The sequence below is a fragment of the Rhamphochromis sp. 'chilingali' genome (genome assembly GCF_963969265.1).
Source record: "Rhamphochromis sp. 'chilingali' genome assembly, chromosome: 10".
NCBI lineage: Eukaryota > Metazoa > Chordata > Actinopteri > Cichliformes > Cichlidae > Rhamphochromis > Rhamphochromis sp. 'chilingali'.
The window spans coordinates 15,670,363-15,740,224 of NC_137937.1; the positions used below are offsets into that span (position 1 = coordinate 15,670,363).

Below are 69,862 nucleotides of genomic sequence, written 5' to 3' on the forward strand. Positions count from 1 at the left end.
CTCGCTAGCTTCCACTTAAACATAATACACCATGTTCTGACTGAGAGATTTCGAAAAAATGAAAACAAACAGCTCTGCTATCATAACCTTAAGACCATACTCTATAACTAACATCACTGATTCTTGGTCTCAGTAACCAGCTGCTTTGCCTTTTTTCCTTTCATCAGACCATGCAGAGATACAGCTGCCCGCCTTTTCCACAGCGTTAACTGTGTTGTAGAATTTTGCTATTTTATGTCCCAGAGCTTCAAGACCATCAACTACATCCTGCAGGGCAAAGAGGAGAGAGACTCAGATGGAACAAGAGAAGTAGAACTTATTAATTTATCATTTAAATACATTGAATAAATTACCTTTTCAAGCTTGGGTTCAGGTTTTACTTCACTTTTAGAGTCTACAAGAACAACCAGAGTATCAATTGCCTCCTTAAGACTCTTTCTAAACCAAAGGTGGTTCATGAGCGCCTTGGAGAGAAAAAATAAATCTATGAGGTGAGAATGTGATGATTACAGGATAAATTAGGTCGAAGAATCTTGTTGCTATGATGCAGCAAAGACGGGCATCAGTCCGTATCAATTTATTTTATTTAATATATAATGGCACCTTTGTGTGTGTACCATGCATACATACCGAGGCCACTGCCGGTGGAATCATTTCAGCACCAGACCCTCCAATCACCAGCGTCTTCGACGGAGACTTCAGCACAGAAGGGGCCATATTGGAGGGAGGCCGCTCCCCTGAGAAATACAACAAAGACCTTGAATAGCAGGACAAAACTACAGTCCAAAATGTCTCCATGAATCTCGGAATGATGAGATCAAGCTAAAGCCATTCTGTTATACCTGTGTGCAAAAAATGCACTGCACCCGAAATATTTCATAGTTCAGCAAAACTGATCAATCTAATAAACATGAACCTACACCATCCTCCCTATTCTGATATGTTAAAAAGTACTTAGCAGCAATTTTAAAGAACCAAACTAATAGGGTTACCAATTCCCAACAAAAAAAAGAAATAAAAATAATAAAAGGGAATCACCCTCCACCTCATGATGCTTAATAGTTACTATATACAATAATGGATTTCTATACATTTTTGCATCAGATGAAAACTTTGGTTGTAAGATTCAGATAATTTTTTTTAAACTAGACATTAGAATAAGAAAGAAAAGTATGTCTTTGTGCCCCCTCTCCCTGTTCATGCCCTACCTGGCCCTGTGGCAAAACTTTGCTCATCCAGACTGCTGATCGGTACTGCACGCTACATCCACTCTATCACGTGACGCATACTGCTCCGATGTGCTACAAGGTTATAAGCTGGGTTACGCTATGTCGCAATTTTTGTGAGGTGCTTTTGTGATATTCAATGGATTGGATTACATTTTTTATTTCTCTCCGATATCCGATTCAGTAATTTAGGTCAGTATCGGACCGATACGTAATATCAGATCGGCCCATCTCTAAGGTTAACCCACTTCAATGGAGACAAAACCCAACAATAAGATGAGCCCCTATTTGGTGACAGTGGGAAGGAAAAACTCCCTTTTAACAGCAAGAAACCTCCAACAGCAACAGGCTCACAGAGGGGCAGTCATCTGCTGTGACCAGCTGAGGACAGATTTAGAGAGTTTATGTAATTTGTGTTTATAGAAGTTCACTCAGAGCTCAACTGTGCCTGTTCTTAAACATTCAAAACATTTCAGCAGGCTATGACATTAAATGAAAAATGCCATTTTAATTCAAATTTACCTGATGTGCTTTGGTTTGGCAGTTTTGTTGACCATTTTCATGATCAACAAAACATGATGCGCCACAATGAATTATGAAATGACATTTTCTCCGCAAATTTCCTCAGTGGTGCTTTTTTTGGTACTATTAGATTAAAAATTCATGGTGTGCAGTTTCCCCAGGTGTTGTTGTATTTTCTTTCAAATTTCTTATGTTGCGACACGCTAATATGTACAAACATGCATATTTATCAAGTATATGTTATATTAACCACGCTTAACACATTAGTTTAGAAGATGAATTAAAATTGCAAATTAGTACTATCAGAACTCAGAGGTCCAGAATATTTGTTATTAAATATTAAATTTAGAAGGAATCCTGCTGATCCCTTACCATGAAAGATGTTATCAGCTCTACCACAGAAGTCATTTAGGTGGTTGTTGAGGATGATTCCAGTGCTTGAAAAGAGGACATTGGACCCAAATCTGTAAAGAGTAAACATTAAATGAACTAGGTCTAAACCCTGTGACACTGTTGTGGAAAAGTCAGCTGGTTTCTAACAGTGAAACAGAATGATGCAGGTACGGACCCATCATTGATGCTGCTGGTGACAGACACAGCAGATCCATCTTCAGCCAGCACAGATACATGTGTGGTGCCGATGCTGTCCAGATATGAGTTTTTGCTGTAATACTGGGGATCGTGAGTCTTGTCGCTGCTGATCAAGCTCCGTATGTGGTTGGCAAAGCTATCCACTGTCAAATTCTTTGCCATCTGTGTGAAATACAGAGCATCGGAATTACACAAAATTAACAATAATCATAATATGAATAATAATACATACTAAAATACTTTGAGACAAATATAAAAGTAATTTAGGTTTATCTGCTTTAAAAACATTTATTTATACTTATAGGTTTTAAAAGTTACATCACTGCTCAGAATTGTGCTGAAATAAAAATGCAGAGTTACTGGGAAAGGCTGAGACACAAAGCATTTTTTCAGAGTACTCTATGCAGTAAAATAATAAGTACATCCTCAGTGCTTCTATAAGAGCTTATAGAAGAGGGTAAGTACCGGTAGTGATATGCAAATGCCCTTGATAAACTGATCATTAACACAAAGTCACAATCTCACCGCAGCAAATTAACCCAAAGTCCGACTGTGCAATGCTCAGAGATATTACAAAAAACAAAACAAAAACAAAAAACAACACTTCAGACCACAACTCATTATCAGTGTGCATAAACCGACTGTGGTGGGATGTGGTTTGTGGATGAGCTGCAGGTGGGGGTGGAGCAGTGGGTTCAGGCAGAGCAGAGGCTGATGTGGTATTGCTCCTTTTACCCATTTAGTCACTTAAATATAATCATACTATATGCAATAAAGCAGGTGCAAATCTGTAGGATTTTGAGATACTTATTTTATCTGAGCTGAAGTTTGGATCTCTGATATGTTTCTTTAATCCATTGGCAAATTTTAAAGCTTCAATATAACGGTGATAAAACAAAATCTTTTCATCAGTCGTGTTAGGTTCTGATTTCATTTGGTATCCTGAAAATATAAATAATTGTTTGTTTTTTATTTAAAACATCGATTTCTTAGTGTATCACTTTTGTAAAGATTGTTTCATATAAGAAAATGATCCTTATTAAACACTCTACATGCTAGAAGCAACAATCAGGAACCTTTCATGATGTTGAGGATGAGGCTGAGTATGGCTCCCCCTGCAGGGGGCGGAGGGAAGTACATCCGGTACTCTTCCAAAGAAATATTCCACGCATCAGTCACATTAGCTTGATACAATGCCAAGTCCTCCAGTGTGAGTTTTCCTCCTGAGCAAAACCAGTGAAACAAATGATTTTGTTGAGCAAAAATGAACACAATGCATTTCATAATCAAGACTTTGAATGGATCCAGACAGATCACAGTGTGGCCTTTGAGAGATGACAGATTTTTATAGAGCCAATTAATTTTCTAATTTGTAATTAGAACATTGTGCCTGGCAGACATAGAAAACGGTCAGAAAGAGAGCAGGATGAAACCCGTCTGATAATACCTGCATCCTGAATGTCACTGATTAAATTCTTTGCTATTGTTCCGTTGTAAAACACATCTGGTCCCTCGTTTGCGATCGTCTCCAAAGTGTCAGCCAGTTTCTCAAATTTCACAGTATCACCGGTCTTAAGCAGGTTCCCATTTTTATCTAAATATAACTCCCTAAAAGACAAAGACAGTGAAATAAAGCTGAACCATTCATTGTTTGCTCTTTGTATTTTTGAAATCACATTGTGGGTGTTTTTCATTCCGTATTGACGTATTATTAATGCGTGGGATGTGTTGACCTTGGTAGTAAGGAATAGGGAATCCTTCTCTGGCTAATTTGATGGTCGGCTGAAAGAGGTCGGCCCACGGCAACTTCCCATAAAGCCGGTGTGCCGCTTCATAACCTCGAATTTCCCCAGGAACCCCAATCCATCTGCTATCTGGTTAGATAGATAATGGATAGTCAGTGCTGGAAAGTCCCACATACATTTGCTCGTGTTTTAAGTAAACTGTAAGGTCCTGACCTTTAAATCTGAGATGATGTCTGTTATAATTTGGTGTAAATAACTAACATATAAACTAATTAACATACATATAAATAACATTTTGCATCTTACAGTTATTTTAAGTTTATTTCACTATATTTACACTATTTCTGGATCAAAGAAGCATTTAGCATATCTTATATTTACTTTTCTTACTGTTTATGCAGCCTGTGTGCAGGAGTGTAGCACAGAACTCTGGGCCCCATAAATAAATGGTGTCTGTAGCCCCCTTTTTTTTCTTGATTCATCTTTCTCACACATATTCTAATGTCTAATTTCTTTATTTTTTAATGTCTGCCACAAGTGAACTGCTCCAACTACTCCCAGTTCTTATTGCTGTCCATCCCATACTCAAATGCTGTCAAAAGACACTTCTTAACAGAGACTATGCTGATTCTACATATGGATCCACAGCTTCCCTTCAAAGTCAACACACTATAGACAATCAGGGAGTAATGCATGAAGGTCATTTGTACTCTGCTGACAGCAACATAAGGGACAGGGACATGTGCATCCACAGCAGCCTGTGTCTCTGGCCCCACTTTAGCATCTCACAACATTTCCAGCTTCACCTCCACAGACAGATAATCTGCCACAGAATGAGTGGAGATTAGCCAAATTAGAAACAATGACTGATAAAGATGGACTTGTGAGGAGAGTTAAGATTGGTCTTGGGGAGGAATTTACATTAATTGAAGACCAGAAAATGGGAAAGATGGGACAGCATTCTGGCAAGAAAGCTTTAATGTTAGCTTATCACCAGCTGTTGTACTTTAGCTGGTTTGTTGACTGCCTGGAGTTGGAAGCGCTGATTGTCCAGTCTGTTTACAGTAATTAAATAATAATGCTTATGCACTCCTTAGTGTGTTAGAGTCCTGACTTTTGTTCAGTAGATGAGGTTTGAGGTGAGGAGGAGGATGACATTTTAACGAGATACCTGTCATGCTGTCTCTTTCCTTCGCTTCTTTGATGACAAGAACCCTCTCAGGTGATAAAACAAAGGTATGATCCTTCATATCTTGAGTTTGTCTTGCAGACTAAAGTGCTGAATTAAAAAAAAAAAAACCTCTACAGATAACTGACTACAGCTTTAACATTTTTGTGTTACATCTTGTGCATGATTTGGAGAAAGACCTGTTAAGACCTGTTTGGAGAAAGATCTAACTACTCCAATCTCTCTGGCTTTTTCTGAAACTAATTAGCATGTGTTTCATTGTGTTTATGTTCGATTACTCTGACAGATGTCATATAGGAAACTGACTCGCTGTCTTTAATAAATGCCAACGGCCAAACCCTCTGTAGTGGTTTGCTCTCTTTTTTATCATTTCTGTTTTGCTTTCTTGAGGAAAGAGGAATGACTCAGTGTGCATTAGCAGCCACCTGTACAGAATAAATTAACTGTGGCATAAAGGTGAGTCCAAGAGCAGATTAGACTAAAACATTATAAATATTAGCATTATGGCAGAAAAACAGCCCACCTTGTAGCCACTCCGTGGTCTGCTCTGTGGTTTTACGACACAACTTAAGCAGGTCAGAGTTCACATTTCTGGGGACAGTCTCTCTGGAGTTGATGATTTTCACTTTACCTTTGAAAAGATGACATATTATTATGTTATTCCCCAGCAGGGCTGAGCTAAGAGGAGCAAGGGTGTTTTGTTACCAGAGCTGTCCATCACAGTAAATATGACCCCGCCTCCGATCCCTGCGCACTGTGGGTTGATGATGGAGGTGCACAGCAGCGCAGCAATGGCAGCATCTACTGCAGAGCCGCCTTTCTGAAGAATGTCCCTGAAACAGTTCATTGTTATCACTTTAGTGTTATTGTTATCATGTGTGCACAATTAAATTTTAATCTTTATTAAAATTATAATGTCCCACAATTAAATTGCCATGACTGAATAACACGACGATGTGTTGTCTTCGTTGATGCATGTGCTAGGGACGCACAGTTCACTGAATTTTAATCTCAATCACGTCCCACAATCAAATTAACCTAATTAACCAACCTATTGCACGCAATGGCAGCGTCATCTTACCCTCCGACCATACATACATTACACAAAACATCAAATGGGAAAGACAGGTCAGAGAGGTATAACAATGGAAAATGCACCACATGAGGAAAGATAAGGAGAAAAAAAATAACTCCCCCCAGACTGAGCTCCAACAGGGAGATCAGTTTGAGAACAGAAAAAAACCACCTCTGCACAAAGATCATGAAACAACCCTTAATACGCCAAAGAAACACATGACAAGCAACAGGAGTGGGTAAAGGGTGAGAGACAGCCGAATTAGACAGTACATCCGAGCCTGCAGCCTGCAGCCTGTGCGCTGGTCTCCTTGATCCCCGTCAGCATCGGAAGGGAATAAGCATCGAAGGCGTTTGGAAAGGGAGGGGAGATGAGTGTGTGCATATCAGTGTATATGTATGTGTGTGCGTGTCCAGAGTTCAGCTGAGACAGTGTCCTTCGCCCTGCCAAGCTAAGTAAACAGTCTTCCAGCCAACCCAGGTGGCCTTGCATGGAATGGGAAAGAACAGACTCAACAGTCGTTATCAGGGTGTTGTTCAGCTCCAGCCTTGAGACCACTGCAGCTGGGGCCAAAGGGGTATCCGCGTGAAGTGATGGTGGTTTTTACTTTAGTGCGAACAGCTCACATGAATTTCAAAGCAGTTCTACAGTCCAACACTGGTCTCTCAATCTCCCGTTGGAGAGCCGCGAGCTTCACCATACTTGCGTTCTGTGATGTTGCCATTTCTTGTGATCAAGGAGCCGATTCTGAGAACTCACGGCAGTGAGCCTCCCCGAGATGTCATCCAATTTGCGCCCAGAGATGTTATTCCGAGCTAGCCCTTCCGAGATGTATCCAGTCTGCAGTCAGAGATCTTATTCTGAGTATTCACAGCAGCCGTCAGCCTCTCCAAGATCTTATCCGTGCTGACTCAATGAGCCCATTTTGAGAAACTCACGCCTCTCCCATCGTTCCAATCCCAGCGGGCAGCCTTGTGGGGGTTTGAACAGCCCGTTCCGCTTTCTTAATCCTTCGATAAGTCAGGGCCAAGCCAGCTCCGATCAGCCAGAACCCTGTTACCATGGTTCCGAATAGGTAGATATCTTCAGCACTCAGGCTCACCCGAGCCCAAACATCTTGTTGAGAAAGGGGTGTCAATTGCATTTAGGGACCAGTTGATCAAATCCATAATTCCTCTTTTAGGTTTTAGAGAACAGACTGTGAGAGAGTGTTCCAGGGAAAAGTAATACACGAGACTAGACAAGGACATAAGAGGCTAAGCAGGGAAGCTAAGGGAGAGGAGGAGAGGAGAAAAGTGCGACCGCCTTCGTCAAGAGCAGAAAAAAAAGAAAGTGATGCAAGAATACTACACTGGCCAGCATATGACACAAAATTCACCCCCGCAAAAACTGATAGTAGGTTTAAATATTGGTGAAACTTTGGTATTACCGCATACTGAAAAATATCATCTCAATAAGGTGTCGATACCTTTCAACAAATGTCAGACAGTTACAACCTTCTTTAGATATCTCCAATTAAGACATAATTTTAATACAGATATTGTGTCCAAGGAGAAATAGCCATTAGTGCAAATATTTATAAATGCATGTAAAGGGAAACTGACAAAACAAATCTCTATGACCTACTCAATACTACAGACAGAAAGGAAACTGTCTACCACCTACATTAAACTCAGATGGGAGAAAGAGGCTGGAATAAATCCATCTGAAGAAGATTGGTCTAAAATATGTAAAACCACAGCCACTACTTCAAGCTCCGATCCATGGAGAGAGTTCACCTGGAAACAAAACTCTGAGGTTTTTTTAATCACCCCTAAGCTTAAAGAACTCCATAAACTTCAGTAGGCCACTTCCATATTTTTGGAGAATGTCCTAAAATCGCCCCCTACTGGACAGAAGTGGTCTAAAGAACCAAGCAGATAACTGGGTTACATCTTGAGAGGAGTTTCAGTGTCTTTTACTTAGCCAACATCCCAATTGGACTGAAGAAACAAGACAGATACCTGCTACAGGTATTTCAGGTGGTCAGCCAAAAAGCTATAACACACAAGTGGTTGAAAAAGGAACCTCCAACTGTTTCGGACTGGACAGAAATACTACAAGAAATTCACGTTATGGAGCGACTAACCTTCTCCTTGAGACTGTCCTCAGAAAAATGTGAGCAATACTTGAAGAAATGGAAACATTTTCTTTCTGAGAAATTACTCTCTAGTCTTGTGGTATTCCTTTATATTATCTCTGGTAATAATATGTATCCAGGTTGTACATAATTTTCAACTTGTAACCTTGTGTATGTCAAACTTATACCTAAATGGCCTAATCTCCCTGATTTATTTATTTTTGTTTGGTTGGTCCTCCTTTTGTTGTTTATGTTCAAATGTTATTGTCTATAAAAATGGAAGAAAAAAAACACTCGATAAACAAAACGTTGTTTTTTTTAAAATAACGTGATCATTTCCAGACAAACAGGTGGGTCTTAAATTGTATAAATCCTAAATCCACTTTTTCGGGTGTCTGTGAGGAGCCTAGCATCAGGACTGTGGACAAGCTGGAGACAGGGCAGAGAGGACTGACTGAGACCAGTGTAAAGTCAGTTGCAATCGTCCAAGTGGGAGGAAATAAGAGCATGAATTCCAATTTAACCATCTATCACAGAAAGAAGAGTCCTCATTTCAGTATTTAACCACCAAGTTAAATATGTCAAATATCACACACAAGATTTTTTCCATAGGGTTTGATGCTGGACAGATGAAGCTGACCACAAAGCTCTCTGATGGAACTAAGCATTTTGAGCGCTCAGTTTCAGTAGAAACGCAATTTAAACAGCAGTTTAAAAGTGAAAGGATTTAATCCTGTGTTAGGTTTTGGTAATTGCACTGAACCTGCACTGAATTTAGGTGAATAAGGAGGACCAACTTTATTTTGATCCAAAGACTTATACATTAGTGAGAAAGTTAAAATTTGTATGCAGAAAATGCAGAAAAGACAGTAGCATTGTGTTTGCAGATAAAAAAAAGTGGAAGTAAATTATTACATACTGTTTCAAACAAAAAAACTGAGAAAAATATTAAAAGTTGTAGCAAAAAAAGCTTAAATAAGACTGAAGATTACAAGGTTTAAATTAACTGAATTGAACGCTACACGAGAAAAAGCTGAGTAATTAAAAAAAGAAATGACAGAATCAGAAAAATGGTGAATGTAAGCTGATATTCTTTAGGGGACTGGGAAGACTTGATACTAGAATTGTGACCTAAACAAGTTGATACCAAGGGTTATGCTAGTTAGCTGATATGCATTTACATGTAAATGTTTTCGTAATATAGTAAATGGCTTTTCTACTAGCAAAGGGCTTTATACAACTTGTTCATTCACCCAGGTTTTCAGTGCTACCTAACTACCATCCAAACCATTCACACTCCGATGGATGCATGGGAGAGCAACCTGGGGTTAGTATCTCGCCCAAGGATATTTGGCATGCAGACTGGGATCGAACCAACAACCGGTTAAGAGGTGACCCGCTCTACTACCTAAGCTACAGCCACCCCATATGCCACTAATCATTCGAATAAGATACACTCCAGATACATTCCAGTGTTTAACTGACTGAATAGTATGCATTGTTCTTCACAATCTGCAGCAAAAAAATCTTTAAAAATTTCTTTTCATGTTGGCTTGAAATAAAATATCACTGTTGGTACTGCAGCTTACTGCAACACAAGTATGCGTTTAAATTAGGAGAGGCAAAGTGTGATATCCACATGTTGGACCAGCATGTCTACACGCTTTACCCTGATATTGTACTGATATTATTCCCTATATGCCTCTATGTTGTCAGTACAGACGATGTCAGTAACAATACTGATTTTTCAGTTGGGAACAAAACAGGTCTTAGATCCGGGTCTTTGAAGTTAATGATGGGATCTGATCACACACACACACACACACACACACACACACACACACACACACACACACACACACACACACACACACACACACACACACACACACACACACACACACACACACGTAAACAACAGTGGGTACAAAGAAAACCGTCTGGAAAGGTTGAAAAATTAAACAGTCAAACTGTTACCTTGATGCTTTTTTAAAATTTTTGCTTAGCATATTTTAAGGTATATTTTGTTGTGTAACTGTAAACATTTTATAAATATTATACATGCGTAATTCTCAAAGATGTTTTTAGCGCTAAAGTTTGCATTTGGTGCGTAATATTATGTGTAATGTGAAAAACAAAAATGTGTCAGAAGTTTAAAATGTTACTCACCGTCCAATCCGTGAACATTTCTCGGAGTCTGCGGCCACAGCAGCTTTTGAAAAAGGGCAATCAGCACTGGGTTCCTTGACACACTCACTTTTACCCTTCGAATAAAGGATAAAAGCTGGTAGACCAACTACTAGAGCACCTACAATTAGACAAACTGCACCTACAACTAATAGGGGGTGAACTTTGGGCGGGCAAGTACAAGTCGTTTTTGCGCTCTCAACATCCTCGTCCTTAACGTCCTCGTTGGGGGGACACATAGGAGTCGTATTTGCCCCCCCAACGTCCTCGTCCTCAGTGTCCTCGTTGAGGGGGGAAATGGGAGACATATTTCCTCCCTCAACGTGCTCGGTTGATTCAGGCATCGCTGCTTTCTTCTCTGCATAAACGTCGGTAATTCACTTCCTCTGACAGTTAACCGCCTGATTTCCCAGAACCACGTATTGCGCACATATATCCGCTGTGTGGGTACTGACAGGCACAATGTAGCAGAGAAGTGTGTTTGTGGTAAGCAGAGGTAGCTGCTACGACGTTTGATTGATTGATTGATTGATTGAATCTTTATTTTGAACATGTTGAAAAAGTACAAACACATAGAATTAAAAAGAGACAAACAAACAAAGCAAAACAAAAGGAAAACGAGCAACCACATCTACAAATAACTGTCATGTTCAAAAAGGAGCAGGAAGAAGCATAAGCTTATTTAATCCCACCCCTTATCTAGTAATCAATAGACTACAGAAATACCTCCTTGCAATTATATTATATGTTATGTGTGTTTGTGTTTTGTTTTATATATATATATATATATATATATATATATATATATATATATATATATATATATATATATATATATATATATATATATATATATATATATATATATATATAAAAACACCCAGCACGCCCCTGCGGGCGGTTTATCCTTCAAGCTCGGGTCCTCTACCAGAGGCCTGGGAGCTTGAGGGTCCTGCGCAGTATCTTAGCTGTTCCCAGGACTGCGCTCTTCTGGACAGAGATTTCCGATGTTGTTCCCGGGATCTGCTGGAGCCACTCGCCTAGCTTGGGAGTCACCGCACCTAGTGCTCCGATTACCACGGGGACCACCGTTACCTTCACCCTCCACATCCTCTCGAGCTCTTCTCTGAGCCCTTGGTATTTCTCCAGCTTCTCGTGTTCCTTCTTCCTGATATTGCTGTCATTCGGAACCGCTACATCGATCACTACGGCCGCCTTCTTCTGTTTGTCTACCACCACTATGTCCGGTTGGTTAGCCACCACCATTTTGTCCGTCTGTATCTGGAAGTCCCACAGGATCTTAGCTCGGTCATTCTCCACCACCCTTGGGGGCATCTCCCATTTTGACCTCGGGACTTCCAGGTTATACTCGGCACAGATGTTCCTGTACACTATGCCGGCCACTTGGTTATGGCGTTCCATGTATGCCTTGCCTGCTAGCATCTTGCACCCTGCTGTTATGTGCTGGATTGTCTCTGGGGCATCTTTACACAGCCTGCACCTGGGGTCTTGCCTGGTGTGATAGACCCCAGCCTCTATGGATCTTGTGCTCAGAGCTTGTTCTTGTGCTGCCATGATTAGTGCCTCTGTGCTGTCTTTCAGTCCAGCTTTGTCCAGCCACTGGTAGGATTTCTGGATATCAGCCACCTCCTCTATCTGCCGGTGGTACATACCGTGCAGGGGCCTGTCCTTCCATGATGGTTCCTCGTCTCCCTCCTCTTTCTTGGGTTTCTGCTGCCTGAGGTATTCACTGAGCACTCGGTCAGTTGGGGCCATCTTCCCAATGTATTCTTGGATGTTCCTTGTCTCATCCTGGACTGTGGTGCTGACACTCACCAGTCCCCGGCCCCCTTCCTTCCGCTTATCGTACAGCCTCAGGGTGCTGGACTTGGGGTGAAACCCTCCATGCATGGTAAGGAGCTTTCTTGTCTTTATGTCAGTGGCTTCTATCTCCTCCTTTGGCCAGCCTATTACCCCAGCAGGGTATCTGATCACGGGCAGGGCGTATGTGTTGATGGCCCGGATCTTGTTCTTACCATTCAGCTGACTCCTCAGGACTTGCCTGACCCTCTGCAGGTACTTGGTGGTTGCAGCTTTTCTAGCGGCCTCTTCATGGTTCCCATTCGCCTGCGGGATCCCCAAGTACTTGTAACTGTCCTCTATGTCTGCAATGTTGCCTTCTGGTAGTTCAATCCCCTCAGTTCTGACTACCTTCCCTCTCTTTGTTACCATCCGACTACACTTCTCCAGTCCGAACGACATTCCAATGTCATTGCTGTATAGCCTGGTAGTGTGGATCAGTGAATCGATGTCTCGTTCACTCTTGGCATACAGCTTGATGTCATCCATGTACAGGAGGTGGCTGACAACTGCTCCGTTCCGTAGTCGGTATCCGTAGCCAGTCTTGTTAATGATCTCACTGAGGGGGTTCAGGCCTATGCAGAACAGCAGTGGGGACAGAGCATCTCCTTGGTAGATCCCGCACTTGATGGTAACTTGTGCTATGGGCTTGGAGTTGGCCTCTAGTGTTGTACGCCACATCCCCATTGAGTTCCTGATGAAGGCTCTTAGGGTCCCATTGATCTTGTACAATTCTAGGCATTCCAGTATCCAGCTGTGGGGCATTGAGTCATAGGCCTTCTTGTAATCAATCCAGGCAGTGCACAGGTTGGTCAGTCTGGTCTTGCAGTCTCGGCTGATTGTTCTGTCTACCAGTAGCTGGTGTTTTGCACCTCTGGTATTCTTGCCAATTCCTTTCTGTGTCCCGCTCATGTATTGACCCATGTGCCTGTTCATCTTAGCCGATATGATACCTGACAGGAGCTTCCATGTAGTACTGAGGCAGGTTATTGGTCGGTAGTTGGAGGGGACCGGTCCCTTCTTGGGGTCCTTGGGGATCAGGACCGTCCGGCCTTCAGTTAGCCATTCCGGGTGTCTCTCGTTAACTAGCAGCTGGTTCATTTGTGCTGCCAGACGCTCGTGGAGTGCAGTCAGCTTCTTCAGCCAGTAGGCGTGAACCATGTCGGGCCCTGGTGCTGTCCAACTCTTCATACTGGAGACCCTTTCTTGGATATCTGCCACTGTGATGGTTACTGGACCCTGTTCAGGGAGGTCGCTGTGGTCTGCCCTCAGATCCTCTAGCCACTGAGCATTGCCGTTATGGGTTGCATCCTTCTCCCATATGCTCTTCCAGTATTGTTCTGTCTCCAGCCTTGGTGGTGCTGTTCTCTTATTGTTCCCTTGCCACTGAGAGTACACCTTTGCTGGTTCTGTGGAGAACAGCTGGTTTATTCTCCTGCCTTCTATCTCTCTGGTGTACCTCCTCAAGCGGCTGGCCAAGGCTGTGAGTCTTTGCTTGGCAGTTTCCAAGGCCTCAGGTATGGACAGCTTGCTGTATTTCTTAGGCACCTTATTTGTCGCACCTTTCTGCAACTCCGTTAGTTGGCTAACCTCCCTCCGTGCTACTTTGATCTTGCCCTCTAGCCTCCTTCTCCATGGAGGGTACTGCCCCTTGTGGCTGTTCAACTTGTAGCCAAGCATCTCACTGATCACTGCTGCCGTATTGTAGATCAGCTTGTTAGTGTCGGTAACCGTGGTTGTAGGTATTGTCCGTAGTGCTGCATTAACATCATCTAGCAGACCTTCTGAGGGTACTTCACGTAATCTTGGTAACCGGCTACGGGGGATCCAGGTTTCAAGCTTGGCCATGATCCTATTTTTCAGGTCAGTTCCTCTCGCACTCAACGATCCTTCTCCTATCACACTTGGGGCTATGTACCCAATCTCGGGTGGGGGTGATGATATCTCCCCCCTGACCTGGCGTCCTGACTCCTCCTTGCCGTAGCATTTGTGTTGTACCTCGTCAATCTCTAGCTGTGAGAGCAGTCCCTTCTTTCGAATGTTGGAACACTGAGCTACTAGTTGTTTCGCCGTCATTGTGGATGTTGGGTATCGAAGAATCCATAGGTCCCTCATCCTATTCATGTAGCCCCTTCCGCCGGGGTTACTTGCGTAGTAGCATTCCAACAACGCCCTGTTTTCGTCCCTTGCCCACCGATGCCTTTTTTTTTTTTTTTATGTATATATATATATATGTCATATATATATATATATATATATATATATATATATATATATATATATATATATATATATATATATATATATATATATATATATATATATATATATATATATATATTCATGAGAGCAATTACCGGAGGCACCGGTAGAGTGCGGTGTTACAGGGAGATACCGGATGTGAGCACACAAATTTCAAGAGAAGGAGGAGGCGCTAACGTAGGAGTTTGTTTTACATGAAAACAAAAGTGATTGTAGAATATGTGGTAAGAAACGGTATGTAACAGTAATTCAATAATCCGTACTAAAGTGTATTCGTATACAGGTACAGATGTGAAAACTGTTTGAGAGCGAGACTTCGCTTTTGTTTTGAAAGCACGCGCCTTTCGGTGCTAGCTACTTGCGTGCTCGTTGATGATGTGTTTAGCCTTTTTTGTTTTATTGTAAACTTTATCGCCTAAAGGCGCCCGCGTGTGTTATTTCGGTGTACACAGGTGACGTGAGGTGTGTGTTTACCCGGGCACGATGACTACCCAGAGAGTGCTTCCTCAGAGCAAAGAGACTCTACTGCAAAACTACAACAAGAGGCTCAAAGATGACATCCGCTCCATTATGGACAACTTTACAGAAATAGTCAAGACAGCAAAGGTAACAGACATACTGTCACCTCCCTCTTTGTGTATTTTCGTGTTTTTACTACAATCAGAGCTGGTCACAACTCATTTCGTGCCTTGTTACTCGCATTTGAACATCATAATGTGGCAAAGGCGACCTGCTGAAGTTCAAAGCGAGCACCAACGAGCGCCAGTTCTCTGTGTGAAGGTGCAGTGTTAATGCCTGAAGAATGGCCAGAATATTTTAGGCTAATAGGAAGGCACTGGTAATTAAAATAACCAGTCCCTACAGTCGAGGTATGCAGAAGAGCTACAGCAGCAGAAAGTCGCACTGGACGGAACTGCTGTCAGCTAAGAGCAAGAAACTGAGGCTACAGTTTGTACATATTCACCAAAACTGGACAACAGACGATTGTACAAACATTGCCTGGTCGGACTCTCGATTTCTGCCATGACATTTGGATGGTACGGTCAGAAGTTGGTGTAAACAACATGAAAGCATGGATCCATCCTGGTGCTGGTGGTGTAATGGTGTGGAGAATATTTTTTCTTTCCACACTTTACGTCCCTTAGTACCAGCTTAGTGTTGTTTAAATGTCACTTATTGGTTTCAAATTGGTTTACATTGATTAAGTGGACCAAATACAACACACCATTATGACGAGTATAATATTCTACCACTTATCTCTTTGTCCAGATTGAGGATGAGACACAGGTATCCCGACCTACTCAGGCAGAGCAGGACCATTATGAGATGCATGTCAGAGCAGCCAACATTGTAAGTACTGCAGAAAACGCCTGACAACACACTCGTATGCAACATATTCAGGGCTTTATTGTTATTTATTTCTGTTACCTGTGGGGAAGAAAAAATCCAAAGCTGGTTACATCTGTTTCCAAGAAAGACTCCTTTGAATGAAAGGTTAACATATTATCCATGTAATTTATCATATTACTGTAAACATGTTGATGTGTGCACTAGCACTAGTCGAAGAGTCACATCTGGGGCTGCACTTTACTGTTGCAGTATCCTTTGTATTGAAATGTTGTAGTTTGTATGTAACTGACAGACGCATTACAGCCCTGTGAATGAATCGGTTTCTACACTTAGCGAAAAATCTTTTCTGTGCAGAAATTGACATTTTAACAAGTCATCACTATGATCATTTTCAAACCTGCTTCCCCTCTTCTATGTTTCTGTGCCAGGTACGTGCCGGCGAGTCCCTCATGAAGCTGGTCTCTGACCTGAAGCAGTTCCTAATTCTGAACGACTTCCCCTCCGTGAACGACGCCATCAGCCTGCAGAACCAGCAGCTCCGCTCGCTACAGGAAGAGTGCGACAAGAAGCTCATGTCACTCCGTGACGAGATTGCCATCGACCTGTATGAGCTAGAGGAAGAATATTACTCCTCCAGGTATAAATAGGCTCATACTTGCCCCCATCCCTCATCCCATTGCGCCTCTGTCGTCCCATTCCCAGCACCGCTGTTTCACATTTCACCATTTACACTGAGCCCTGGGAAGGGCTTGTGACAGTGTCTAAACTGAGCCTTTCATCAAAATTGTTATAGGTCTTTGTAATGAACCTCATCTCACCACAAGCGCCTTTACATTGTTACTATTTAGTGCGTGCCTTGACCTTTTTAAAAGAAATCATTATAAGAGATGATTAGAGGGAGGTCTTCAGTCTTAAAGTGGCATGCCCTTAAATATCAGCACTTTGGAACCAAAAACAGTAGATTTACTGATTTTACTTCTAATGGTTAGTGCTAGATCAAATCAACTAGAAGAGACACTATAGTCTGCTGTGATTAGTTGTTTCATGGATAGGTGACTGATGAAGCTCTTGGAAAAGATCTTGTTCATATTTTCATTGTCCCTTGTGATTAGTAGGCAGTCTGATTTAAAAACTACCCAATCACAGCAGAGCAACTAGTCACTGCCTAGGAACTAGTCTGCAGCGTCTGATGGCCTAGAGCAGGGGTGGGGGAACTCCACGCCTCAAGGGCTGGTGTCCTGCAGGTTTTAGATGTGCCCTTGATCCAAACAGAGCTGATATAGCCCTTGAGGCCTGGAGTTCCCCTCGCCTGGCCTAGAGAGATGTTTACCCAACATTATCTGGTAGACAGGAGAGATTCAGCATTTATAAATCTTAGTATTGAGAACTCCTTGTTCATTTATAGTAATAGAAAAAAATGAAAAGAATGAACAAAGTTTATTAAAAATCTATCATTTAAAGCACTTGATTTGCTGTTGTATCCATCGATGAATTGTTGAAATTTGCTGGGTGCTACAAAGAACACGTATATACATCTAAAGTCCTAAAGCTATATGGATTTATAGATATTTTTTTTCTGTGTGTAAAAGTATAATTTTAATCAATTTAAGATTATTTATATGTAGTATTTAAGTCAAATAAAGTTGTGATGGCCTTTTGTGTTATATTTTAAGGATGGTCTGTGCAGTTAAACACACACGTTTGCTGGTATTTATTTAGAGTTTCCACAATAATGTTTTTCATTCCGTCCCTAAAATCTAAAAGGTGTAACCTTAACATCAGTGTCAGCCACAGTCGCACGGTGCAGTTGTACATGTTTACCAGGTTTTGCCCGCTGTTCCTAGAGACCCAGGATGATTAAGAAATAAAGTAGAGACAAAATGTTGAAATAGTTTGTCTTGTTTTCTGTGATCAAGTGTTAAGAGGTGTCTCTGAGCTCTGTTTGCATCATGCCAAATTGGGGTCTGCCATGCTCGGTGCACTTGCTCTGCTTTTCTGATCCATCAGCACTTGTTCTCACCCTTCTGCTGAGCTTAATCAACAGTCATCCCTCTAAATAGTAACACATGAATAAATTGCTGTTTTATGTTTAAGTTGTTTCTGGTGCTTCTGCATAACCTCTGTGCTTCTATCAAATGTGCTTTCACGTGCTCCTCTCTGAGTTGGTTGTGCTTGTTTCTGACCTGCTGCTCTCGTCTGCTCCTCTCTTTCTGTGCTGCACTGATTCTTTGCCTCCTGCTGGTTTCTGCTCTGCACAGCTACAGTCAGTGGGACAGCACTGACCTGCCTCTGTGCGAGGCCTACCGCCGTCGAGACAGTTGGGCCTCCGCGAACAGCAGCAACAGTTCTACGCACGGGGAGCGCGAGGACATGGACGGGCCTCCATCTCAGGAGACGAACCCCCAGCACCACCTTAACGGACACGGGACCGCCTCCGTAGAGAAACCGTGAGGAGGAAAGGGGGACACCTGTCGGTTTGCTTTTGCCCAGTTTGGATCAGTTATAGCTTGTGAACCGTTGTTTGACTTGCTACTTTTTTGTATCGAGGACTTTAAAACTGGACTTAAACTTTGCAATGAATGGTTTCTTTTGGATTAACACATCACAAAAATAAGAGACTGTTGTATTAAACCACCTAAAATGCTTGTGTTGAGTGGTAGGCTCTTAAGTGCAACTGCTGCTTTCCAAGATCTGCATCAAGCCTAGTTACAAACTAGAAGATATATTTGATAAAGAACTCCACTGTAAAAAGTCTAGACTTGAATCACGTTCAGTAAAAAAAGTAAAAGAAAATGAAGACAACTTTAAACTCACCTTTGAAACTCAAGTACTTTTTTATATTCCTGTGTTAGACTTTGCATTAAATGTATTTTATTTTTTTTAAGAATGGCATTGGTTTACTTTTGTCTGTTTAATTTAACTGCACATCAGATTAAATCAAATATTACAATATTTTTGGTTCTTTTTTTTTAATTTATTTTTCTGAAATCTTTAAACACAAATCTACAGCTAAACATGTAACAGTGGACACTTAAAAAGGGAAAAGTCACCGATTTAAAAAAATAAAAATAAATCCTGACCAGTTTAAGACCAGAATCTGCATCCTTAACATATTCCTGTCTTTTAAACTTAAGACAATCCTGAGCAAAAGAAATCATCTGAGACATTAACAACTGTACTGTATACAGACAAACAGCAGGAGCTATATACAATAATTACACGGTGTGGCCCTGATGTTAGAGCTATGCCATCAAAAGCTGTTTGGGATGCTCAAATGATTTATGGTCCAATCTTGAGTTTAAAATGGTTTTATATATATCCACATCAATATCGTCGATTCATCTTCTTGAACTTCTCATAGTGGTAGTCATCTGTAGCCTTCTCATTGTTTGGACGTTTGCGGTAGTTTGGTGGTGACGGAGCTGTGGATGAACAAATAAGTTAGAAATCAGATTAAAGGTTTCAAAAAGATTTTCAATAAATCCCCACACAGACACACAAGCAAATGGGGGATACCATTGAAAGTAAATTAAATGCAATGATTGTAATACAGTTTGTATCTAGCTTGGATAAAAAGAAGAAAATCCTGAAACTGAGAAATATTTTTGGAAATGCACAAGTGACAGTGACTTAAAACAAGAGTTTCACATTCTGAAAGGTCTGGCCCACAGGACAGTTTTCCACTTCAACTTAGACTTTATTCAATTTTGAGTTGGCAATGTTTTTGAAGTGTTTGAGTCTATGCAGTCATTCCTACTACAGATTCATGCCTGTTTTTAATTTACTGCTTCATGAGGGTCTCAAGGTCACAGCCATCTCCCTTCGTGTGCAGAGATTTCTCTTGATTCTGTGAAATTATTGTCATTATGAGTAGAGATGGCACGATACCACTTTTTAATGTCCGATTCGATATCATAAATTTGGATGTCTGCCGATACCGATATGAATGCGATATAGCATATTTTGTAATCAATAAAACTGTTTTTTATAAATATCTTGCTGTATTTTGTATAAGTTCATACTCAAGTTTGAAAAAAAGACACTGAAGCTATTCTGTTATACCTGTATGCAAAAAATACACTCCACCCAAAACATTTTATAGTTCAGCAACACTGATCAATCTAATAAATTTAAACCAACACCATCCTCCCTATTCTGGTATTTTAAATAGTACTTACCTACCTAATTACTAGGGTTGCCAACTCCCAGCAAAAATATTAGGGAACCACCCCCCCTCCCTTAATCGATGTAATCAACTTTAATTTAATGCAAGTGTAAAACAAATGCACAATAATCAATTATTTTTCTACAATATTTAAATAGATTCAACATCTTTCTTCAACAGAATTGCAGACTGCACAGATGGTACCTTCCCAAAGGAAAAAGTACTATAGCTTACTAGGGTGTATATTAGACCTAATAGTTACTATATACAATAATGGATTTCTATACATTTAATCAGGTGACCACTTTTGTTGTAAGATTCAGATAATTATTTATTCAAAGTTTTTAAATGACATAAAGAAAAATATTTATTTGCGCCCCCCCTTTCCTTGTTAATGCCCAACATGGCCCCCGACAGGTCTCGCAGACAATAGCCGCTCTATCACGTGACATATACTGCTCCGACGCACCGAGCTGGGTTACGCCAAGTAGCGCGTTTTGTGAGGTGATTTTATGATACTTCGGATCGGATTACATTTTTTATTTCTGTCCGATATCTGATCCAGTAATTTAGGTCAGTATCGGACCGATACGTAATATCGGATCGGTCCATCTCTAATTATGAGATGATAAAATCTCCAAATTGCTAAGATAATTTTCAGAAAACTTGACCTCTGACCTTGATCTCAAAGTCACAAAGCCGAGTGTCCATACTGCCTGCTCGCCGGGGTGATTCCACCCACCCATTTTCTTTTGTTTATCCAACTGTTATAGAACTATTTCTGTGTACTGAGCAGTGAGCGTATCTGTAGTCTCTTACCCTCTGGACCTGGTTTCTCTGTGTCGCCCACACGCAGCGGTCTTGCTTTGGGTTCTTCTTTGTGTCTGTGGTGTCTCTGCGGTGCATTTGCATCCTCATGATAGACTGAAAGAAAAAGTCAGCTTGATCAGTATAATCCGCTTTAATTTAGGTGTGGAATATCTCGCTCTCTTCAGATTACTTACATCGATTGTGTTGGACGTAATTAACAGCGATGTTCGTGGGTACAAATGATGTGCCGTGGTCTTTTTTCTTGTTTCTTTGTTCTGCCAAAAGCTTTGCTTTTGCCTCCTCTGTCTGGATAATGTTCTTTATCTTTGCACTAGAAAAGAAATTACATACACAAGTTGCATTAGTAAAGCTACAAGTAAAAAGCAGCATTCGTTCATGCCATATCTCATGCAAAAATGCAGTTTTAGTCAAAAGACTCCTCTTGCTGAGTCTAAAATAAGTGTAGATGATTACTAGAATATTCTCGGTACATACTCAATGCCGAGATCAACTTCAGGGATGCCACTCAGCATCTGATTAGACAACATCTCCTCTGTCTTCTTGGCAGAATTGACTCGGATGTTCTCGGGCAGCTCGTACAGGTGGTCCTCTGGATTCTTCACTTTAACTTTATGCTCCTCAGCCTCCACCAGGCCCTTCTTCTTTTTTAGTTCCGTCTCAATATATTTCATCCTGTGAGGATAAATTTATGATAAAACCATGTTGTAAACAAGTGTGAGGGTATCTTGAATTGTGTCCTAAATGTTGGGGATTTGAAATGTCTCTTCTAAGTAATTTGTGCTATATCTAACTAAAGTGGAGGGAAAAGAATCAGACATTGGGACAACAAAAAAGAAAAAAAAGCACACATACATATCTGCATCCTCGTCTCTTCTGTTTGTCTCGGCTGAAAAAGACGTCCCCAGGTTGAGGTCTGTCTCATCTTCTGTCCTGAATACATAACATGAAATGATGACATATCAATGCACAGCTTAGAGCAATTATGCTAAAAATAGTTAAAAACTCACTTACATGTCTCTATTCCGGTCTTTCACTTTCTTCATGTCAACAATTCCCCCAGTCTTCAGTTTAAATGGGTCATTCTGTGCGGAATAATCAAATAATGTTAATAAACGTAAGTTCAAAAAACAAAACACCTTGGTTAATGAAGCTATATTACAATTTAAAATATATATATATATTTTACAAAACTGACTACCTACCTCAATTTCAGCCTCTGGTGGAAGTTTTTCTCCAACCAACAAGGCGGTCACACTAAATAAAAGAAATATTTAAAAAAAAACTGTGATTGTAACTGCTCAAACCACAGACTGTAAAACTTCATGTAAAGTAACAGGATGAAACGTGTTCGTGGTTTGATTTATTTACGTTACCTGATTCCGGTCTGTCGTTTGCGCAAACTCTGTAGCTCTTTAGCCTCTTCCAACTTATGTCTAAACATCCATGAAACACAAACGATTGCAAACACATTACCTGGGCAGCTTGTATGAAATGCGACCACAAACTATCTGCGTTTAGCGATTAGCATTAGCATGCATAGCATTACTCTAAAGGGCTTTTTTTTATTCCTGTGGTTAAACGGATGGCTCTACCTGACTTCTTCGGTGGTCTCATCCTCTTCCACATCGGACGAGTCCCTTCTCCTTCTAAAGTTTTTGCCACACGGCATATTTTTAGATACAACACAAAATTATTTCAGAGTTTTCTAGAAGCTGGACTTGTGTGTAGCTGCTGCTGGAATAAGAGGGGGGACGAACAAATGTACAATAATAGTGCGTCACGTCCCCTTATTTACCGCGCCACTTCCGTCGTGTTTAGCTAACCATAACAAACATGGCGACTTACAGGCAGGTCGGCAGATTGTTGGGTATTTCAGCAAGACTTTCTCGTCTGTAAGTTGTTTTGTATTTATCTATATCTGCATTGTTTTCTGTTTTTGCTTTATTTCATGTGTGCATGAATGTGTCGGCATGTTAAGCATCAGGGTCAGGCAGGCTAACGGTAGCACGCTGGCTAAACGGCGGAGTGACGCAGTCAGCTACAGAGCAGGGAGGTGTGGGGATGTTTTACTGCTTTAAACGTCTCCACCGTACAGCCGCTTATTAACACTTTAAAGTCGTCAGTATCAACCACAACAAACCTTTGCAAACTTAAAAAAAGGGGTTTTTTTTGTTTGTGTTGCACAAGTGCTAAAACTTTAGCCCGATTCTAATCTGCTTTTTCTGGATTATCCCGAGTTGTACACAGGGATACCGTTACTCTCGACAGTTCATATCCATAAGTTATTGCAGTTATTATAGTTAACAAAAATATTACAGGTTTTAGTATCGCTTAACTTGGTTTAAAAAAAATTAAACTGCCTTATCAGGCTTTCGTAGATATATTTATTTACACCTAAGAAGTTTATAACTGCACTGATTTTACTAAATCTTGCCTCTGACATATGCCCTTAATTCAATAAGTGATTTAAAAAAAAAAAAAAACCAATCTGCACTCACTCTGTAAACTAACTCAAACTAAACTGGATTAAAACATCAAAACAAAATATAAATAACAATTAATTACAAAAGGCAAAACTAAAATAACTTTCTGCTGGTGTTTCTACGGTCTTATACACTCAGACACGTCATTACAAACGTCTTTCTAGTACTGGGTTGGACCCCCTTTGCCTTAAGAACTGCCTCAATTCTTCATGACATGACCAAAATGGTTGAGGAGTTAAGGCAATGTGAAGTTCACTTGGTAAAATTTAGGCCCTTGTTTGTTTTTTACCTTGTGAATTTCCTGTACTACCATGATAAATTAAGTATCCCATGAAGCCTGTTTTCTCCTTCTTCTGGAACCATTTGAATTATGTCTTTAACAAAAACGGAAACAGTTACTGTCATTTAAAGAGCACTTGTAAATAAAGGGTTAAAGAAGCAAGCCATTATAACCACTTTCACAAAGGGATGTACATGGTGAGCAGCATGTCATTCCACGTATTCCCAATTTATCCTCAGATGGAAATAAGGGGCTCAAAGTATACTAAGAAAAAAATCTGCATGATTGCTACACTACCTGAAGCCTAAACCATTGATACAAGGAAGGATGGAGCCATGACAAATCTGACCGTACTATCCAAACATCGCTGCAGAAATTGAAATTCATCCCGAATAGGGATGGGTATCGTTTAGGTTTTATCCGATACCGGTGCCAAATCGGTACTTTTGAAACGGTGCCGGTGCTTAAACGGTGCTCGAACCGGTGCTTAAAGAACAGAGAACACAAAATTGGTCCAAAAACCTCTCGTGTTCAGCTGTTTTTTTTTTGTTTTTTTTTTGTAAAAAGATAACAATGTGTGCCTTTTCTGCAGCTATGTGGCATATATGGCATCACTCTTGGCTGGAAGCAGTGCTTAAACAATGGAAAAAACACAAACTTTGTCCAAAACCTCTCATGTTTAGCTGTTTCCCACTTTTTCTTTGGTCATTTTAGCCTTTTTGGCCAGGGTGAAGGGAGCATCTGCCATCAAACAAGAAGACAGCTGCATGTAGCTATGATGGTGTTTGCTAGTTCACCTTACATGCATTAATGTAATAACGTGGTTAGCCTACTCAACGTAAATTACACACGAACAACATGAAGCTACTCACGCAGAGAAGAACGGCTGCTGCTGCATCATCATCCTCATCATTTCTGCTACACTGGCAGAGCTAGGGGCCAGGACTCTATTCTTCGGGTTTTTGGGGGATGTTGCTCCGGGTCCGATAACTGGCAACCCACCCGACGTGCACGGTGTGAGGTCTCGCAGCAAGCTATCAAATACGGCGCATTTCTGGGTTTAAAAAAAAACCGCTATGCGTCGCCAGCTGTTTAATCGGATTCTTGGTGTTACCTCCTTTGACAGTATCACAGTATCAGCTTAAAGCACTTGTTGCAGGCTGCTGAGTTTGCATATTTTGCTATGAAGTACAGCCAGACTTTTGACCGCTTCGCCTTGGACATTTTTAATCTGTGGCTCTGCTCTAACAGAACGTACGTACCTGGCCCCGCCTACTATCCTCGGAAACGTAAAATGATTGGCTAAAAGTGTATCACAGCTCAGGAAAAAAAAAGCACCGAAATAAAGCACCGAAATGTGCGCTGCTTTTCGGTCTGGTTACTACCGTTTATGTCAGAACCGGTGCCATCATGGCACCGGACACCGGTACCCATCCCTAATCCCGAATGTACAGATCAACTGTAATCTTTTTCTTTTTTTTTTGTTTATATGTATAAAAGAAAAATTCTTAATAAAAAAATATTATTTAAAAAAAGAAATTAAAATTCATGAGACCAGGCAACGATTTTGCAGTGCTCCATTTTCCAATTTTTGGTTAATCCTGTTTATTGTTCTTAGCAGACAGGAGTGCCACACAGTGTGCTCTTCTGCTGCTGTAGCCCATCTGTTTCAAGCTTCAATGTGTCTTGCATTTGGATAAGGTCTTCTGTTGTAATAAGTTGTTATTTGCATTTGAATTTGTATCAGGTTCATTCTCATTTGACCTCTGACCTTAACAATGTGCTTTAGCCCAGAGAACCATTGTTCACCAGATATTTTCTCTTTATGACAATTCTCTTTAAACACTGAAGATGGTTGTTTGGGAAAATCCCAGCAGATCAGCAGGTTCAGGCAAATCTAACACCAAATAAAAGTAACAGACAGATTTCTGCTGTTGTCCACTTTCCTTGCATATCATATACAGTGCCATTTTTGCCTGCAATTGTATAGTGTATGTCTGTGTTTTCTATTTTGTAATTCAAATGTCTTATAAAAATAAATAAATTTTTAGTTATCAGTGAAATGATACAGACAGTTCTTTCTCCTTGGCTAAAGTAAGACAAATACTGATTGCACAGTGTATCGTTTTAAGCTCTGCATGACCCCTTTGGTTGTTTTACGTGTTGCCTTATGCAACAGTTTGTAATACAGTTTTGTACAAACACTGTGCACCAAATCATTTTAGTGGATTAGTCTCACCACACCTTCATGTTTTGAAATCATTATTTCACCGCTCCAGAGAGGAAGGCATTAGATGAAGTGAGCTGGCACGGGTGCTTGACATTTTGATTTCTAACACCATTCATTTATCAGTGTGAGCTGGGCTGTATTAAATGTCTTCATCTGCTGCATTTTTCAGTCTTGCTGTCAGTGGGTTTCAGAGCACTGGATTACACTTGCCTTCACATACCACGGGAGTTTCAAACAGATGGCCCTCAAACCCCATCTGGATTGTTCCTGGTTTGTATTCAGAATAATCACATGTGTAACATTGAATGTGTTAATACTGGAGTGATTGTCTTGAACCCAATAGATGCAGCTGCTGTTTGAGCAGGTGCCTGTAGGACACGTGACATTAGCCTTGCAGTTCAATAAAGTAAAGAGTTGCTGCACAAAATAAGGACACCGTCTAATGAAAAAAGGTGATTTATGTTGCATTCTTCTTCTTTGTTTTTTCTCTTCCCAGGAAGGACCATGTTTGTGCAGACGCAGGATACACCAAATCCAAACAGCATGAAGTTCCTGCCTGGCCGGACAGTTCTTGAAACAGGAACTATGAATTTTGCGGGCCCTCGTGAGGCACACTGCTCACCTCTAGCCAGGTATGTGAGATTACTGGTCTGAGAGAAATGCCTGATGTCAAACAGTCATCTTAGCATAACAGATGTAGGTAGATGAGTTTTAATACATGCGGTCAGTGCGGTGGACAGTGCACACGACAGGTGAAATAACTGACTGGGTGGAGTGGATGGAGATGAGTGTCAGGGGTGATTTGTGACAGAGGAAAAGCAGCAAGAGTGAATGAGACATTTTACAAGATAGTAGTGAGACCTGCTATGATGTATAATTTGGAGACAGTGACCCTGACAAAAAACAAACAAACAAAAAAAAAATAGAGATGACAGAGTTGAAGATGCTAAATATTTTATTTAGAGTGATCAGGATGGACAGGATCAGAATGAGCATGTCAGAGGGACAGCTCAGGTTGAGCAGTTTAAACACAAAGTTGGAGAGCCAGGCAAGGCTGAGATGGTCTGTGCAGAGAAGGGTTAGGGAAGTGAGATGTGCAGAGAAGTGATAGTGGATATGCTGCACAAAGGGTGTTGAATATACAGCTTCCAGGCAGGAGGAAAATAGGTGGACCTCCAGAGAAGGTTGGTGGATGTCATGTAGGAGGACATTAGTGTGACAGTGGAGAACGATGGAGATGGAGGCAGATGATCCACTGTGGAGCAGCCAGAAGAAGAATGGATTAATAGTTTGACTTCTGCTAGTCACATGACAAGATTGATTTACCAGTACATGCCTTGTTGGTAGGGCAGTAACCAAGGCAACATTTATTATTACCAAATATAAAAAAGGTATAACCTCTGATACGCACAGAAACAGTAGACCTCTCTTCTCACAGCCCAGCACGCTGCTGATTCACGTCCTCAGTGTAACACTTTTACCTCTACTTGATCTTTATGACACTGCGGTGCAACAATTTTGAACAGAAATATTATTTTCTAATTCTATTCCCATTAAAATATTATGTTAATAAATGTGACTGATACCTGCACACAATTTGCACGTCTATATGTGTGTATTTATTTGTTACAATCATTGCACAACCTTCTGTATTAAGTGTAAGATGAATCTTTAAGTGTGGCGTAATAAAACCTCAGTGATTGTCTTCAGGCAGCTTTTTAGGATCGATGGAGTCAAGAGTGTGTTCCTGGGCCCTGACTTTATTACCATCACAAAGGTAAAGCCATGCCCAGTTTGTAAGAATTGGCACTGGCACAGCTTGGCATACCACAACTAAGAATAGGTTGGTTTCTCATCCTTCTTCGTTTAGGCTGACCCAAATTTGGAATGGAAGGTAATTAAGCCTGATGTGTTTGCTACCATTATGGACTTTTTTACCTCCGGGCTTCCTGTTGTAAACGAGGACAGCCAGCCAAGCCCAGATACAGGTATGGTTTTCAAACAGCTGTGGTCTACCCATTATTAAAACATCAACTTAGACAGAAATAACAAGCTGCTTTGAATGCTGAGGAACAACAATCTCTGCCTCTCCTTTCAGCACCGTCAGACGACGACGACGAGGTAGTTGCTATGATTAAAGAACTACTAGAGACTCGAATAAGGTAACTACTCATGAAGGTGCACTATGACCTCAGGGCCTGTTGCTTCCTATGCTTTTTGGGTTTTTTGCCTAATACAAGTCAATGTTCTCACTCTGTCAGGCCAACTGTGCAAGAGGACGGGGGAGATGTTCTATACCGCGGATTTGAAGATGGCATTGTTAAACTGAAGCTGCAGGGCTCTTGCACCAGTTGCCCCAGTTCAATTGTGACTTTGAAGAGTGGCATCCAAAACATGCTACAGTTTTATGTACCTGAGGTTGAATCGGTGGAACAGGTTTGTTGTCTTTCTCTCATTTGATTTTAGGACACTGTTAATTTTTAAGATGTTAATCCTGACATCTTGATTTATATTTCATGTTCAGCACTTGAGCTGTAAAGAGCTTTTATGCGTGTCTTCCAGGTGAAGGAGGAGGAGGAGGCTGCTCAAATCTGAACCACTGAAATCATACACATTCCTGTCTCTACCAGCTACCGACTTTAATGCAAGCAATAGTTGCAATAAAATGTGTTTGATAGCACAGCTGTGTGAAAGAAACGGTCACCATTATCAATTCAGATGTAATCTCGTATGTGTTGTTTCCCAGCTGTTTGGTTTTTTTTGTACAGTGACAGTATTTAACAAGAATAGCCCAGTCACAGGAACAGCTGACTGGAATAATTTATTACTCCACATCTGTCAAGCAAGAAAAGCAGCCTTTTAGTTTTAAAATCAGTATATTATATGTGTATAAATAAAGTTTGTTATAATATTTTGTGACCATTTGTCTGCTTTGTTGTACATAAGTGTTCCAACTAGTGGCCTAGTTGAAGATGCTCAGATTCCCATTGACAATGACCAATATGGACAGGACTACAAATGAGTACGTCAGGGGGACAGCTCGAGTTGAGCAGTTGAAACACAAGAGGACGGATGGTTGATATACTGGACAAAGGTTGTTGAAGATGTAGCTGCCAGGCAAGAGGAGGACATGCAGAGGGTTGGTGCGGCATAAAAGGATACTACCAATAAGGTCAGATGATCCAGGGTGGTGACACATGAACAGAGCGACCAAAAGAAGGTAAAATAGAAAGTGGGTATTTTCCACAAAAATTATATAGACCATTTAAACTATGTAAGACCAAAAAACCATAAAAGGCAATTTTGCATATAAAAATTTTAAAAAGCATTGGTGGATTTCTACTGAGGGACGTTGTACCTCAGTAATTCTAAAATCGCCAGAGCATACACAGGCTTTTGGGCCTTTTTAGCAATATTTTCCTTCCACGGCCAGTAGAAAGCACAGGCCTTCCATTGTGGGCCGATGTTGACTCTAGCAGCAGCAGGATCTGCATGATGTTCCGGCTGCGAATCGCATCCTGATGCCACGTCAGAAATGCGTACGTCTGTAGGCGCAACCTGAATCGACAGATCTCCCGACCAATCAGAAGGCGCCATGGAAGAACGCGGTTGGCTATGATTCATAGGAACCATCGGGGGCGGAGCTTATTGACAGGCGTTCCCAGCTACCGACTTCAGAGTAGCTGTAACTGGCAGCAGAACTGTAGCCATGTGTGGTGAGTAGTGCATTTATTCTATATTTATACTAATAGGCGCTGAATGTGTGTGGTTCACGTTTCACCAGAATAGCTAGCTGAATAGTTATTCAGCTATTGCCATGTTAGTTTGAGGATAAATGCTGGAAATGAGCTAGGGGAGGCTAAAGTGAGTTTTGTATGGCCAACATGATGTTGCTAGCCAGCTAAATATAAACCGGTCTGTGTTTTTCCGTTTTACTCTGAAAGCTGCTTGATGTGGGATAACACGATCGAGCAGCAGAGTCGATATTTGAGTGCGACATTAAAATGGTAACCTGCTTTACGACGTTATTACCAGCCGAGTAAGTTTCCAGTAGCTAAATCTCTGTCTGTTACTGTGGATCTAGATGACTGTGACAGAGACCTTGGAAAACGAGTTAGGCTCGTTGTTATTATAAAAAATGAAAGTGTAACTAGATGATCTGTGTTCTTTGGGATAATACCATACCATACCATACCACCTTTATTTATAAAGCACTTTAACATATAAACCAGTGTCCACAAAATGCTGTACACATACAAATAGGATAAACAAAACATAAAATCAAATATGTTTTTTTAAGTCAAATTGAGTCAACCCCTTAAAAGAGTGCCAAAGGCTTTAGCAAATATTGTACTATATAATACTGGTGTATCGCTGTGAATTAACATCAGTCTTTCACTGTCTATATGACGTCAGTGGTCATAATCAGTTTGATGCTTTCTAATCCTGTCCTGTCTCCGCCGTCTCCATCTATCTCAGTCCTATGACTGATACCTGACATCTGTTTTCTCTCACTGTTATCACAATCAGAGCACTTCCATAACCAAGCCACCTTGCTATCAATATCTCTTGTCACAGTAAGGTGCCACTTTGCTTAGGTTAACCATTAAGCACTGATTATTTGCAGAAGGGTCCCTTTTGTCTCTCTTTACCCCTCAGTGTCCACCCCCATCACTTGCTTTTCTGAATGAATGCTCTGTTGAGCCAGGATGTCCACTGGTTAGTGTTTAGCCCTGTAACAGGGCTGCACTTTATGCCCACTCCTTTTGCCATTCATGGTGTCACTCCTTTCCTTTGTGTATTTGTTATTAGACTGGATGACAGATGTTTTAGGGAGGAAATTCTCATTATTTATGGAGGTTGCCAATAAAATGCTGAAATCTTGATTTACACTGGCCTGTTTCTGTATCGTAATGGTCTCTCACTTGGGTTAGTAATCACACACAAATAAATCTCAAGTCTTAGTGACAAGGTAAATATCTTAAAATGATTTACAGATGGGAAACAGAAACATCTCGCGTCTGATTTTTGTCATTCCTTTGACAATTCCCCTACCTCTGCTTTACGTAGGCAAGAGGTTATCTTAGGGAAACGGCAGGTCTATATATGTATACTTAATTGTCTTTAAACAGGTCTATCTTCCAAGAGATAACTATATCAGGTTTTCCAGTGCCTGTATGACTTGTTTCTCGTGTGTTACATTAGTTTGTCTGGCACTGAACTGTGAATAGCAGCAGATCGACAACTCCCAGTAATTCTTGGCCTGCTACACCAGGAAGGAGTCCAATTACGTTCTCTGTGGTTTCACCAGCCACCTTTTACGTAATCATTGTCATCATAAATAGTTTCGTTTTAAGATTTAAAATTGTTTTAAAAACAATTTCTAACTCAAAATGAATCCAAAGCTTGTTTAAAATAAAAACCAGCTGATGGGATAAATCCATGCAGCATACAGATTGTGAGATGTCCTTTGGCATCGGAAAAAACCTTTTAAATACTGTAATAGTGACTTCAGCCAACCTTCACCAAACCCACATGAATTAAACATCACTCCCAAATGTTACAGGGGTATTAGTCTGACAGGCATTTCAAGTGATCTGCCCTTCCAACTGCAAATAAAAAAATAAAAAAATCTCCTTTTGGTAGCACAAATTCTTTATAAAGAAAAGCTTTCTAAAACATTATTCCCTCCTTCCCCAAGGAATCTTTGCCTATCTCAACTACCACGTGCCAAGGACTCGCCGTGAAATCCTTGAGATCCTCCTTAAAGGTCTACGTCGTCTGGAGTACAGAGGCTATGATTCAGCTGGTAAGAAAAAGAGAGACTCATCACCAACAAGTTCTGCCTTTTTTTAAATTGTGTTTTGTTTTGTTTTTCTTGTGTTCAGACCTCCTCAGAGGTTACTCAAGAAATGCCAAAATGTTGTAATAGTTTGTTGGTCTCCAATGTAACATTAATGCAGCAACTGTCCTGAAAGTCACACTTGATTTTTTGTTTTTCAGTAATACATGCCAACACTAATGACTTGTGCCTGATTTATGCTTGCGTGTGGTTACGTGTTGATTAATGTGTGGTTGTGTCCCGGTGTTTTATATACGGTGCCAACAGATGCTGGGATTTTTGTTTTTCTCCTGGTTCCTCGCTCTTTGTTCTGCTCAGTTTTATGTTACATTATTATTATTATTTTGTTTTTTTGTTTTGTTTTTTTGTTTTCTGTGGAGGCAGTTATATTTATCCCTCTGGTTTTCCACTTCTTTGTACTTTCCCTCACATCCATTTTGGTAGTTTCAGCAATCTTCTTCAAGGAATCTGCTGTCTGACCTTGTATTTACACTATGATTATTTTTCCTTATACTGAGTAAATAATAGTTTTTTTTTCTTTCAGTTCTTCTCAGACATTGGACCAAAAAGAAGACTTTACTTACATAATAGTAATACCACCGTTATACCTAATACCTACGGCCTTGCCATCTTTATGATTCAGCTATTTCTAACTTTTTTAAAAATTTCATTAGGTGTTGGAATTGATGGGGGCAACAGCAAAGATTGGGAGGTCAACGCCAGATCTATCCAGCTGATCAAGCAGCGTGGAAAAGTGAAGGCCCTGGATGAGGAGATCCACAGTAAGCTGAGATTGTTGCTCGTTTAGAGAGAACTAATAGTTGACCGAATCCTCAATTTTCCTTCCTGCACGCTGTGGTGCAATTCGCATATTTAATGTCGTCTGTCTTGGGGGTGTGTTTGTTTGATTTATAGAACAGCAGGATATTGACCTGGATGTGGAGTTTGATGTCCACAGTGGCATTGCCCACACTCGCTGGGCCACTCACGGTGAGCCCAGCCCAGTCAACAGTCATCCACATAGATCTGACAAAAACAATGGTGAGTGATGTTTCAAGTTGGTACAGAAACAGCTAAATGTTTGATTCTGTGTTAAGTTTCTGACAGTCCTCTTTGGTTTGCAGAATTCATAGTCATTCACAATGGCATTATCACCAACTACAAAGACCTGAAGAAATTCCTGGTGAGCAGATGTTTTTCATTAATATTTCTTGATGTGTTTTCATTGTTCCGATTTGTAAAGCGAAATCATTTTCTCGTTTCTGTAGGAGAGCAAAGGTTATGAGTTCGAGTCAGAGACTGACACAGAGAGCATCGCCAAGTTGGTGAAGTACATGTATGACAACCGGGAGAGCGACGACATCAGTTTCGCCACGCTGGTTGAACGTGTGACTCAGCAGCTGGTAAGGACTTGCTAATGTACACCAAAGATGCAAAAGCAATCAGACAGTAAAAAGATCTGACTTCCTGTTTGACCTGCTGCCTTGCAGGAAGGAGCTTTTGCACTGGTCTTCAAGAGTGTCCACTATCCCGGCGAGGTGGTTGGTACAAGGTAAACTCACACACTGATGGCTGATCTTAAATCTCCTAAAGTGACGTCTAAGACGGGTCAAAATGTATACAATACATTTTGAAGTCTGACAGTATAAGAAACCTTTCTGCGATGCATTTAGACCATATACTGGTAAAATATCAGGATGTGGTTTAAAATGAATATTTTCTTGTGGTTTATACAGGAGGGGAGGTCCTCTGCTGATTGGAGTGCGCAGTGATCACAAGCTGTCCAGCGATCATATTCCTGTGCTCTACCGCTCATGTAGTTATAGTTTCTCTTTCTAGTCAAATGTATCCAAATGTGGCTGGATGAAATTGCCTGAGGCCTGTTTTCTTTTACATCCCAGCTACTAAAGACAAGAAGAGCTGCAGCACCCTACCCAGGACAGACCAGGACACCTGCCTGTTTCCAGTAGATGAAAAAGCGGTGGAGTACTATTTTGCATCTGATGCGAGGTAAGCAGATACTGTTAGAGTGCACAACGATGTTCTTTATATGCCTGCTTTATGCGTGTATCAAAAATCAAACGTTTGATGTGGTTTCTGATCTGTCACGACAGCGCGGTGATCGAGCACACAAACCGGGTGATCTTCCTCGAGGACGACGACGTAGCCGCCGTGATGGATGGCCGGCTGTCGATTCACAGGATAAAGCGCACAGCTGGAGACTACCCAGCCCGTGCCATCCAGACCCTGCAGATGGAACTACAGCAGATCATGATGGGTGAGTGGAGGGACGAATTCTCTTCACAACATGCATTCCTTTCCCACACTAATGGTCAATAAATCATTTATAGTGTGCCATTAATTTAGTCTCAAATCCTGTTATTATCCTGCAAGTCATAATCGATGACCAGCTGCTTACATAGTTTGGCTTGCTTTTAACGGTTTGCCCTGAGGTTGTTCTTGTTATCATCCAAGTCGTTACACTCTTGCTAGATTAGCAGCGCCACCAGAGAAACCACTGTTGGTAAAACAAACCACTTTGCTTTAAGATGTTATTACTCCCATCTTCCCTTCTTGACCCGAGTTGAAATATTATGCTAGGTTTGTAGTAAGACAGCTGTTTCCTTCTTTTTCAACATTTTACTGCAGCCCCAGGATTTGAACTCAAACAAATCCTGGGGCTGGATTTGTTAAAGCTAAATTTAAATTTTAGCTTTAATGTGAAGCCATTAATATCCTATGTATAGCACAATGTGCAATTTGTGGCTTTTTAAAAAAAAGTACAGTTCCCCTTACTAATGCTTAGACAAATGCACCCAATAAAAAGCATTTCTCAGTGTTTAATTGTTGTTAAAGAAAAACAATTATTTTCCCAAGTCACCAAAGTTAAAGCGTTCACTTATGGGAATTAGGACACATTTTTATTATTGCATTATTTTCCCTTTTTTCGTGTACAAAATCATAATAAAAACCCCACAATCATGTAAGTTTATTCTTGGGACAGTTTTTCATGCAAAACAGACCTTTACGCATATCGACTCCAGGTCTGTAAGAATCTGACAAATCTATAATCAGTCAGGATTAAATTGCTTCCCAGGGCTGTTAGGTAATCCTTACTGACTTTATATTTGTCAGACCCTGATTAGGACTTGGAGTCGATGTGCATAAGGTCTGTTTTGCATGCAAAATTGCACCAAGAATCAACTTGTTACATGCACTTAATCAGTTATTGGACTTTTGGAATTGAAGTATTTCATCTATCCTGCTGCTGTGTCCTTAAATGAGGAACATGAGTCTAAGAAGTTTGCTCAGTATGAACACAGCTAAAAAAAAGGAGATTAAATCTCATGGTTACTGTCTATATTTTCTTTTTTCTTCATTTTCACTGACTTTTCCTCAGCAGTCCAGCAGAGGGCAGAGGTGAGCCGGTGTTGGCTGCACTCGACATTCCTTTGTGGTCCTGTCATTACTCAGCCTCTCTCCTCTCATTTCCTAGTTTTTTCTTCTTCTGCTGAATAACCTAATTCGAATGACCCAAATTGCTCTCAAAGTACGTTTTATTTCATTTGAGGCATGACTCATGCTATGGCTCCAAATATCTTAATAGAGAAAGAAAGTTTACCCAATAAGTACTCTCATTTCCAGGAAGGCCTGATTGTCAATAAAACACAGTGAGGACGTTTGTTTTTGCTCCTTCAGGAGGCTGTGGTTTGCATTCTCGGACACTTAATACATGTAAACAAAACCTCTCTCGTTCGGTTGAGTTCATGTGGGTTTTATGGGGCTTATAAAAAGTCTATCACTGAGTGCTTAACTGGTATTTACCTTTTCTTCTTTTCTTTTTTTTTGACTAATTCTGGAAATGTTCCCGTGATATCTGATCCTCATTTTACAGGCAACTACAGCTCTTTCATGCAGAAGGAGATCTTTGAGCAGCCAGAGTCTGTTGTTAACACCATGAGAGGGAGAGTCAACTTTGACAACAACACAGGTTGGAGCACTGCCTTATTATTATATTTACCAAGACAAGAAATGACAATTCCTCAAAAATGTCAATCTTTGGCTTTCACTGTAGTCTTTAGCGTCAAGTAATTTAGTTTTGCATGTGCAACTACCTTTAGTTCATTATAATAAGGATCAAGGACGCCCTATAAAAGTTTTACAGCTATAAGTACATTTTTTAAGTGTAAAATGTCCCATCTCTCCTGTGGGGTGTTTGTGGTCTTTGAGCAGTTTGTTGTGCTTTTCAGTGACACTGGGTGGACTTAAGGATCACATCAAAGAGATTCAGAGGTGTCGCCGACTTATCCTCATTGCTTGTGGCACCAGCTATCATGCAGGAGTAGCAGTGAGTAGTCTTTTGTTTAACCACCTTTTGTTCTTTGGTGCAAAGTCCCGTCAGAAAAATAATCAAACTGAATCCAAGAGGAAAATATGACAGGAAATATGACACCTGTGTTGTGGTATGAGCTTCGTGTCCTGCCACACTCTATGCTCTGTGCACAGCTGGCACGTTTTCACAAATCGATGCTGTTGTTTTTTTTCCCAGACCCGCCAGGTGCTGGAGGAGCTGACCGAGCTGCCTGTCATGGTGGAGCTGGCCAGCGACTTCCTGGACAGGAACACGCCTGTTTTCCGAGACGATGTCTGCTTCTTTATCAGCCAGTCAGGTGTGGAGACCAGTGCCATCTGGACTTGATCTGTGGCACATTCCCCATTTGTATTCCACTTTCTATTTGGGGGCTCTTCTTAATTTATCTTTCTATGTGCTCAACTTTTTCAAAATGCTGAGTCAAAGTTTTTGAAACCTGTGGATTATTTTTTTCTGTAAAGCTGTCTTAAATCAGACTAGTTTATGGTGCAAAAGTCAGTAAATCAGTTTTATTGTGTGAATTGTTACGTTCCATAAACGGGTTGTGTTTTCCATTTCTGCCGACCCCGCAGGGGAGACCGCTGACAGCCTCATGGCCCTGCGCTACTGTAAGGAGAGGGGGGCTCTGACTGTGGGCGTCACTAACACAGTGGGCAGCTCCATCTCGAGGGAGACTGACTGTGGCGTCCACATCAACGCCGGGCCAGAGATCGGAGTAGCGAGCACCAAGGTATACCATGGCAACCGTGGCTCTAATTAACTCTGCGGTTTTTATGAGTGCAGCTTTTATGCGCCGTGGAAGTGGAAAACCACAACATGCATTTATTGTGTCACTGGAGATTGAAAGGATACTTCTTACATTAACCTCTTGAGGTTAGGTTATATTATGCTACACAGCATTACCAAAATTACTGTTATTATTATCTTGCTATCTTTGAAATGGCTACTTTAAACACAGGGACCAGGTCTGTGACTACCCGCTGTCAGTTGCCTCCTTCATAGCAACTTATATAAAGAGTGATAAAATGGTGATAAGACAGAGTCAGTCTGTAATCATTTTGAGGGGTGAATGGGGCCAAGTTGCCAATTACATGCAATCTGTGTGTGATAAATCAACCAAAATAGAAAATCTGTTGCCTTTTACATACAAATAAATTCACATTAACTGCATGCATTTAGCCAGAACCTCATAGATTTTGAAGAGAAAGTCAGAAGTTGCTCCACAAATATCGGCATAGTTGCTGTTGGATGACGATTTCACTGCATAATGAGACAGGGGCTCAGGAATCTTATATAGCGATATAACCAGTTGAGTGGACTCCGCCTTTCAAATGTTCACCAATGTGTCTGACGGTGATTGCAGTCAGTTGGAGCTGGAGACAGGTTGCCAAACAACTTGCAACCAGTTGCAGGCTCCAAATTTTTATTTATTTATTTTTTTTAAATCAGTTCACTGGGCAGCAACCAAGTTTCCAGCCATAGAGTTTTCCTACTCATTCTATTTAAACTCCAGTGAGACTGAGTCATTAGTGATGAAGATGAATGTACTGCTGGGTGTGTTTTCACCTTGTTGTGGCAGGCTTGGATGTGGATGATTGAAAACAGCACATTCCCTTGGAGTTGAAGTGAATGCTTATTGCTCCATTTAAAAAAGCAATCTACTAATTTTTCTGCTTTTGTCTATGACAATATTTTCAGAGGCAACACACCAAATGAATTTGTTACGTTCAAGTTAGAAATATAGCGCATGATTTCTTTGATTTGTTGTAACTGAGCCTTTGATGCTTAGCTAAAGTACTGTACACCAGTTAATTGCAACATCTCATAAATGAACTCGACGCTCGCTGACTCTGAATGAAACCCAGATGAAAACTCCATTGCAATTCTGGTCCCGCCTTTTGGAAGTTGATGTGGTCCTCCACCGTTATCCCAGAGGGAGTTAAAGAAGCCTGATTTTCTCATCTCAGCTCATGTAAACCTTGGACACTTGGTTTCATGCCCCTCCCACCCCCTCACCGAAAGCATTTGCCAGCTGGGATTTGAGCAGAGGAGTTGAAGCCCCTGCTCTTTCTAGGGAGCATAGAGAGAGAGAGTTAGGAAAAGTGGAGCAGGTCCTTCCCTGCCCCAGCTCTTGGCTCAGTGACTCTTGTGTTGCTCCAAAGTCCCAGAGCACGCCTCAGAGACGCCATCATTTACTGCTCGGCTGGCAGGGCCACACACCCACACCCACCTCAACCGAATGTTGCACATTAACAACCAAGCTTATCAAAACACTGACTTGGTTTGCAACTAATCACATGCTGAATCATCCCAAATTCATATATTTGGTCTCAATTTTCTGCTTTTTCATGCTCGTAGGATTTTTTTTAAACTTTAAATGAGGGAATTTCCAATTCCTTTGTTCATATTCAAGATTCATGGCATAAATTAGCACTAAAAGACAAAACACTTTGATGCTATCATGAGGCAGATCCTTCTGGCAGGTCAGCCGACAGTAAATGAGAGAAGACTGCTTTTGAATTACATAACTCTTTCCACTGGGAATTTACAGGATTACAAAGTTTGTTTTCTAGATCACAGCTGTTGTGTTTTCTTTATGTTTCAGCTGTGTATGCATGCATGCTCACATTTGCAGGGTCAAAGTTGGCACATTGTGCATCAGGAAAGCACTGACAAGTTTGAAAGTATGAATATGGAAGAGATCAACGGTTGAATATGTGGGTTAAATATGTTGCCACAGCTCTGAAGGACTACGATTTGTGTGTTGTTGTGAAGAAAAAAGAAACGGTGTGTAAAGGTTTTACAGCTATTTTCTTGGCCCTGCACATTGGCATTTCTGAGTCCAGAGAGTCTTGTGAATTGACTTGGCTTCTCTCAGACTCTGATTGAATCTCCTAAATGAGCATGGAAGACCTCCAAACGTGCTTGGAGATGAAGGAAGGAGAGGGTGCGGGCGGCGATGACGGCAGGCACAGTCTCAGATGTGTTGAGGTTATAAGAAGCGACATTTCCAGAAGGATCAGACATCATCTGTGGTATATGTGGCTACAAAGGTTTTTAGGATGAGCAGCACTAACTTAACTGCGTGTGTTTTTTTTGTTTTTTTTATAATGCTGCTTGATGTGTATGAAAACCCACCTCTCCATATTTCATCTGGTGCAGATTATAAACTGGAGACCAAATTTGCAATCAAAACAAAGCGAAAAAGAAGGACATGGCTTCATAATCTGTACCGAAAGGCTCAAGTCGTGATCTGGTCGCTGCTTCGTTGGTTCGATATTGAGCTGCAAAATAGGAAATCTACCATTCCCTCTAGAAATGAGGTCACAAGCAAGCAAGCTTTGACTGTGCAGTGGTGGCGGTCCACTTTGTGACCTTCATACAAATAGTTAGGGAGCAGTTGTTTTCTTTATTAGTCAGAGTAGAGACAGACAAAGAAACCGCATCTTAGCAATTGTGTTACAGTTAATAAATATTCTACTTTCTCTGTTGTGTTTTTCGTCTTCAGGCCTACACCAGTCAGTTTGTGGCCTTGATCATGTTTGCCCTCCTGATGTGCGATGACAGGATTTCAGTGCAGCCCAGGCGCCGTGAGATAATCCAGGGCCTAAGAGTGCTTCCAGGTAAGTCACACCACATGTGTTGTAATTCAGCCAGAGAAGTCTTGATCATATGTGAAGTTTAAACTAGAGATGGCACGATACCACTTTTTTATGTCCGATACCGATACCGATATCATAAATTTGGATATCTGCCGATACCGATATGAATCCGATATAGTGTTTTTTAATCAACAAAACTGTTTTTTAAAATATCTTGCTGCATTTTGCAAGTCTGCAAGTTCATACTCAAGTTTAAAACAACAACTACACTAAAGCTATTCTGTTATACCTGTATACAAAAAAAATATTTCATAGTTCAGCAATACTGATCAATCTAATAAACTTAGACCTACACCATCCTCCCTATTCTGGTATTTTAAAGAGTACTTAGCGTAAATATTAAGCAACCTAACTAATAGGGTTCCAACTCCCAGCAACAACAAAAAGAAATAAATAAAAAATAGGGAACCACCCCTCACGCTCCACCTCATGATGCTTAATCAACGTAATCAACCTTAATTTGATGCAGTGTGAAAAAAAATGCACAGAAATCAATTATTTTTCAAGAAATATTAAATAGATTCAACATCTTTCTTCAACAAAATTGCAGACTGCACAGATGGTACCTTCCCAAAGGAAAATGTACTATAGCTTACTAGGGTATATATTAGACTTAATAGTCACTATATACAGTAATTGACTTCTATTCATTTTACATCAAATTAAAACTTTGGGTGTCAGATAATTATTTATTAAAAGCTAGACATTTTAAATGAGAATAAGAAAGAAAAGTATGTCTTTGTGCCCCCTTTTCCCAGTTAATGCCCTATCGGCCCCCCTGGCTAAACTTTGCTAGATCCGCCCCTGCACAGTTACCAGCCGTCAGCTACGTAGAAAAAGATCCTGGTGTAGAAAGTAATATTAAATAAATTGTAACAACAGCTTATCAAGCTTAAACGTGCTGCTGTTGTTCAGCCGCTGGTTTCCTCTTTCTGGCGCAAAATGGGCCAAAAGCAAACTAGAGAGACGGACTGCGACAGAAAAGCCGATCAGCTGATCATTTAAGCAGTTTCACGATTGAAGTAGCAGCCGGAGAGCGAGAGGCAGTCGCTCGTTAAGCTTAACGTGGGAATGCTTTACAAACATTCAGAGATGGACTTACACACTTGCTTTACTTCTCTCGGGGATAACTTTGTCGGAGATGAAATGCCAGGTTGCTAGCGAAGCTCCAAATGCTATCCAGACCACCGACAGGTCCCGCATGCCACAGCTGCTCTATCACGTGATGCATACTGCTCCGACGTTCTGAGGCGAGTTACGGCGTGTTGCAAGTTTTGTGAGGTGCTTTCGTGATATTTAATGGATCGGATTACATTTTTTATTTTTCTCCGATATCCGATCCAGTAATTTAGGTCAGTATCGGACCGATACCGATACGTAATATCGGATCGGTCCATCTCTAGTTTAAACACAAAAAGACTGGAAAAACTAGCTCTCAGACCCAAGATCAAGCACATCCACAGCCTGTTTTAGTTTTGTTTTTGTTGGTGTTTTTTTTTTTTTTTTAAATCCTCTTAGAGGACAAACTTAAACGGCAACAAAAGGATCAGAAGACGAGAGAGAGCGGGAAGGGGGGCAGACGGATGAATAGCTTTAGATTTTGGCGTTGGGCTCTTGCATGACTCTGTGAATCTAAAGCACATGATAGCATGTCCCCAATAGTAACCTAATAAGGAATGTCTGGCTTGTCTGCCACTCCCTGCCCAACATTAGAAGCTGAGTCTAGGTTCATGTTGCTGCAATATTTTTTTCATATTTTGTCTCTGCCAGTCAGCCTCTTGAAACAAGAAAAAAAATGTGTGTGTGTGTGTGTTAGATCTGATTAAGGAGGTCCTCAGTTTGGATGATGAAATCCAGAAGCTGGCAACAGAGCTGTACCAGCAGAAGAGTGTGCTCATCATGGGCAGAGGCTACCATTACGCTACCTGCTTGGAGGGAGCACTGGTGAGCACATGCGAGTTTATCATCTGACAGCTTGATTGTTAATTTCAGCGTAGGCTTGTATTTATCTAAAGTCTGGATGTTTTTTTTCATTCCCCTGCAGAAAATCAAGGAAATCACGTACATGCATTCAGAGGGTATCCTGGCAGGAGAGCTGAAACACGGCCCGCTGGCCCTGGTGGATAAACTCATGCCGGTGATCATGATCATAATGAGAGACCACACTTATGTCAAGTGTCAGAATGCCCTGCAGCAAGTTGTTGCTCGCCAGGTAAGAATCGCACATGGCGCATGTTTTGTGATCAGCCTTATTGTAATGTCGGTGTGTTGGTTTATTTTATAATCCAGTCACAAGTGATCAGCCCAGATTGTTTAGTTGCCTGAAATGCTCAAACAAACTCTGACAAATAAAAACTAAATGTGACACTTTACAGTGTTTATTATATCGTGGAAAATGACTAAGTGAGTTTATTTGAATCCATTTAAGTTTTTTCCTTTCTGAAAACTGTTTGCATCATAACTCATTAAGTTCAAACCCCGAAAGTATGTTGACCACTGCGTCACCTCTGGCCCTTCAACTCAGTCGGTGAAAGGGGAGAGGTTGATTCAGCGCATCTCCATCATTGTGCAGTAAACACACTATATTCATCTCTTTGTTTCATTTACAGGGTCGTCCTATTGTGATCTGCGACAAGGACGATCACGAAACCATCAAAAACTCCAGCCGCACCATCAAAGTGCCTCACTGTTTGGACTGCCTGCAGGGCATCCTGAGCGTCATCCCTCTGCAGCTGCTGTCCTTCCACCTGGCTGTCCTCAGAGGCTACGATGTAAGTGCTTTCCCTTCAGGATCAGCAACAACTCTCAATCCAGCATGCTTCTTAATTCAAACATTTCTTGGAGATACCATTTTCCCAAGTGATTTCCACTCTTACAGTCATCATCAGTATACCTGTGTTTACAGGTGTAGTAAGAGTATGATTGTGTAAAATACGTCGATGATTCATTTCAGGACATAAAAGAAGACAGTTGTGCAAAAGATTCTGGAGCACAATATAAATGAGATATTCTGTTATTATTAGCCTGTCACTGATCATCTAGCGCTGTCGCTCAGGACTGCTTTGTAAGCAGAAACACTGCCAGAATAAACGTGCAGTGTTTATATCTGTAAATCAGCATGTCCCCAACTCGCTTGAAAATGTAACCTACTTTGTGAACGATGTAAACTGGCAAACTTGGTGGTGAAGGTGATGACGATGTGGTTAGCTGCCACACTGAAAGAATTATAGTGAAATGTAAATAACCTCCATCTGTGCGCGAATTCCGACCTGCGATTGTTTCATTTATTGGCAAAGCCCACAAGCTGTTACTGATGTTTGTGCTGGTGCTGCAGAACTGACTTAGATGTGTTGTCCCCTTGATTTCCTGTTTTTGAGGAATTTTAAAGGTCAAAGTGAGCAGCTTAACTCAAAGTCAGCATCTAGTCAGTTTTTCAGAGCATTTCAGAGAAACGTCCTGGCCGTGCAGCTCTGTAGAACAAACAGCTCCACCACACGCATGCCCTGTGTTTTATGTAATTTTGTCCGAGGGGAGGAGAAGCGCTCTGGACAGGACATGTGTGATAATTACAAGAGCAGTTCTTCCAAACCGCCATATCTCTGGCTCGCAGATTAAAGTATGTTTTTGTTAAGATTTGTATAAATCATACTCGGGTGTTTTGACAGCAGCATTTAGTCAACAGCAGCAACAGTGTCCTTTTCATCTGCAAGGCTATTGATTGTCTGCTCCTCTGTTTAAACGCAGGTGGACTGTCCAAGAAACCTGGCCAAGTCCGTGACAGTAGAGTGAGCCGCACCATTCATCACTAACAACAAAAGCTTGGCATAGACACACATTCAAGCACAGACCCCAAAGGAAGCGTCTGTGTGAAGTAAACCATCAGAAGATGACGTCCTGTCCTGTGTCTTGTGTGTCGTGGCTCTTTTTTTTTTCTTCTTTTTTTTATGCAGTCTTTCAGTAATCGCTCTTGTATCTCACTGTTGTGTATTATCACAGTGTTGCATTGTTTCTTTTATCAGAAAGCTTTGACAACATTTGTTTTTTCTTTGTTGTTGCCGGTGGCAAGGAATGGGTTGGGAATGACATATAACGTGCATATCACTTTTTCGGGGGTGAACCTGTATCAACCTTCGCTGGCCATTTATGGGCATGCCTTCCATGTTTATCTGTTGCTGATTGGGCTCTCTGGAAGCTGATGTTAAAGCTGACAGTAGTTTACGCTTTAAAGACCTCACTGGCTCATTTTCTCTTTTAGTGCAATGATTTGTAGTTTAGTTGGGATTTTTTTTCCTTGGCAGCTAATCATTCAAAGTGTCTTTACTCCACTGTTGAAGTAAACCACAGTCTTGAATCATTCCAAGCCACAGGTCATCGCTTCTTCATAATTGCAGTGTGGTTTTGATACACTTTCCCCTCTTGGATTTTCTTCTGAGGACACGCAGCAAAGAGCAGCATCAAATGTCCGATCAGAAAAAGTTTGTGAATACTATCATAAATCTTCTAATGTTGCTGTGTGTAAGCCCAGGAATTCGGTTTTTTAAACTCTGGTTTTGGTCCACTCAGTTAATGAGAGGAACCACCTACACCAGAGTCTGAGACGTCGCTCGTTCACTCTTTCCTATTTTTCTCGACACGATCCTGTTACTGTAAACGCTCTCTGGGTGCAGTTTAGCGTTTCATTCTCGTGTGGGACTTTTCGCATAAAGGTTTCTTTTTATCAATAAAATGAAGTAATGCAATTGAGATAAAGTTGCAAACCTGAAGTAGAGGCAGTCGCCAGCCCACACCTTGCCACCGTCATTTTGCAATCTTGGGACCATTTGTAGCTTTTCTTCTTTCTTTTTTTTTTCGTCCTCTTGTTACATTTGTTTGTTAATTGGTTTTTTGGAAGGAATTTTATATTATTGAAGTTACTCTTTCATTTAAAATGTTAATGTTACTGTCATCTGAAATGTCAAACCAAAAATCTGTCTCTGGTGGCTTTGGCAATCATAAACCAAATCTCTTTTTTTCGGTTTCACTGTTGCTTTTGTAGCCAAACATGAACTGATTTTGCAGATCGTATGCTATGAAGTTATTCTGAGGCCCTGAGGGCACGTATACACACAGTCGCTTGGCAGCATGTCATACTGTAGACGTTGACTTTGGTCAGAAGCCAAATGCCAAGCTGTGTGTCTGTGATCCCAGGTGTCTTTTAAATTCAGAAGCCAAGAAAAAAAGTGACATTGCATGCACACACACACACACAGTTATGCAGTAGAGAAAGAATAGGAGCAGCTTTTTTTTAAGCCTGCATTCTTTAAGTTTAAAGATATTTATCTTGCATTTACAATCAAGCCTTAACTTGGACTTCATTTTCCCCCCTTGAGCCTTTTCTGAGCCAGTGAAATGTTGTTACAGGTACTTTTGTAACCCACACTCGAAACACTTTTTGATTTACTGACTGGATGTATTGATCAAGGATGCTGCAGTGGATCCTAGCACCATCTGTTGGGTTACAGAGGGAGTGGGAGTACTATTTATTAGTGGAACTGATGCAATAAAGTGTCACGTACGTATCTTTTAAAAGTGTCTGGGAGTTATTGGATTGAGGATGTGTGCGCTTGTGGATTTACATGACCTAAAATACTGACAGTGATAACAAAAGGTGTCTGTACGATTTTTATTCCAATAAATACGCTGTAGAAATTCAGGCACATTTGGACTTGTCATTAAAATAACGTGTTTAGTTCAGGTGATAGATTGCACAAAGAGTTGAGGTACTGGAGGTATTTAGGGGTAGCTCAAAGTAACGATACGCCGCCGCTGGTGCCAAACTCCAGGAAGACGGACACTATCGGTCTGATGCTCTCACGTAGAGCTGTCACAGTGGAGACGCAGCGTCTGAGGTTGCTCCACAGACAAGGCAGGAGTGAAACTGCCACTTGAACGAGAGCAAAGGACATCAAACACAGAGATAGTGAGAAGCGGCAGAGCGCGGGCAGCACAAGCAGCACTGCCTTGATTGGCTTTAAGGGCTCTGCAGATCTCCTTCCTCCACAGCCACTCGGAGGGCAGCTGTAATTTCTCAAGGTGTGCGATGGAGGCCAGGTGGAGCAGCAGCTTGAGCATGCATGTTGGTCCAAGTCTTCACGTGCCAGGAGCACACCTGCTAGCGTCTGCCTGATGAACGTGTTCAGTTTCAGCAAGACTGAGAGGTAAAGAGTCAAGCTCCTGGTGAAAGCAAGTGCAGCTCTCAGAAGGATTTCATTGCAGAAACTAACCACAACGGCGGCCTCACACGCAGCTGTGGAGTAATTATGGAAAGTAACCACGGCTTTCAGCAGTAACAGCCTCCATTGTCCGAGCATGGGGAGCGTCCTGGGCAGTTTCTCATCTATAAAGAGCATCGTGTGAAGCAGGTAACATCCTCTGTGTAGGAGCCAGACTTTGCTAGTTCTTATAAATCAAAGCGTCACTGCAGCTTTTATCAGTGGGGCTGAATAAGTGTTAGCAGCTGTTGTGACTTTAATTGCAGACAGCTTGGTGTCGTAAGGAGAACGGATTTTCTCTGCTGCAGGCCTCTTGTTAGAGGGGCAGGAATTAGGTGTTATCACAGGAAATGCGCATCTCTAACCATGAACATTAACCATGATTCCTCTATGCCTAAACGTCCTGAAAAACCAAAAGCAGAAACCTGAGTTTCTGTAACTGTAGTCGTTTATACGATCTTGTCAAGACTTGATATTGTGTTTATCTTTTCTTAAAAGTTTAGCATCTTCTGCATAATAAGGGCAGGGGAGCAATCAGCAGGTTCACCCGGTATCTAGATGTTTCCTGACGGCGCCAAGTCAAAGTGCAATAAACAGCTGTGTCCTCTTTATCTTCTTTTAGGTTAGGTCTCCTTGTTTATCAGCAGTTGGATCTTTTTAAGTTGCTATTTAAAATCCAACTACTGTGGACTACCAGAAACATCATGTTTGATCACCAAATGAACAAACCTAATGATGTAATTGTTCAAATCTGCTTCATTAGGGTTAGTCAGTTTGAGCCAGCAGCAGTGAACATTAAACCTGAAGCGTCAGTTAAAATGCTGGTAATTTTATTTTGAAAATCTAATGAATATTCAGTTACATTTACATGTTTACTGTCTGGCAATTCATGGCTGCTTTTGATAACCATCAAACATTTTCTACCAAATGATTTACAAGAACCCATTTTACATTCTGCTGTTTGTATTCTAATGAGATGCTTGTATTTGAAGACATTAGACTGATTTTTATTTTATTTTTTTCCAGATTGTAGTCCTTGTAAACTTTAGACGTGGCTGTGCAGAAAGGTCTCAGTAGATCAATTGTTTCTGAGTTATTCAGTCGAGCCCATCTGACACCAACAACCCTTCCACATACAAAATCACTGAAACCACCTCTCTTCTTCATTCTGGTGCTCTGTTTGGGCTACACCAGGTCGTCTTAACCATGTCTAAATGCCTAAATGCACAGAGTTGCTGCTATGTGAACGCCTGATTAGATATTTGTGTTAACGAGCAGTTGAACAGGTGTACCTAACAAAGTGGCCAATGAGTTTATGTGATTTACTTTAGAAACAGAGGTTAGCAACAGCAACAAAGTTTAAAATTTGCCCGAAATTCTACTATAAAATCTGCCCTTTGATTTGATTCTGTCCTCTTTGTTATTCCCAGATCATCATGATGTCATCACCCTCGACAGGCTTTTTCATTTCTGCAGCCCATGCATATTTCCTGAGGATTAGATTGTTTCAAATATTTTCCAAGATGGCTCCCCTATTCGTGTTGTAACATAATGCAATATATTAACATCTTGAATGAGTTTGCTGCACATGAAGTATTCTCTTCTCTGTTTTTCTGTCACAAGGAATGAGTAAGGGCCTGCAGACATTCACGCAGTGGTAATGTCAGTAGGTAAATGAGAACAGAACAGCTGTACATTTAGTTTGGGAGGTACAGAATATTGTTTAAAGGAGCCCTGTGGATAAAAAGTGACTTGAGGGAATATCCAGCTAAATGCATTAAAGGCTTTACAGACTCTTGATGAAAGCATACACAGTAAACATGTGGATCAGTTGCTGCTTTTGCTGCCCGGAAGTAAAACAGAATGTTTTTCAAATTAGCATCTGAAGAAAAGAATAAGAAGACGGAGTCAGATTTTATGTAGCTAAACTGCTTCCTTGCTTTTTAAATGAATCACACACCAGTCTGTGTTTACTGTACAGTACTGACGGGATTGCTAACCGTGACGTGATGAGAGTAAAAGCTTCATATCAACATCCACGAAATGGCTTCCATCGTATTTTATTCTCAGAGGAATTAAAGACTTTCTGCAAAAAAAGTAAAACAAGATTGTTTACTGACTCATCAATGTACAGCACACATATAACTGAGCACGCTTATTTGCATTAATAATGTACAACTTTTTTTGAAGCCGTAGGTGGACGAGTAAGACGATGTGCAAAGCTTTTCCCTGATTCCCAGAGTTACCCTCATCTTAACAGACAGATCCTATGCAGCGCTTACCTACAGCTGTAATTACAGTCATCTTGGTCAGGTCAGTTCCAGCCATACATCTGGTAAAGCCAAATTTACTGTTTACACCAATGAGCACAGAAAACGGGCCAGACATGGCTCACATTAGGTTGGATGAAAATAGTTTGCGAGTCAGGAGTTGAACACTGGAAGTTCAGATACATTGCATTGCTGTTTCAGTACACTTACTGTCCATGCCGTCATCACCGATGATTGTCTTTCTTTCCCCAAAATGAAGAGTGTGGTCTACACAAGTACAAAGTAAAAAATGAAAGTATTTACAAATGTATAAAAACAAGTACAAATGTTAAAAAACTACAAACGATGATTCGAGCACTTTTGCATGCAAACATTCAAGGATTTAAAAAAAGGATTGTTTTCAGATGCCTCTGCATCATCCTTACTCTGCTGTATGTGGAACATTTGCAGGATGAGTGTTTTTCTTTTCTCTTATATAAAACAGGAACTTTACAGTGGCATTTATTTTAGTGACATGGCCATTCAGAAGACAACTGTACTCCTTCTCTAGGGCCTGTGTATAAAGCTGTTAGTACAAGCTGTTGATCCTCTGCTCGGTCAGAATTCATACAGTCTTCAGTCAAATGTTTTTGAGCCGGCCTGCGTGATCTCATTTATAGGGAATGTCTATGTAATTCAAGCATCCAAGCAATTGCACTGTTGGGCTAGATGTGTACAAAAGTAGACAAATAGCTGAAAACAAGTTCTCGCTCCTCCTCGTCACAAGTCTGAAAGGCTACAGCCTGCTGAGGTTGGCACCTTGTTGCACCTCACTCGTAGTTACAATCAAAGATGGCTATGTGCTGGTGGAACTCTGGATTATGTTTTTCAGTCTTGTGTGACCACCTCCTGTCTCCCACCAGACTTCTACAGGCCAGGGCGAGGCGGAGGGCGGGCAGGTGGAGGGGCTCGTCCAGGAGGGGGTCCCTGGGGAAGAGGTGGCAGCAAGCCGGTTGGGCTAGCGCAGGGCGGAGGCGTGGGTGAGAGCGCCGGTGGGGCGGGTATGTGCAAGGTGGTTGGAGGAAGAGCCCGGTTGGGAGGTGGTGTGTAAGGGGGAGGGGTGGAAATGGGTGGAGGGGTTGGAGGCAGCGAGGAGAAGGGTGGCGCGCTGGGAGTCGGTGGTAGGGTGCCCTGCGGTGGAGGTGGATTCCTGCCAGGCGGGTTGTAGATGGGAGATGGGTGATTGTTGAAGTGTGGGTAGCTAGGGGGGGATTTTACACGGGTGAAGTTCATGCATCTGCCCTATAAAATTAAACAGAGTTCAGATTTTGTTAGCAAAGTGGCAAACGTTAAATTTTTTTCCATTAATTGTTCAATCCAAGGCAAAAATTCACAATGAAAATTCAGACATTGAGTCTAAATGACAGAAAGGAAAAGGTCTGGCTCACATCACAGCCTGTATATAGAAGATGGATTTAGCCTATGGGTTTGAAAAGTGAGGCTCATAAAACATTTGCCTAAACCTGCTTTCTTTTGATGATCCAACAAGGTGTGACCTCTAAGGTTGCATAAAAAAAAATCTCACTGTGGTGACCCTACTGCTTACTTAGCGTATATTCACTATAAAAACTTTATTAATGATTTTATTGTCTCAGCAGCTAGCTTGAAGTCTAATACGACATTTCAGAACAATAAGATGATATTTGCATTTTCTAAGAGCCAAAGCAAAATTTCATACATTCATAAACTACTGCCATAAAGTGCAAGTACTATATTTTAACATACTATTTGAATAATATCAACTTTGTGCAATAAATCGTGGCTAAAAAGCAGATCAGATCTGCATGAACATATTTTGCAATCTGTCAGTCTACTGTTTATCTCGGCTTTCAATATGCAGAGTGAAAAATATCTACATCTATTTACTCTGGATGAGGCTGTAAAACTTTCTGAAAGTAGTCAGATATGAGTCGGTCTGTTGTTGAAGCTCACTTTTGACCAGTGACACTGATACTGAGTTGTTGAGGATATCCTTACCTTGTCTGTTGGTAAATGCTACTGTTAGCCTCTGTTAGCTACTGTTAGCCTCTGTTAGCTGGCATTAGTGAAACTATCTTTGAAGTAGATCTAACATTGTGTGACTCTGGCACGTAGCAAATAAACTCTCATATGATGTGAGAATCAAACTTCTTGTCACAGAGAAAGTAAGATTCATGTTTGCTTCAAGGACACTCATAGGCTTGTTGGTGGTAACCACATTTATAACCAGCTGCTGTTTTTGTTTAGCTAGCTCAGTATCTGGACACAGGAGAGTCACATTTCAAATCTGCTGAAAATAAGTAATTGTGACAATATCTGGAATAAATAAGGATGTTTATGCACATTTTTATGTGTTAGAGCCACATCTTCAGTTCAGGAGATTACCCTGGAAGAGTTAGAGGAAGAGTTTTCTCTTTTCTTTTGCATTCTGGCTTGTTTGTTGAGGAGTACCCCTTCTTAGATGATAAAACATAGGTAAGAATTCACATTTCGGGTGCAACATATTTTGGGAAAATAGTCTTATATCCATCTCAGCCATTGCATTCAAGAAAGTGGGGCAACACAGTAGCTTCCACAAAGTGGTGCCAGCTCCTATATTTTTAATTAATTAATTCTAAGTTTGAGAACGTTAGTACTAACTAAAAACATAGGATCTATGACATTTTTTAAATTTATCTGCTGCTCTTTTTTTCATTTGATCAAACAATAACTTCAGAATTTGAAGGGTGAAGAACCAATGTCTCCACTTTTCTGAACTTTCTTTGACAAAACACACACTTTCCTGCTTTGACAACTGAATGAACTCACTCTCACAAAAGCCTTTTCCTGTTGTCAGTACACAGCTACATAATGTGTATTTTAATGTCAGCAGACCTTAAAAAATGTGCTGTAATTCTCAGTCCCAGCTTAAATTTTGAGAAGCTATGCACCTATTTCATTGGACAACTTGACCTGCCATCATTTACGCCCATTCAAAATGAAGTGAGGTCATTAAAGGGAGATATACATCATCATTATACTCCAGAAACAAGTTACACCCCTGGAGCAGCTGCACTCAGTCGACCCAGGAGTTGCAATAGGCTGATAAGGAATGTGTCTCTTATTTAACACTGAGGAGAAATGACTGTTGGGGGAAAAGAAATAGGCCAAATGCTGCATGTTGTACAGTTCATCTTATACTGAATATCATAGATCCTTATGTCTCTTGGGCTCCTGGACTGTATCATACTTGTATCTACATTCACAGTCAGTCACTGTGTGATGGTTCAGTAGCCCAGTAACCTGCTGTGTTACGTCCTCTGATTTTATTTTTAATTGCTGAAAAGACCCCAGTCTTTAAGGCTCACAAAAGCGACACGTAACAGGGTTTTTCTCCAGCAACAACTGGATCAGCTGGCTTCCTCCTCCCCGCTGCTGCACTCATTTATAAAAAGGCTTTTAAAATAGACTCCTAATTGCAATCAGAACAAGCTTTCTGCTCAGAAAGTGTTCACTGCTCAGAAAGTACAAACAAGTATTTTTCTTTTCCAGTAAGCTAATGAAAAGCTTTTATAGTGAGGAAGACACACTTCGACACTTTGTTTCTCAGTGAGCTGAGTGCTGGTTAAAACGTCCATAAACTGCATAATGCAAAAAGTACTGTCAAGAGAATGAGCTGCCTAGTTAGTTCTAAATATCCTGTATAATATTTTAGAATAAGCTTGAAAGCTTATTATAAAATGCCTCTCGGGCACAAAAGAGCATCGCAGACAGGCTGAGGCTGAAGTAAAACAGGGTGAAATCGGCTGCTCAGGCTCGTTGCATCCACAATTACAAGTTAAAACTCTATCATGCAAAGAAAAAAGAACACTTATTTCTTGTTTGTTTGTTTTTAATCAGGAAACGCCTTGATTATTTTATCAGAACAGTGCCAAACTGCATTTTGCATGTATTACAACACCATGACTGTAGAAAACAAGCCTGATTGCTAAAGTGGCTCACCTACATACCAGACCTTTTACCCTCTAAAAACATCTGGCTCACTTCAAGACAAAAAATACAGCAAAGGAGGCTAAGAAATAGTTTAAAGTATGAATCCTGATAAGTTTGCCTTGAGATGTAATTTCCCATCCTCCTCAGCATGAAATGAGGGTCTTGCTGGACTGTCAGTGTATCTCTTTAAGGAAATGCTGCATAACTGCACTGATGAAGATGAAGAAACCTGACCGTATAATAACACATCAGTCTGAAAATTCCAGAGGCTTATTCATGCCAAACAATTATATTTCTATTGTAACTGCATAAAGTATCAACATTAGGATTTTTGCATCAAAGTAAAAAATTACATTATAGCTGCCAAAAAATGAACTATGGACTATACTGGTGAGCTTTGCTGAACTTGTTAGTAACTGGTTGGTCTGCTGTTTGCCTTTAGAACTGCTTTAATTCTACATGGCATAGATTCAGCAAGGTGCTGGAAGCACTCCTCAGAGATTTTAGTCCACATTACCATGACAATATCACACAGTTGCTGCAGATTAATGTGAATCTCCTGTTTCACCACATTCCAAAGATGCTCTATTTGATTGAGATCTGCTAATTGTTAAGGCCACTGGAGTTTCATGAACTCATTATGTTTAAGAAGTCATTTTGAGATCATTTGAGGTTTGTGATGTGTCGTGTTATCCTGCTGTCAGATGATGGGTACGCTCTGGTCCGAAAATGCTCCAAGAAAATATCCCCGGTACTATTACATCACCAGAGTTCCACCAGAATCATTCATACAGGACTGGATGGATCGAGGCTTTCATGATGTTTATGCAGAATTCAGTACATGCGATTTAAATGTCCCTGCAAAAACTGAGACAACATGTGAATTGTGGCCTTAGATTCTTATTCTCAGCTTACAGGGATGGCACCGGCTGCTGCTGCTGTGGTCTTCAGCTGCTATAAATTAAATCTGTTTTAAGATATGTGTGCTGTGCTTCCAGAGATGCTCTTCTGCATACCTTTGTTATAACAAATGGTTAGCTGAGTTATTGTTGCCTTCCTATCAGTCTGGGAGTTCTCCTCTGACATCAACAAGGCGTTTTCATTTTCCGCAGAGAACTGCTGCTCACTGGGTATTTTATTCTTTTTCGGGCAATTCTGATGGTTTTGAGTAGATCACCATGTCTGCATGCCTAAATCAGTTGCTGCATGACTGACTGATTAGATATGTGAATTAATAAACAGCTGAGCAGCTGTACTTAACAAAATGGCTGTTGAGTTTATAATATGCATATGCATAACATTACAAAAACATGGGTTTAAAAGCATGCATAACTGGTATTAACTGTAGTAACTGGGAGTAACTGGTATTCTCACTAGAAGTTTAAAATAAAAGAAAGGTGGGCTACTAATATTGCTTCCTACTCTCATCTTCAAAATTCTCCTTTATGTTTCAACACGGCTGTGTGTCACCTTATACAGCTCTGTGCAAACAATAGGAGCAGCTCCTCCCTGGAATGGCATTTAAAGGCCTGTCTTCTAGCAGCAAATCCTGTCTGGGTTGTTATTGAGTCAAATCTGAAACTAGCTCAGTGTACTTTAGATTTACTCAAAACACTTAGGAGTTACAGTAGTTACAGAGAAAATTCTAGAAAATGTAAAAAATGATTGTTTAAATGTGCCAGAAATGTCTTTTCACCCTGTGAGGGTAATGGTTTTAGATCAACACTCTGACCCAGAGAAATGTGAATCATTACATAAACGCTTGCGGTGACATTTTTAGACACATAATTCCCGTTTTTCACCGCATACAGACTCTACTGTCTCTGACTTCATGTTAGCTTCCAGCTGCAGCGGTCACTGCACTGTCACCCCCACTGCAGCTGGTCTTTGAGGAATTTCATTTTGTTTTTTCATAATGACTTCACTAGACGCTTTTACATTGCTGCGTACTGTAGCAGTCTAAATCCAATCCCACTGCAACTTTTCCCATGAGTCTCGCTGTGCACACTTCATTGCTTACAGCTGGTCCATTTTCTCAACATTTTCACATACAATCGTTTCAATTGCTAATTTTCATTTGCCAGAAGTTAATGCACAGCCAAGCCTGACGTCAGCCCGTGAAATGCAGAACGATTTACAATGCACGCTCAGTGCATGCCAGTGCAGGGTTGGTGTTGCTCTTACCTTGTCACCTGGATGAGGTCTCATTACAGACACACGGTCGTAGCCTTTTCTTAAAAGCACCCACAATGCATCCAGTTTGCTCTGTGGAAACAGAGAAGAGACCAAAATGTTTAAGAGAATGTAAAATCCTACAAAACATTGGTTTCTGCTTCCAACCCTTGTTTTTTTTTTTTTTTTTTGTCTTCTTTTTCACACAAGTGACTTCAGCTGCAGTTTAATGTATCGTTTAATTCATCCATTTATCTCAAAGCGACACAGTGAAATGGTTTCAGTCCACTGTAAGTTGGCTCTTCATACTTTTCAGACACAGCAAATACTTTGAGGATAAGAGCAGAAAAAATGCAGCTGTTTTTGCTCACAAAAACTCCTGGCTGTGGAGCCTTTCTCTCTGGAGGTCAGTCCAACAGAAGTCTGGTTTCTATTAGCAATCCCCTGCTGACTGGGAAGACTTCAGAAAGACTCCTTTAACCCCACGCTGGTCCTGGAGGAATGGAGCCGTGTGCCAATTGTCACCTAAGCTTTAATACCCGAACACATCTCGGGCTATTTTCACCAAAACACCATACTCGTACTAACATATCCTCAGCCAGATTAGCATGAAGTAATCTGTGACAGATGCTGTGTTATATGTAGTATGCGCCCCAGCAGAGCTGTTAAAAACCATGATTCCCACACTTCAAATTAGAGATGGCACGATACCACTTTTTTATGTCCGATACCGATACCGATATCATAAATTTGGATATCTGCCGATACCGATATGAATCCGATATAGTGTTTTTTAATCAACAAAACTGTTTTTTAAAATATCTTGCTGCATTTTGCAAGTCTGCAAGTTCATACTCAAGTTTAAAACAACAACTACACTAAAGCTATTCTGTTATACCTGTATACAAAAAAAATATTTCATAGTTCAGCAATACTGATCAATCTAATAAACTTAAACCTACACCATCCTCCCTATTCTGGTATTTTAAAGAGTACTTAGCGTAAATATTAAGCAACCTAACTAATAGGGTTCCAACTCCCAGCAACAACAAAAAGAAATAAATAAAAAATAAGGAACCACCCCTCACGCGCCACCTCATGATGCTTAATCGATGTAATCAACCTTAATTTGATGCAGTGTGAAAAAAAAAATGCACAGAAATCAATTATTTTTCAAGAAATATTAAATAGATTCAACATCTTTCTTCAACAAAATTGCAGACTGCACAGATGGTACCTTCCCAAAGTAAAAAGTACTATAGCTTACTAGGGTATATATTAGACTTAATAGTCACTATATACAGTAATTGACTTCTATTCATTTTACATCAAATTAAAACTTTGGGTGTCAGATAATTATTTATTAAAAGCTCGACATTTTAAATGAGAATAAGAAAGAAAAGTATGTCTTTGTGCCCCCTTTTCCCTGTTCATGCCCTATCGGCCCCCCTGGCTAAACTTTGCTAGATCCGCCCCTGCACAGTTACCAGCGTCAGCTACGTAGAAAAAGATCCTGGTGTAGAAAGAAATATTAAATAAATTCTAACAACAGCTTATCAAGCTTAAACGTTCTGCTGTTGTTCAGCCGCTGGTTTCCTCTTTCTGGTGCAAAGTGGGCCAAAAACAAACAAGAGAGACGGACTGCGACAGAAAAGCCGATCAGCTGATCATTTAAGCAGTTTCATGATTGAAGTAGCAGCCGGAGAGCGAGAGGCAGTCGCTTGTTAAGCTTAACGTGGGAATGCTTTACAAACATTCAGAGATGGACTTACACACTTGCTTTACTTCTCTCGGGATAACTTTGTCGGAGATGAAATGCCAGGTTGCTAGCGAAGCTCCACATGCTATCCAGACCACCGACAGGTCCGGCATGCCACAGCTGCTCTATCACGTGACGCATACTGCTCCGACTGCTAACGTTCTGAGGTGAGTTACGGCGTGTTGCAAGTTTTGCGAGGTGCTTTCGTGATATTTAATGGATCGGATTACATTTTTTATTTTTCTCCGATATCCGATCCAGTAATTTAGGTCAGTATCATACCGATACGTAATATCGGATCGGTCCATCTCTACTTCAAATACTTTTTAAACTAATAACTCTCAAATTCTCCAGTATTTACTCATTTTTATGTGGCTCAGTTAAAACTCATATCCTGTTTGCTTTAAGTTGTTTAGGTAACACTTGTGAGGAATGATTCAGGACAACAGTGATAAGCTGTTCCTCAGTACTTCCATGATCACGTCTGACTCAGGACATTATTGTAAAACTCCGTTCCAAAAATGTTCGGGTGCTGAAAACGTATTAGATGTTTAAAGTGAGACATTTTACTATTTTTTATTTTTTTTTTAAATATTAGCTCGTTTTGAATTTGATGGCAGAAACACATCTTTTAAAAAAAAAAAAGTGAAAGCGGAAAACTGTTCTGTGGTCAAATTATTTTTGGAAAACATGCACTCCGTGTCCTTCGAACTAAAGAGGAGAGGGGTCCAGTTTGTTATCAGCGTTGAGTTCAAAAGCCTGCATCTCTGATGATATAGAGTTGCACTGGTGCCTGTGGTATTAGGAACATACATTTGGAAAGGCACCAACAATGCAGAAAGGCCTGTACATGTTTTACATACACTCCCATCCAGATAAAGTGTTTTTCAGAGAAGATCTTCCATATATCACTATAATCCCAAACTCCATACGTCTATTAGAAAAGCGTGGCATCATAGATGAAGAGTCTGGGTTCTGAATTAGTCCGCCTGCAGACCAGATCTTTCCACCAATTTAAAAACATTTGGAGCATCATGAAACGAAAAATTCAACTATGTTCTGTCGTGAATAAAATACTGTTAGATGAGATTTTGTTTCATATTTACATTTTACACAGCATCAAAGCTTTAATTTACAAATGTAGTCTTAGATATTGATTACTGAAAACCATCTGGGGCAATGGTTTTCAGTAATCAGTAAGCAATGGTGAAATAATCTTCACCATTGCCTACTGTTTGTGTTCCCTTAGTGAAGCATCATACTGAGTTTCTCAGTAGTTCCTAATGAGTAATCATATATATATATACCCCCCCCCCCCCCCCCCTACCTTAATGGGTGAGTACCAGTTGCGTGGCGCCGGCGGTTTCTGCATGCCATTGTTAAGAACCCGAGGGGGTGGTGACACATACTCCTGGTCAGGCATCTTCACTTTGGCATTTTTGGCCTTCTCCAGCTTTGCTCCTTCTTCAGTGGAGCCTTTCTCACCCCAGCGAACCTCCATCCTTTTGATCCCCCCTACACCTCTTCCTCCATAGTAGGAGGCATCAACAGTCGGCCATTTCTTCTTGGGGGCTTCAAAGTCCTCATCATCCTGTGGGAGAGCAACAGGAAATGTTTTTTTTAAATGTATTTGTTGTTTAACCATTTCACCAATGTTTATCACCCCTTAGCTTGAACTAAGAGGCAGTAAACATTCAGTACTGTGCAAAAGGTCCTGGCCCGCCCCTTATTTCTTCACACATTTCTAGGAAAAAGCGAAATAGGAGGAGCAATTTATTTAAACATCTGCTAACTCACATGCATGGAAATCCAGTATATAAGGCAAAAAAAGAGTTTTGACAGTTCTAACAAGCTTAAAAGTCAATATTTGGTATGATCGCCTTTATTCTTCAACACAGCCTGAAGTGTCTTAAATAAGCTTTCCTGCCTTTTGTTCCATTCTCTGTCAAGAAGATCCCACTCTGCTTCAATAATGTGGAACCGATGACTGATCGTGTTCCATTGTGTGTTTTTTCTATCCAGGTACACTTTTACTGCATTGGCAGTGTGTTTGGGGTCATTGTCATGATGAAAAATGAAGCTGCTGCCAATTTGATGCTTTCTAGATGATATGGCACAGTGGATCAAAATCTGATGGTTGTTTTTTTGTGTGTTTGTATTTCCATCAGTTTTGACAAGCTGCCCAGTGCCACTGGCTGAAATGCATCACCAAACCATGACAGAGCTTCCACGTGTTTTACAGATGCTGTAGGCACTCACTCACTTCATAAGCACTGACGATAATTTGAACAAATTTGGATTCCTCACTCTCGACTGCCACCCTTTCACTGAGATGAATTCTGATGGCGCTTCAGTGAACAGTTGACGGATCGACTGATGTGCCAGATGCATCTCTCGGATCCTGTGTCAGGTCTTTTTCCCTATTTCTTGAGGACATTTCCAGATACTGCCCATCTGCTGCAGATGTCCCTTTCGTGTCCAGTTTCCTCAAATTTTTCAAGGACACACTGCACAACATGCAGAGATATACCAAGTGTAACTCTTTTTGAATCCTCTTGTTCATGAAAAATACTATTTTATGCCTGTAACACTGTATTATCTTTGGCATGTTTTATGAAACAGGAATATTTCTGTGTTTTTGCCACAGGCTGTTGTAACAAAGTGCTGAAAGATACAGTTTAAAAAATGGTTCCCTGCCAATTTCCAAAGAAAGCCTGGAGAACTATTGCTCAAGAAAACTATGACAAAATAGCCCCTCTTGGAAGCAAAATATAAAGAAAGAGGAGTGGCACAAGACTTTTGCACACAACTGCTCTCTTATTTGTTAACAGGCAAACTGGAATGAATGCCCCTCTCTCTCTGTCCTTCCTATCCCTGAGCTGTCATTATGTCCCCATTGCTCTAGTTTGTCTGATCAAAGGAAATGAAAAAGCCCACTAGCCAAACTTGTGATGTTTCAGCTCTTTAATACACCCTGTCTGTCTCGTATCCTACCAGGATGTCGCACAGAGGAGACCGTAATAAAAGCAGTCTTTGAGGCCGTGGATGTCACTGGCATTTAAATTCAGCAGTTAAACCTAATTTTCTGTTTAATTTTGTGCAAACAGATGCAGCCTGATACGTCCCGCAGCTGCAGCAGCGTGTTTGAGGACCGTTAAACTGTATTGAATCGAGTCATTTGGACTTGCGGTTTGATCTTAAAACTAAATTGAAATTATGTTTTTGAGTTATTGAGTTATTATTATTGAGTTTTTAAACTTCTTACTGCAGGTCCAAATGGTTATAATTTTTTAAAGGCATAAATTAAAGTCTTGGACACAACAGCAGTGCTCTTACAAACAGCAGAAATGGTGTGTGTGCGTGTGTGTGGTGGGGTGCTGTAAAAGTCACGATGCCGTTGTTCTGAGAGGGCGTTAACTCTCGTCAAATGAATCAGAAAACGAGTGTTGAAAGTTTAAAGCTGGAAAGTCAGTGACGCCGTGTGGTCATTGAGGTTTACGCTGTCACTCTAACAATTACATAAGCTAAACGCTGGCAGCTGTCGAAGTCTTAAATCACAAGCACTCTTTTTCAGTCTTGACAAAACAGATAGGAGGCGGAGATTGTGAAGCTCCTACCGAACTATCCTCCACAGCTGGCGGTGGTGGTGGTTCGTGGATGATCTGTGGGCGAAATAAAAGAGGGGAAGAAAAAGCAGAGTGAATGGGAAGAAAAAGATGGAGAGCATTGTTTAACATCAGGAGATGACAGAAGTCGCAGAGACATGTTTGAAAATGCTTTTTGCGTGTCAGAACAATGCGCGCTTTATGCACAGTGACGTGGCTACACAACAGCAAATGACTGAGAAATGTTTTCCCTCTTAGTCTCTACGACTTACAAGAGCAAGGCGCTGACCTAGAAATCTGCTATCCAGATTTTTTTGCCTTGAGGTTGCTGGTTAAAGCAAGAGAAGAGTAACAACCTCATAAATGCCACATTATGCCTTTTTAGTTTTATGGATAACTTTTATAGTATTTATACGTTAGTTAGTATCACATAAATAGGGAAAGAAAAACAATTTATCCATCTACTTCGATGTTATGCAACTCAAAACTTGGATGAATGCACAACAATGTACACCGCTGCTATCCCCATATAAACTTTTTCCTCACTGCATGAGCCGTCAGGGTTTTTTCACAGGTGTAATAAAGACAGATTCATCTCCACTAAATGCATTTGGCAAATTAAGTCACTCTGATTCTTATTTGTGATTTTTTTCCTGCACTCTTTTCCAAATCCTGGAACAAAAAGAAGAAGAAAAAAAAGACTCCCCTTGGTAACCTAGTGTCGTTTTTTCCCAAACACACTTGCTGCACGAACTTCAACTTGCAAGCGAATTGACATGGACAGAAAAAGAGTGAAGGGAGAGAAAGCTGTGTTGTAAAAGCTGACATCTCTCTCTGGCAGGGCTCAACTTTCCTGTTTCCAGCTCCAGTGGAAACACTGCAGTGCATTTTGAAGAGACACCATGCCCGTGACGATTTTGAAAGGAGATGTACGGATTTGTACAGAGGGCATGTGGTAGCAAGTGAGTTTGCTGAAATACCTTGATGCTAAATAATCCCACAAACATGTTTTCACCGAGTCCTGAGCAGATGGCTTTTGCATAAGTACATAAAAAAAAGAAAAGAAAAAGAAACTCTTTACTTGGAATCAGTTATCCCGCTACTTAAAAACTTCATAGTGACAAAGATATCAACCAAAACATTCAGGCTATAGACGCTTTTGTTTCCACACCACTGGCAACAAATCAAGTAAAGCCATAAATGGTAGAAAAATCTGCTACAAGTTAGATCTCTTTAAGTGAATATACTGACTTGGAGGTTACCTGCAGTAACCTCTGGAAACGCAAATAATTTTAGGAGAGGTATAATTGCTTAAACGCATGTTCACCTGATGGCCGAGACTATTTACTGGTTGTGGACTAACTTCAGCAACAAAGATCCCTCAGGAACAGAGTGTTTTTTAAAGTCCAGTAAAAATTAACTCTTTACAGCCTAAATCATAAAAAATTAAATTTTTTGGGAAAATTGAGTGTTTTTTGAACCTTTGGATTAATTAAAAAGAAATGAATCAAATATTAGTTTTAATTTGTATCACTTTTTTTCTTTTTTTTCTTTTTTTGCAAGATGCAAGGATCCAAAGGAGGAATACTGATACACAGACTCCAGGCTTCACTATATTGTCTGTGGTATCAATTAGGACGTAAATGGCTCGGCTACAGCCCCCATACTCTTTGTAGCCATGTAAAATGTAAGGAGCAGGCTGAGAGCAATCTGTAAAGCAGCACGAGTTCATGTCTTCGTTGCAGGGAACTGACCACAGTGCAGCACAGAGGCCAGAACCACCAGAGGAGAGCCAAGACCAGGAGCAGCATCAGGATGAGCAGAGCTACGGCCAGGATGGTCCCATCAGACTGTAAAAGAGACAGACACGTCAGCATAGGCTGTCTGAACACAAAGAGCGCTGGATGTAAACCACTTTTGTGTTCCGTCTGTAGCTCCACACTCTGTGCTGCTCCAAGCCCCCGCTAAAGGCCAAATGCCCCTATATCTTATTGTACTCACACAGCTCACGGTGGTAATTGTGACCGAGCTAGAGATGAAACTGAGACCCTCGTTCATGCTGACATAAAGATTTGCTGCCCTGGCAAAGAAAAAGAAAAATATCTCAGCCCCGTTTTAACCTTGAAAAGCAGAGCAGAGGGTTTCATTTGAAACCTCACATTTATTTAAGTAAATTATACGACTTACATCCCCTCCTCTTCAAGCACTGGGGCAGGGCAGAGTAGATATGTATCTTCCACAACCAATGGCTTCACCACTAGAGAAGCGGAGGGGGAAAGGGTCATGAAAAACAGCAAAAGCATGAGCCAAACTTTCCTGACTGGAATTGTGAGCAGTGTTCAAGGACACATGCAGCTCCTGAAACATGTTTTCACCTTCAAATCACCGTTTCTTATGACATCTCTTTGCCAGATTGCAGTAAAATGAATTTATTGACTGATTAGACAAGACTTAAATTTAATTCAACAAATATTTGACAACAAGAGCCGAAACTATGCATTTGTTAACAGAAGTCGAATGATGTCACATCTTTCACTGTAAGTTGATTGACAAACAATCAGAGAGGACTGCATCTGCAAAACAAGCACTTTGTTGTTTTCCCATCTGAAGGCATCTGCACCCTGCTCACGAATGCCAATACAAACAATTTCACCACACTTTTTGTTTTTCTGGCAAAATGTAGGTCTTCTCCTCATCCAGCTGGCTGTCCAGGAAAGCGGATCCAACAAACATCATCGCGCAAGCCTGTCTGCTTATCCTGGCAAGGCGAGCGCATACCCCAGAACTGAGGAAATCAACACAAGCGGCTGCTCTTCTCTAAAAAAACACAATGGAGGAGGGAGAGGAAGAGAGGCGAGAGAGGGAGGCAGCAAGGCCAAAACAGCTCCACGCCGCCACGAACTGGGACAGATGTCAGAGTTCAACTCTGCACCCACCTTGCACTCAGAGTGGCCTTACAGCGTGAAAGCAAAGTGCAAACTTTGTCCAGCTCAGAGCTGATGAAACACGATTTGCTGCACTTACATTTTTCCACAATTTAAATCCGTGGTGGATAAAAGGATTCTGGCAGGCATTCGAAGTCAGTGTCATAAAGGTTTATAAGACTGTTTACTCCCCAAGCTCAGAGAGAGGTCATGTTTAACTGGGAGGTGAAGACAGATGACTGAAGTTCATTTTCAACCACTTAATTATTTGGAGTTATTGCTTAAGATTATGGCTGATTTTTGAGAGGTTAGTCATCCTCTGTACCATACTATAAACTCGGTGACACTGGTTAAATACAGCTGAGTTCTGAAGAATCTTACAGTTGCAAAAGCAAAAAAGCGCAGATGGTTACTTGTGCTTTTTTCCCAGCCTGCACTGTGAGAGTTCTCAGGAAAGCGTTGTGTAAAGCACAACCATTTGTGTCTAATTGGTTTAGTCAGACTGCCTGTGTCTGTGATTGTAACCGTAGATGAAGATCATACATCACAGGGTTCTGTTCAGCTTGGGGGGGAAATCCCCTTCTTGCCAGGAATAAGATGCTCATACTTCTAAACCAGGAGGTGGCTAGATTGGCTTAGCTTAAAGATAGTAAACCAGAGGAAGCAAGTAAACTGACACTGCTCACAGGTAACAAAAATCTTCCTACCTCTTATTAACAAAAGCCACGGTCCTGATAATATTAGTGGCCGCCTATTTAAATCTTGTGCTAGAGAACTCAGTCTTTTATTTCAGGTTATTTTTAATAAATCCTTGCAAATGCAACATGTGCCCTCTCTTTGGAAAGAAGCTGTCGTTGTTCCTGTCCTTAAAGCTGGTCGCCTGAAAGTTCTGACTGACTTCAGGCCTTCACCTCAGTCGTGATGAAAGTCTTTAAAAAACTTATCAGGATGCACCATTGACTCTACTTAATCTGATTTCTAAACATGTAGAGAGTAAAGGGACTTTTGTATGACTTCTGTTTACTGATTTCTCCTCTGCTTTTAATAAACTACACCCCAATGTTTTAATCTAAAGACTTTAAGAACAGTTTGAAGTTGGGGAAAACCTGGTGGATTAGATTTTAGACTATTTAGCTGACAGGTCACAAAGAGTGAGTATAAATGGGTTCTGTCTGACCCACTGTTCTCCTCTACAGGTTCTCCCCAAGAGCGTTTGTTATCATGCTTATTATTCATTCTCTATACAAACATGTGTCAGAGCAGATATGAAAACAGGGCCATCATTAAATACGCAGATGTTATTGCCAGCTTACTTAAAGAGGGTGAAACTACACACAGTCTAGTTATTGATGACTTTGTTCAGTGGCGTGAGGAGTCTTAACTTCAACTGAACATATCTGAAACAGAAGATATGGTTCTTGATTTTAGGAAGCAACAAAATGGGCATGGAGTCACTTTAATTAAAGGGTCACCAGCGCATTTAGTGCCTTAGGAAATTTGCTCATTTCCACATTGCCCGAACAATCGTTCTTTTATTGAGTTTGTTGTATCTTTTTGTTTGGTGGCATGGTTCGGTTAGACCTCTGTCACAGAGAAAAGCTCACTGAATCAGATAGTGAGACACTCCAGTCGTCTTATATGTGAGTCATGGCCCTGTCTGGCTTCCCTGTACTCTAAACAGCTACAGAGGAATGGCTTTATAAATCTTTAATAATGGCTCCCATCATTTATGGGGTGAATTTCAGCTTCTCTCCTCTGGATGGAGGTTTCTAGTCCCAAAGTGTGGGTCAAAGATAAAACAGCTGTCCCTGCTGCTGTCACTGAACTCAATAAAAACAGTTTTATTGAATTAATCTTGATCTTATTTATATTGGGGGTTTTTTTATCACTTGTCAAATTATCAAATATGTGTTTGTCGGGTTTAATGTGTGTTTTGTGAGGGGATGCCAAATGCAATAATTTTTTCTGTACAGCAAATTTACCTACGGGTATAAATAAAGTAACCTTGAACCTTAATGTCTTATATTATATCAACGGTGTGACATAAACCACATTTATTCAGTGTCATGCTATGGCTCAAACTGTCAGCTTTAAAAGTGCTGTTGAGTGGATTTGGTCACATGTCGACAGGTCCAGGTTAGCCGTAGCTTCAAGTTTATCAAACAGACACAGGACTTGTGTGGATCGTTTCATCTAACCGTGTTAATTTCTTCTTGTCTCTTCTTTCACCCTTCCCACAGTTGTCCAGTACAACATCTGTCACAAAAACAATGAATAGCTCAGGACAGGAACTGCCAAATCCCTGCACGCCTGGCTATACTTGCTGCTACTTTTTCCTGGGGATAAAATCCCAAACATGGATTCATCTGCTTCACACATGTAGTTGTATGTTGTTGCTTTCCTTTTATACACTTTTCCAGACTTGCAAAGTAAGCAGAGGGCTGAGAGCAGGAATCAGAAGGAGCAATTATTTCTCAAGAAATGATACATTTGTCTCTCTGAAAGCTAACTGTGACAATATTATTTTTCATTTAAAGCTTACTGCTGATGTAAAGTAAACAAAGTCCAGAAGTCTGTGTGCAAAGGTTCTAGAGGAGTGAATGAATGTGGAGGAGGAACCTCCACGTAATGGGATTGACATGAGGAGATAATTTTGCTCAAATTGCTTCCATGTCATCAGTTTTACAGGACGTTAGATAATATCATGCAAAAACAATTAGAATTCAAATCCAAGCTCCAGAAAATCATCTCATTGAATTTGTAGATTTAAACAGTAAAAACAATGAAAGTAGAAACGGTCACAGTGGTCTTACTTCCGCGGAGCACACATTTCATTCTATGTAAATGCTGGTTATTGTCATGCTTTGTAATTAGACCGTCACCTCATGCAGCTGCAGCGGCATGTGAAGTAGGAAGCGTTACTGTAAGCCACTTTAAAGATATTTCCTTTGTGTGTGGTACAGGTTCTCCTTAATCTCCTGTTTTAATTTTTACCTTGATTCCAGACTGTAAAATTACACCATGTGTTTAAAAAAATGCATAAATAAAACCTGGCTGCTCATTTGATCATCGAGGACTCCAGCGGTGTGGCTCACGTAGTGTTTGTCTTTTGGGAAAATCAGGCCGGTGTAATTTAGGTGACTTTCACAACGTCTCACACACTCATCTGTGTTTTCCAGCCGTCTTTGTCATAGTTTAACAGCATAATCAGATATGATGTTATATGGTAATAAAATAGCTCATGCAGTGAATAAGGGGTAACACCCTGATAAGCAATGCTTCACTTACTCTTAGTTAGGGTGTCGTTGATTCGAAAGCTGCACAGCACTTTGTCAACATTTCGGGCGTGAAGGAATCCACTTCCTCTCACCACCACTTGGAAGGACTCTGACAAGGCGAAGAGAAACACATTATGTCACCTCATCTATAAAATATTATTGAAAATAAATGAAGTTATTTCATCTTCTTTGGTCCAAAGTAATCCCAAGCAGCAGTTTACATACACTCGTGTTGAGCATGAATGTCGTGGCAATTTGGAGCTTTTAATAATTTCTTTCAACAGTTCTTTTTCCAGGGGAAATTAGTTTAAAACAAGAACTGGGTGTGCAAGTTGGATTTTCTCTAATCCACACAGGGTCAAGTGTGGATTCCCCTCAGATGAGAGGAAAATGGCGTTCAGGAAGATCCAAGAATTCAATGAACTGGAAACTACACGACAAAAACCTTTTTCACTATCCCAGTAAAGGGAGTTTCACATCGCCAATAGATTTAGAGGGTGCTGACCAAGAAATGTTTGGAGTTGTAAACGTGAGACTTTCAAGACAACTAAACCAGCTGTCAAGCATGGTAGTGGTAGCATCATGCTCTGGGGCTGTTTGCTGCCAGTGGTACTGATGAACAAAATAGATGGTAAAATGAAGGAGGATTACCTCCAAAATTCTTTGACACATTTTTTCCCCCAATAGGACAATGATCCCAAACAAATATCCCTAACATTAAGCTTCTTGAATGTCCTTCCCCAAGTTCTGATGTCAACCCGATTGAAAAATTATGAACCAGGTCTGTGCCGGGAAACCAACAGATTTAAATGAAATCTACCAAGTCTGCCAAGAAGAGTGGTAAAATATCCAGCCAGAATTATTCCAGAAACTCATTGATGGCTATCAAAAGTGTCTTGCCAGATACACTTTGGGACATTTAATCAAATATTAGTGTTGGCGTATGTAAATGAGGCTTTATGCATATTTGTGACCCTGAAAAAAATCAAACACCCAATTCTTGTTTTGTTTTGAAATTCATTAAAGACGTAAGCCGTACAATTATTACACTCTGGAAAAAGAAGACTTCATTAAAAGCTCTCAACTGATAGATTTCGATTCATGATATCCATGCCCATGATGACTGCTTGAAAGCTTCTGATACAACTATACCATCCTAGAAGGTAAATGCACTCTAGGAAACGACTTTTCGGCATACTCAAATTCATTCACCATCTTAAGAAAATCCTAATATTATAATGAGTGGCCTGAGGAAGGTGAACTAGAATAAAGTTTTACCTCCTGCACAGATACTGGATGGTTCTGCTGCCAGGATCTCGATACAGGACTTCTTGAGGATCTGAGGGACACATTGAGATAAGCACTGTGGTTTTCCTGCTGTCCATCTTTCTCTCGTGGTCATCTATTTCTTTCCATTTTGAATGGCCACTTTGAGCCAAGTCCACTTTTATGTCCTTATTAAATAAACTTTTGCTCCCATTTACATCCTGCAGATGTACAGTATTATCAGTGTTGGGGAGTAACGGAATACATGTACTGCCGTTACGCAATTAAAATACAAAATATGAGTAACTGTATTCCGTTACAGTTACCGTTTAAAAAGGTGGTATTTAGAATACAGTTACTTTGTTGAAATAAATGGATTACACAGTGGTATTTTCCTGTTTCATATCGCGGGTCAGGACCAATGTTCCCTCTAAGCTGCACACGTGCGCAATTGCGCACTGCTGACACGGTCTCTGCGCACAGAAAATCTGCGTTGCGCACAAAAAATCTAACCTGAATTGAAATTAAAATGAATACTTTAACAATTCTGTTTTGCAGTGTTAGTCAGTAAGTGACTGGCTGCTCCCATATGGGATTAGAACGATGCCACCTTATCCCATAGTCCAGCCAATAATGCGATTCACATTCGCACATACGCAGCTAATCAACGTCGTTGACAGGCTAACATACTACACAGGTCAATGACTAGATTTCTTTTTTACATTTTCATTGTAAATGGGCTAGAGCAGTTAATTAAAAGTAGTCTAACATAAATGTAAACTCTGGCGTGACCACAGTGGACACGTCTAATGTTGCTCACAGTGGTCCAAGGGATCGCTCAGGGAGTTTGTGTGTTCGCTCAGACACGTGAAAAATTAGAGGGAACATTGGTCAGGACTGTTTGGGTTTTGTTTGACAGCTATGTTCCAGGCGCAGCATTATGGTTGCCATGGTTAAAGGGTGACGCGCGCTCTCTCTGCGACTATGTGTTTCCTGGGTGAGAGAGCCCCTTTTTGTTGTTGTTGTTGTTGTTGTGCTAAGCTAATAGGCAGAATGCTACAGTCATAGCCCTAAAGAATGTAGCCTCATGGGCAGTGTAGTCCGTGCTGCAGGGAGAATGGACTGCCATTCCTGTTATATGTCTGTGAGCGCAAGGAGGGAGAAAAAGGAGAGTGGAAAAGTACGAGTTGTCATAGAGCAGAAACAGGAGCTGGAAGCATGTAAATATAATAATAACCACTGCAGCCAAATAGAGTGCCTGACGAGCCCAGTTGTAAGTAAGCTATTAAGACTCGACTGTACACCATGTTGGTGTTTTCCTCCAAAACAATAAGTTCCGTTGGAGCAGCCTTTCAACGCCTCTCTGTCTCAAACTTGACCCAGACAACAAAGTAAAGCTAGGTTTCAGCTATGAGCCCGACACGGAGCCCGACACGGAACCCGACGTATTAGCCAGAGGTCCCTTTACTACGGTTCGGAGCCGTGGACCTCCAGCAATAGTAATAAATCACACAGCAATAGTACATTCATGTAGTTGTAAAAAGCATGATACTATATTAAGTAATGCAAAGTATTCAGAATACGTTACTGTCATTGAGTAACATAACGGAATACGTTACAAAATACATTTTGGGGCATGTATTCTGTAATCTGTAGTGGAATACATTTTAAAAGTAACCTTCCCAACACTGAGTATTATATATATATATATTTGTTGGTCTCCAGGAACATACTCTCTTTAACCCTGAACATCAAGAGGACGATTCATGATCAACTGCCCCTTTCACATGAGTGAGAAGTAGCTGCTTTCAACTTGCCATTAATCTGCTCCAGATGTAATTCAGCTGTTTGGCCCTTATTTCTGCTCAACAAATCCCATATCCCAGTGACATCAGCACATTCACAGCAAACTAATTCAAATTTTTCATCCTAGCATTCAAATGGAAAACACTGAGGTCAATCTTAAGAGATACAGGACATACTTTGTGTTTATCAGTCACACTAATCAAAAGAAGGAAAGTCACAGCAGGTTTTCCTGGAATTCTGTCTCTGTCCAGAAGGACTCGTTTCCTGATATTTGATCAACATGTTTATGGATTAAAGGGGAGGTCAAGGGAGAGATTATATAAAGCCTATTAAAGCAAGAAGATCTCCGTTGACTTTTCCTGTGTCTGAAAGTCCTGATCATAACACGTCACACGGATGCCGAGCGTCTGTCTGATGTAAACATGTAGAACTGAAATGCTTACTGAATCGATGACTCCTTGCAGAGCCTCAAATCCATCATTTACAGGGAAGACGTGGTCTTTACTATCAGCAATGTTTGCCAGCTAGAGAGAAAACAAATTACTGTAAT

The 69,862-nt window shown here is 40.8% G+C and overlaps 6 protein-coding genes and 1 long non-coding RNA gene across 9 annotated transcripts in view; 4 read left to right on the plus strand and 3 right to left on the minus strand.

Annotated features, from left to right (window-relative positions):
* Positions 1 to 129: 129 nt before the first annotated feature.
* LOC308404674 (glutathione hydrolase 5 proenzyme-like) lies at positions 130 to 10,998 on the minus strand (the record flags this gene model as incomplete). Its single annotated transcript, XM_080894826.1, has 12 exons — positions 130 to 267; positions 354 to 464; positions 631 to 737; positions 2,121 to 2,212; positions 2,317 to 2,501; positions 3,151 to 3,281; positions 3,416 to 3,562; positions 3,787 to 3,974; positions 4,045 to 4,213; positions 5,797 to 5,904; positions 5,979 to 6,106; positions 10,637 to 10,998. The coding sequence occupies 12 exons, from the start codon at positions 10,996 to 10,998 to the stop codon at positions 130 to 132; spliced, it is 1,866 nt and encodes a 621-aa protein (XP_080750952.1).
* Positions 10,999 to 14,887: 3,889 nt separating this feature from the next.
* med22 (mediator complex subunit 22) lies at positions 14,888 to 19,078 on the plus strand (the record flags this gene model as incomplete). Of its 3 annotated transcripts, none has more annotated exons than XM_080892907.1 (5): positions 14,888 to 15,010; positions 15,229 to 15,382; positions 16,046 to 16,126; positions 16,555 to 16,763; positions 18,385 to 19,078. In XM_080892907.1, the coding sequence occupies exons 2-5, from the start codon at positions 15,260 to 15,262 to the stop codon at positions 18,575 to 18,577; spliced, it is 606 nt and encodes a 201-aa protein (XP_080749033.1). In that variant the 5' UTR covers positions 14,888 to 15,010; positions 15,229 to 15,259. The 3 variants fall into 3 exon arrangements, with proteins under 3 accessions (XP_080749033.1, XP_080749035.1, XP_080749034.1); XM_080892908.1 differs by having other exon boundaries at positions 14,932 to 15,000; XM_080892909.1 differs by lacking the exon at positions 18,385 to 19,078 and having other exon boundaries at positions 16,555 to 16,773.
* Positions 19,079 to 19,089: 11 nt separating this feature from the next.
* On the minus strand, positions 19,090 to 22,879 carry cUnh9orf78 (chromosome Un C9orf78 homolog). Its single transcript, XM_080892905.1, has 9 exons — positions 22,715 to 22,879; positions 22,496 to 22,555; positions 22,325 to 22,376; positions 22,134 to 22,204; positions 21,975 to 22,052; positions 21,597 to 21,794; positions 21,296 to 21,432; positions 21,111 to 21,215; positions 19,090 to 19,548 (listed from the first exon to the last, which is right to left on the minus strand). Exons 1-9 carry the CDS (start codon positions 22,789 to 22,791, stop codon positions 19,451 to 19,453), a joined length of 876 nt encoding a protein of 291 aa, XP_080749031.1. The 5' UTR covers positions 22,792 to 22,879; the 3' UTR covers positions 19,090 to 19,450.
* A 20-nt stretch (positions 22,880 to 22,899) lies between these two features.
* Positions 22,900 to 29,026, plus strand: nfu1 (NFU1 iron-sulfur cluster scaffold homolog). The gene is made up of 8 exons (XM_080892906.1): positions 22,900 to 23,014; positions 26,285 to 26,385; positions 26,612 to 26,747; positions 27,826 to 27,892; positions 27,986 to 28,103; positions 28,214 to 28,277; positions 28,377 to 28,551; positions 28,678 to 29,026. Exons 1-8 carry the CDS (start codon positions 22,956 to 22,958, stop codon positions 28,708 to 28,710), a joined length of 753 nt encoding a protein of 250 aa, XP_080749032.1. The 5' UTR covers positions 22,900 to 22,955; the 3' UTR covers positions 28,711 to 29,026.
* Positions 29,027 to 29,697: 671 nt separating this feature from the next.
* Positions 29,698 to 45,559, plus strand: gfpt1 (glutamine--fructose-6-phosphate transaminase 1). The gene is made up of 19 exons (XM_080892901.1): positions 29,698 to 29,831; positions 31,817 to 31,924; positions 32,632 to 32,739; positions 32,873 to 32,998; positions 33,082 to 33,140; positions 33,226 to 33,360; positions 33,448 to 33,509; positions 33,694 to 33,773; positions 33,859 to 33,967; positions 34,072 to 34,235; positions 35,853 to 35,948; positions 36,208 to 36,305; positions 36,507 to 36,627; positions 36,902 to 37,059; positions 39,838 to 39,952; positions 41,808 to 41,935; positions 42,036 to 42,203; positions 42,601 to 42,762; positions 43,736 to 45,559. The coding sequence occupies exons 1-19, from the start codon at positions 29,825 to 29,827 to the stop codon at positions 43,778 to 43,780; spliced, it is 2,049 nt and encodes a 682-aa protein (XP_080749027.1). The 5' UTR covers positions 29,698 to 29,824; the 3' UTR covers positions 43,781 to 45,559.
* A 3,846-nt stretch (positions 45,560 to 49,405) lies between these two features.
* Positions 49,406 to 69,862, minus strand: part of antxr1a (ANTXR cell adhesion molecule 1a) — a 26,324-nt gene continuing 5,867 nt past the window's right edge. The window contains exons 8-17 of the mRNA XM_080893816.1: positions 69,756 to 69,836; positions 67,519 to 67,579; positions 66,251 to 66,349; positions 62,226 to 62,295; positions 62,040 to 62,118; positions 61,793 to 61,888; positions 60,051 to 60,095; positions 57,761 to 58,024; positions 54,687 to 54,767; positions 49,406 to 49,793 (exon numbers count right to left, since the gene is read on the minus strand). Coding sequence (XP_080749942.1) covers positions 49,419 to 49,793; positions 54,687 to 54,767; positions 57,761 to 58,024; positions 60,051 to 60,095; positions 61,793 to 61,888; positions 62,040 to 62,118; positions 62,226 to 62,295; positions 66,251 to 66,349; positions 67,519 to 67,579; positions 69,756 to 69,836 — 1,251 coding nt within the window. The 3' untranslated portion in view covers positions 49,406 to 49,418. The remainder of the gene's footprint in view (positions 49,794 to 54,686; positions 54,768 to 57,760; positions 58,025 to 60,050; positions 60,096 to 61,792; positions 61,889 to 62,039; positions 62,119 to 62,225; positions 62,296 to 66,250; positions 66,350 to 67,518; positions 67,580 to 69,755; positions 69,837 to 69,862) is intronic.
* Positions 55,368 to 64,921, plus strand: LOC308403995. The gene is made up of 4 exons (XR_013973030.1): positions 55,368 to 56,600; positions 58,602 to 61,000; positions 61,602 to 61,725; positions 62,722 to 64,921. It is a non-coding gene; the product is annotated as an uncharacterized lncRNA (long non-coding RNA).

What these genes read in the sequence shown, in the direction of transcription:
- cUnh9orf78 (XM_080892905.1), bottom strand. Translation starts at nt 22,791, where the DNA reads ATGCCGTGTGGCAAAAACTTTAGAAGGAGAAGGGACTCGTCCGATGTG. An exon ending in AAAGACCGGAATAGAGACAT is followed by an intron (nt 22,053 to 22,133) that starts GTAAGTGAGTTT and finishes TTATGTATTCAG; the next exon opens with GACAGAAGATGAGACAGACC. An exon ending in TTACGTCCAACACAATCGAT is followed by an intron (nt 21,216 to 21,295) that starts GTAAGTAATCTG and finishes TTTTTCTTTCAG; the next exon opens with TCTATCATGAGGATGCAAAT.
- gfpt1 (XM_080892901.1), top strand. An exon ending in TAGATCTGACAAAAACAATG is followed by an intron (nt 32,999 to 33,081) that starts GTGAGTGATGTT and finishes TTTGGTTTGCAG; the next exon opens with AATTCATAGTCATTCACAAT. An exon ending in CCTGCTTGGAGGGAGCACTG is followed by an intron (nt 41,936 to 42,035) that starts GTGAGCACATGC and finishes ATTCCCCTGCAG; the next exon opens with AAAATCAAGGAAATCACGTA.
- nfu1 (XM_080892906.1), top strand. Translation starts at nt 22,956, where the DNA reads ATGGCGACTTACAGGCAGGTCGGCAGATTGTTGGGTATTTCAGCAAGA. An exon ending in CTACTAGAGACTCGAATAAG is followed by an intron (nt 28,278 to 28,376) that starts GTAACTACTCAT and finishes TCACTCTGTCAG; the next exon opens with GCCAACTGTGCAAGAGGACG. An exon ending in AGGTTGAATCGGTGGAACAG is followed by an intron (nt 28,552 to 28,677) that starts GTTTGTTGTCTT and finishes CGTGTCTTCCAG; the next exon opens with GTGAAGGAGGAGGAGGAGGC.